At 42.6% G+C, this 68,951-nt stretch overlaps 4 protein-coding genes and 2 long non-coding RNA genes across 6 annotated transcripts; 3 read left to right on the top strand and 3 right to left on the bottom strand.

Annotated features, from left to right (window-relative positions):
• Positions 1-6,117: 6,117 nt before the first annotated feature.
• Positions 6,118-8,449, top strand: LOC135489335 (uncharacterized). The gene is made up of 4 exons (XM_064774646.1): positions 6,118-6,462; positions 6,702-6,824; positions 7,332-7,669; positions 8,002-8,449. The coding sequence occupies exons 1-4, from the start codon at positions 6,225-6,227 to the stop codon at positions 8,104-8,106; spliced, it is 804 nt and encodes a 267-aa protein (XP_064630716.1). The 5' UTR covers positions 6,118-6,224; the 3' UTR covers positions 8,107-8,449.
• Positions 8,450-9,030: 581 nt separating this feature from the next.
• Positions 9,031-9,669, bottom strand: LOC135489922 (uncharacterized). Its single transcript, XM_064775553.1, has one exon. The coding sequence runs from the start codon at positions 9,667-9,669 to the stop codon at positions 9,031-9,033; it is 639 nt and encodes a 212-aa protein (XP_064631623.1).
• A 4,357-nt stretch (positions 9,670-14,026) lies between these two features.
• LOC135489371 (uncharacterized) lies at positions 14,027-16,436 on the bottom strand. The gene is made up of 4 exons (XR_010447145.1): positions 16,156-16,436; positions 15,315-15,417; positions 14,907-15,017; positions 14,027-14,650 (listed from the first exon to the last, which is right to left on the bottom strand). It is a non-coding gene; the product is annotated as an uncharacterized LOC135489371 (long non-coding RNA).
• A 14,607-nt stretch (positions 16,437-31,043) lies between these two features.
• On the top strand, positions 31,044-34,385 carry LOC135489921 (uncharacterized). The gene has a single exon (XM_064775551.1). It carries the CDS (start codon positions 31,044-31,046, stop codon positions 34,383-34,385), a length of 3,342 nt encoding a protein of 1,113 aa, XP_064631621.1.
• A 4,121-nt stretch (positions 34,386-38,506) lies between these two features.
• On the bottom strand, positions 38,507-39,816 carry LOC135489501 (uncharacterized). Its single transcript, XR_010447169.1, has 2 exons — positions 39,334-39,816; positions 38,507-38,738 (listed from the first exon to the last, which is right to left on the bottom strand). It is a non-coding gene; the product is annotated as an uncharacterized LOC135489501 (long non-coding RNA).
• A 9,854-nt stretch (positions 39,817-49,670) lies between these two features.
• On the top strand, positions 49,671-50,998 carry LOC135489920 (putative nuclease HARBI1). Its single transcript, XM_064775550.1, has 2 exons — positions 49,671-50,460; positions 50,856-50,998. The coding sequence occupies exons 1-2, from the start codon at positions 49,671-49,673 to the stop codon at positions 50,996-50,998; spliced, it is 933 nt and encodes a 310-aa protein (XP_064631620.1).
• The last annotated feature ends 17,953 nt before the right edge of the window (positions 50,999-68,951 follow it).

Here is a 68,951-nt window from a genome sequence, read left to right as displayed (position 1 = left end):
ATTTAAGCCTGGTTTCGGAGTTGCACCACAATCGCATTATGGGAAATCAAAGATGGCTGTGAATTGGCCTAAAAAACCAGAAGCAATTCCCATGATGCAATGGTGTAACAACTCCTAAACCAAGTTTAAATGATTTCTTGGTCACGACAACGTATACTTTGACATCAAAATAATAATCATACCAGCAATATTATGGCAGTTATAGCCAGAAATTTGTTTTTGTGGTTATTGAAGGTCTGGCATTACACTTTTCTGTCCAATTTTTCAAATGCCTATTACTTCTAAAACATTTCAGATGTTTCATTGAAACTCTTATCAGAAGATGTGAAAGATGTCAAACAAAAAAATGTGCAAGAAATTGCATTACAATGCGATGGAGACTTTTTGACTGGTAACAAAATATATTGTGTACTTGTTTTTTGTGTGCCACCTGATATAGTTTTGATTCGTGTGAATCACATTTGAATTACATATAGAATTAGATATAGAATTACAGATTAAACAAAATGAAATAAAACAGAGCACAGGATACGATGGACGACGACGACGGACACAGCGCTATTGTATCGACTCCCCTACGGTGAGCCAAAAATGTGACTTTAAGATAACAATGGTATAGAGAAATCCCACTGTTATCAGAGGGTGACCTGCAAATGCATACTAGTATTCTATTATGTTGTTACGATATGGTCGTAGAGGAAATGCACTGGGAGGTGTTTGTCAAATGTCATGTGGGAAACCTCTATTACAGTTCGATATTGAAGAAATGTAACAAATTGCACAAGTCAAATCAATCACAGATCACAATGAAATGAAATAATAACATGTAACTTTAAGATAACTATGATAGGTTGATGAACTGAGCATACATGTACGTTCTTTAGCAAATGTACAGATAGGGGCATATGAAGTATGAACTCAGAACAGAACTGGACTTTTGTCTTGTTCAAGTGTTAATGAGTGGCCATGTATGTTACAGCCATGGTAGCAGAGTTGTATGATAAATGAAAAGGTGGCAACTCTAGGAAGAAAACTTCCATATCTTCTATTGAATCCAGGTTGATGAAGTTGGCTTTCAGGAAGTTAGTTAATAGATCTGAGAAGGCAGTTAAGCGATAAATGTTGCCATTGTCTTTGATGTTCATCTTGGCTTTAATATGATTTGTGACAAGTTCAGTGATTTGTCGCATGTTACAGTTGGGGCATTTGAATGTTTTAGCTTGCAGGATGTTCGGGTTTGGTAAATTCTTTTTACAACTGCTGCAGGATTTTGAACTGGAGACTTCAATTTGTTGACAAGTTGCCAGCAGGAGATGTGAAACATTTTCGCACTTTGGAAGTTTGTCACAAGCAATGATATCAGCAGCTGGCGTTACTTCAGTTGTTGGTGTTGTGGTGAGGGTCTTTGTCTCGTTGTTCTGGCGGATAGATACATTTTTGAAAGAGTACGTTTTGTCCAATTCGACTGTAGGTATCAAGGTACTATACAGAGCGATGGCGATGGTTTCTTCTTCATCGGCAAGGGCAAATACTTTCTTTGCGAGGTCCGTGCCAAACACTGACTGTATGGATTCTTCTTCCAGAACCTTTGTAATTCGGCCTGTTACATTGAGCTGAAAAAGGAAAGCACCAAGCATTAGGGATAAAACGTAAGGTGCCTGAATTAGTGTTTGATATTGTTAAGATTTTAGTGGATAACTATCTAAAGACTCAGTTGTAATAAGTTGGCCATGATTAATCATGAATCTGATTTAAGGTGCAAGTTAATTGGATTTGACGAGGTTGATGTGTACTATAGTACGTAGTTGTAAATTATAGTCTAAGTAAGCTCTAAGGTTTACTGTTGTGTTTTAGTTATATTGAGCAATATTAGAAATGTATTATTTGTCGAGAAGAACTGACCTTCTGTCGTTCAATTGCTTGATGGGTTTTGATATCTTTGATGGTTGGCATGGTGAGTGACTTTTCTTCCTGTGGTTGTTTATACTTGAATGACAGCGCCGTTGGATGAGTTGAAATCTGTGTTGGATACTGTATCTTTATATCCATTTTGTTGCTCTCTTTCAAATTAGGTACGAGTGCAGCCTTGTTTATTTTAACTGGGCTTCTGAAATAGAAGAATACATGCAAAGTTTTGTTATGTAAATAGTTGAAGATGAAGGTTTGAAATAATAAGACATGATGACAGGTAATACTGAAATTGTTGTAAAGAGGAGGGATTGTCTTTTTTTCGTGTTTCCAGGGAACAAAGTCTTCTATGGTTATTTTTAATTGAAGAGAAAATTAATAATTTACCAATAATATTGGCATCTGTGAAATTATGATTTGACATGACGATGGCGTCGTTCGCTGTTGACTGTTAGTGTTATACTTACTTGTGTTGTGCTGCTTCTTTCAGTTGGGCTAGATGTTTCTTGTTGAATCCTAAGATGTTCGTATATGCATTTGGTCCTATTTGCAACGTGGAGTTAAAGTAGTCATGATCGGTTCTGCTACGCTTCATAGGGGATACATTGTGGATATATCCGACTTTGTCGACCTCTTCTGCTTTACGTTTGTCTTGATTTGAATTTGATGTTGCGGAAGCCATGTTGAGGATGAACCTGGAATACGTATAAATGAAACGTTACTTAAGCATCAAGACGAGCAAAGAAAAGTGGTGTGTGTAGAATCATGATGAAATCTGTAGGAATAAAATAAGGAGGTTATTAAACAACAGTAAATCTGTAAAGAAAGAGCAGGGTTATGAACACCAAATAAAGAAGGCTGACATCGATGGGCGAAATAGTATTATCAAACAGACTATAGATTTTTCCCCTATTCAGGACTTAGCCAGGTACACCATCGGATACAGTGTGTGCTTGATCAGGTGATGTGCTGAACAAGGCATCTATGGAAGCAAATCCACTAAGAGATGTAACTTTCGAAGGGCACACTTAATTTCCTGAAAAGTCAGTCCTGTGGGCTGATTTTCAAAAAAATAGTGTAAATAGTCATTAAATTAGGCCATCTCACAAACTGAACCATAACACTCAACAGCCAATCCTGCCCACATGATGCGAGCCAAGAGCTGGGCTTAAAGATGAGTTAGTGGTGTAGAAGTAACCTCCTGAAAATGGACCTCTTACAAACATACCCTTGTTTACAAAGCCTTGTCTTCAGGTAGAAGTGTAACAACAACATGTACAATGCGTGGAATGGTTGAATTTCATTTCCTACCTGGACACAAGGCCTGTTTGAAATTAATAACCAGCATGTTACATGACCAGGCCTGGAATCAAGGTCATGTAGGACATTTAGTCCATGATCAATGTTTACCTGGGGACAAAGAATTTGTTTATAATCAACAAACCCGAGTGGCTGTAACTGGTCCATTATTGACAACACTGGATGTCCTAAATGTTAATGTGGACTTGATGATGAGGTACTATCAAATAGGGTGTGGGGTGTCCTTGAATCTTCCCAGCTAGTCCCAGCATTCTATTCCATTCGAAAATTTGTACTGCACAACCATAGTGAAGGTAGTGATGAAACTCCCAACCAGAGAAAGGTAAACATTGAGACCTAAATCAGTAAATGGCTTCACAAATGGAATGCCGGACAGGAATCCCTGCACTTATTCAGCATATTCCAAATTGATCGACGACACTTCAATCATTGCTTACCGTACTGTATGAGGCATGCACTTTATATCTCTAGTCCTCGATTATTACCTTGGGAGTTTCATCACTTACTTAAACATTCTAATAAATAACTACAGATTTTAATTCACTATAGCACAACGACTCCAAATGGTAACATCTACAGCTGAGCACAGCCACAGCCACTGACATGACTACGACAGCCGAAATTTTCTACACAAAATAGGCGTAAGTTGCAAGCCACTAAGATGGAGCATATTGCTGCACCTGCTGCGTAACGCAACTGTGGAATTCATACTACGATGTGACTTTTAAAATAACAGAAGTCACGGCCAATACTAACAGCTGAGCACAGCCACAGCCACTGACATGACAGCCGAAATTTTCTACACAAAATAGGCCTGAAGTTGCAAGCCACTAAGATCGAGCATATTGCCATTATTGCTGCACCTGCTGCGTAACGCAACTGTGGAATTCATACTACGATGTGACTTTTAAAATAACAGAAGTCACGGCCAATGACAGGGAGAAAATAAACGTAAAAGGCGAGATTCGTTCCAAAATTGCCAAGACGTGCAGAAAAATCGGCCACCCCATTTTATGATCGTTTCGTTGTCAACATCGTCCTCGGCGACCTAAATTTACGGGATATATTAGGCCTCAAACGGCACCACATCGCTACGTTACAATACTATGGGATTCATACTACAATCTACTTCGTCACATAAGAGTTCTTATGGCCAATGGCTGGCAGAAAATCAAAGTTACATTGAGATAAAATCTTCTAACATCATTCTTACCTGTGCAAATTCGTGAACATGCCGAACATGTGCGACAGCTGGCGTGTTGCCAAATCTGGACCTACTTTCCGTCAATGCTGAATACGTCGATGAGAGCTCTCGAACTATCATTCCATGCAAAAAATGGCAATGACAACACCACTTATAACTTTAAATTATATTCCGGTTATGATAACACAACAGGCATCTTCATGATCATGATCTTTCTCAAACTAACTGAATGACCTAATCGCATTGGACGCACAACCACATATCAATCCGCCCCGACGATCGACACATCCATTCGATTCGATAACACTCGATACAGTTTTATAAACAAACAAAGTTTTCGTGCTTTTAGCTGTCAACATCAATGGCTATAATATACTCCTGCAGAATAGTAGAACTAATAGAATTAATTTCCGAAGTTTCCAATAGTTTGAACACAAATCAGAACATCACCCATCAGCTGGACTCAGATCTGCATAAATTACGATAAATAATGAGGTCGTCGCTTCAATTTCGCAAAGAAAGTTGATTCCATTCGAAGGTTGTTTTGACAAAATTCCGTTGAACTCATCGTTATGAGGGCATTTGAACACATTCTCGTTGATCTTTTCTATAAACGTGTGAAGTTTCGTACCAAAATACATTTCCGTAAAGAAAATTTGTCACTTACAAAATCATCGCTCCGGTAGAAATAAAAAAGTCACCGCCATTTTCTTGATCGTCAATTTACCCCAGACGAGCCGTTCATACAGTGGATGCACTGGCAATACCAGCAGTCCGGTATTCCCTCAGGTTCGAGGTTTTCATGTCAGTTCGCGGCGGGAAATTTAAAGCGGGGTCATCCGGGGTCAAACAACAGTTTTGCTCACTACCGCCAACTGGTGATATAAATCCACACTAATCTATTTTATATCAAAACTTCTGTATCATGAAGACCTTTTCAACTTTATTTCGAGCTTTTATCTGCTGGAATAGAGCGTCAAAAAATTGTTTTTTCATTTACGCATTTTGCCCCCTGGGGGGCTGAATTTGAGTCGAATCGCCCAAATTTTTTTCAGAAAGCAACATTTTCTGCGGTGTTTATAAGCAAGACTAGATTTAAAGTGCTTCGGTTGTATGATTACAAAATGCCCAACTTTGCCTACAGATGGATGGATGGATGGAAGGATGGCAGGATGGGTGGAAGGACGGACACCAATCGAATATCTATTTGACTAGCTCCGCTGACTTTGTCAGCTGAGCTAAAAAAACACCGATTGAGTAGGTTTAATCCGGATGCATCGGGATGCATCCGGATCGAAAAGTGACGTCTAAACGCAACAAGTCGAAAAAGTCCCGAATCCGGATTCTTTTTGGCTCAGCGCATGCGTACTTTCATAGTTTTTGGTACTACTGTTTACGTTGCACGATTATGTCGTCTGCATTCAGCCAATCCGTCATTGACAGCTGACTGAGAAAAGAGAGGTATTTATTTCTATCACTTTTGTATCTATGTGTGCCCAAAATGAAACCGGAAAGGTTTGATGATGACGATACGAATGACCTGATTGAGGTCTGGAGTGATATCAGTGTTCAGAAAAAGCTAGATTCTAGCTATCACAAGACGAGCACATACCAAGATATTGCGACCAAACTCAACTGCTCAGCCCCACCTGGGGTTGAGAGGAATTTTGATGGCAATAGCGTAATGCAAAAGATTAAACGTCTGAAAACCAGATATCGGCAACTGAAGACCGTGTATAATACCTCTGGTCAGGCTGGGAGAAATGTCCAGTCCTGGAAACATTTCGAGGCTATGGACCAAGTGTTGGGGTGCAGGCCTGCTGACGCCCCCATACTTTTCAACACAACCACTAGGCCTACTCCTGGCAACTGCAGCTACACACCGTCACCAGAGAAGCCGACAACCTCTGGGGATGTCCCTACGACTACGTCTGGGGACGAAGATGATGATATTGATAATTTTGACTTGGAGGAGAGTTTTGCCGGAATAGTAGGAGGAGATGGTGTCGGCAGCTCTCTAAAACTGAGAGGTAGGCCTACACGTCAAGAACCTATCTAATTTAAATCTTAACCTCACCTTGTCTACCAGTAGTTACTGAGAGGTTATTTATTTCATCTGACCACATGAATCATGCATAGGCTACGGTACGTTATCTTTCTAATATACAATACAACGAGAAGAGATGCATCAATGTTGCTCCGCCTCTCACCCTGTAACATACCGGAAACTAAGTTCTAAATTAATTTCTGAATGTGCTGTCTTCTCCAGCAATTATCGAAGAAGATGCAGAGAAGTTGGCTGATGATAACAATGATGATCAGCTCGACCCATGCATTCCATGTACAAGTGTGTTCCTCTCTCTCTCCGATGATGAGGATGAGGATAATGAAGGTAACTTATCAGGTACTTAGGTATTAAATTTTAAAAAAGGTAACCAGAAAGGCTGTCAGAAAGATCGTGTAGCTTTGAGAAGAGTGCCGTTGGCTAAATATATTTGAGGGATGGAATCTGGAACCTGAGGGAAAAGATATCTAGTTCAGCTGATTTAAAACTCATTGTTGTGATATGGGTAGGCTTCACCTTTCTCTAATTTAAAATCCTATAATAGATAGATAGATAGATTGATTGAGATCCTACCAATAATAAAGATGTTCCATCTTTCAAATATTTCCAAACAAGATGATAAAATAAAACCCAAAATTATTATTCTCCACATGATGAAGGATGTTGACCTCCGAAGAAGTAGACGAGTGAGGGATTTGCCATGTTCAGTTTGTGATGTTCAGAGTATGATTCAGATTATGAGTATGATTCACTATGATTATCAAATTACAGAAACAACCACTCTATCCTGTTCAGACTTCTCTTGATAACTTCACTTTCTTTCTTTAATTGCAGCACTTTCTGCTTCACAAAAGCCCTCGGCTTCAACGAGCAAGGGAGGAAAGGGAAAAGGAAAGGGCAAGACGTCAAAGGCAAAGTCAAAGGCAACACCAAAAGCTGCTTCTGCTTCTGCTTCTTCTAGTACATGTAGTTTTACCACTACTTCTGCCACTACCCCAGCTGCTGCGCCGCCCACCACCACTAGAAGGAGAAAGCGGAGCAGAATAGAAATGGCTTGTGAAGCCACGATTACATCCTTTCAAAGGTCCCAGGAAACCGCATCCGCCGTATTCAGAGAGATGGAGAGGGCAAGGCAGGAGAGGGAGGTGGAAATGGAAAGGAAAAGACTCGAGGTATGGTGAATAAACGTGGTTACCTTTTAGTTCAGTTCAGTTGGCATGCTATAGCAGTTAATTGGTATGGAGCCAAGTTCCATAGAGCAGCAGATCGAATTGATGTTCTCTCTAGACAACAGAGGCAAATCAAACTTTGCTAACCTTGCCCAAACAACCATACAAAAACAAAGAAACATGTCCTAAGGTTGCCAAGGCTATGTAATGTACATCAAATTCCTACACATTTTATAGTCTTATCTTATTTGCAGAAACAGTGAAAAATGCTCTATTTGAAGTCATAACAATACCAATATTGAACACATTGATCAGTTCCTCCTTTTATATTGTAGGCAGAGGAAAGAATGAGGGAGCAAGACCGGGCCCATGAGGCATCATTAATAAAGATGATGATGGAAATGATGACTCGGGACAACCAATCAAGCTCCCACCCCTAGTGGTCCAGCAGCATCCATGTTTCCACCACGTATGCTGAACTTTGGACAAGCACCTGAACCTCCAATTCACCGTCAACAGCCAGACCAGTATGGACAGTTACCAACAATGCAAGCATTGTCTCAGCAACCATTATTGGCAACAGAAAATAAAGAAAACATGTTCTCCCTTTTAACTGAGTATGTTCCAGCATACCAGAACCTGTGAGTGTGGTGAAACATGTACAGTGAACCTCTTATTTAGAGCCAGTAGTTCAGTTGGAATTACTAGTACCGGTACTTGAAATAAAACCGTGTCAGCAGCCAGAGGAACCTTTAGTCTTAAAGGAAACCTATCGAGAAACGCTTATAAAAATGGGGAGTTTTGAACGGCCCGGTCAAAACCTAAGGCGGGAATAAGCTCCCTTTGTTAGATATTAGCAGTTTCAAGAACCCCAAAGTAGTTGCTGATGTGAGCTGTTCATTTGGCTAACATTGCATAACATTACTGGCTCCAGTCAACGAACTTTCCAACGGTACCTTGGTTCGGGTGATTGCCTCAAGTGGCTTTGCAGCAGATGACTTCAAAGTTTGGGTGTTTTCTGGGGCAATTGAGTTGGATGTTTATCGTTCACTATTTGTTTATGGTGATATGAATAAAGACTAGCAAATGCTTTTACTTCAATTTTGTACAGAGAAGCCAAGTGTAAATGTAAATAGAGTTTTAGATAAAAGCATTTGCTAGTCTTTATTCATATCACCACATGTTTCATCGCTCTAGCTATAACCATTACCTTCAAAATTACAAAATTTGAAAAATAGGTCCAGCGAGAGATGCACGAGTGACAGTGATTTCGGTCATGAGGGTGTCCCTGAACTTTTCGTTGCCTGCTGTACACGCCATAGTTTGTCAAAAGTTAGCAACGGACGACAATCGCAGTGAATCACTTACTCTTCGATGTAGTAGTTCTTCAAGGTGTTACGTACAGCATGGGGATCTTCATTTCGAGTGGCATGAGCCACTGCCAGAGCTCTCATCGGCACCTCCATGTCGGCAATTCTTTCCTTGACCTTGTCCAGCCATTTGGCATCGAAATCATCCCCCTCCATCTCGCACAAATTGTGGAGTGTACAGCACGCAACAAAGAGTTCAGGAACATCCTCATGATAAAAATCGATGCGCTTCAGCAGACGCCTCCAGCGACCTTTCAGGCGGCCGAAGCTGTTTTCAACGACCATCCTATTTCTGCTGAACTGGTGATTAAAGTTTTTTTCCTCCTGTGTTATTGCCGTAGTTTCTGGATACGGTTTCACTATCCAACTGAGAAGTGGGTATGCGGGATCTCCAAGGATAACTGGTGGTACTTTCGTACCATTGACTTCGACGGACACATCTGTCAAGTAATTGCGCTCCTCAAACTCTTTGAAAAGTTCGGAGTGTGCCAAAACCTTTGCATCATGAACACTTCCTGGCATTCCAACACACAGATCACGAAAGCAGTATCTGTCATCTACCATAGCCTGACAGTTGTAGCTATAGTAACATTTCCGATTGAAAAAGTCGGTGTGGTATTCATGTGGTGCCATTATGGGAATATGGGTGCCATCGATAGCGCCAATACAGTTGGGGAATCCCCACTTGTTGTTAAACCGCTCAATTATTTCGCAAGCCTCCGACGACGACGGAAGCTGTATTAATTGAGGAGTAATTCTTGTAACGATAGAAAGGCAGACTTCCTTCACAAAAATTGACAGGCTGGCCCTGGAGATTCCAAAAATATCTGCAATTACATCTATTCACCTGTTCCCGCCAGCGTCCTGAGCACAGCCGCCACTTTTTGGTCGACAGGTACACACTTGCGCATAGCTGTGTCTCTCCTCTCCAGGTCTGGCCTAAGCATTTCGCAGAGCTTATGAAAAGTTGCCCTTGACATGCAAACCAAATAAGTATGAAACTTATAGTGATATGTTATAACTCTTAGAATTTCACTGAACAATAGTTTTGTACATGTAATTAGAATATTTATACATGCATAAACAAAATGAACAAAGGACTGACAGGGCTGGCATATGAACAAAAACCAGTTATTGTTTCAATAAAGTATGCCCAGCGGTCTCGAGCGCTCGGCCCAAAGAAAATCACCTCCTGTGATCTGTATACTCGGAACAGCCACTCACGCAGTCTTCTTATTTTATCCATTGATTAAAATGGCCAAAGTGGAAATTGCATAAAACACCAGAAAAATTACTAACAAGAGGCCCAAGGGCCTGGCGCTCAGCTGAGTTGTTGCTGCGTTGTTCGTATAAATTACATTACTCGTCAAACTCTACTAAACTAAGGACTCAAAGCCTAAGGATATTAGCTTCTGGATGTGTAACAGTGAATTACGGTAGACTGGCGCAATCTACTTCGAGCAAGCTCCACCCTTGCAATGTGTGCGCAAACAGATAACCTAACCTATATTGGACCATCAATTCTACACACAGCAACATGATTCATCCTCAGCTGTTACCATGATGATGATGATGATGATCCTTTTCGCAAATTGGTCGTCTTCTGTCTTTCTTCCATACTTCAGTGCCACCGGATGTAGTCTGCCCTTGTGGAGGGATCCTTTCAGCACCGGGACACAAGAATCCATGCGAATTGAATCACATGGAGAGACTAGCCCAATCACCCGCTTTTGGCTGGGTAGAAATGGGTAAATCTCGCAGACTGGACCTTAAACTCTACTGCCGACGTGTGAGGCCGGTCTGACAGATAAGTAAGTCGGGTCCACCTAATGCAGAAGGCACCAGTTTCCCTAACTAAAAGGGTAACATTAACAAAATGCTCTACCCAACTCTATTATTGCCTAAAGGCCTGTGTACACTAGTAAAATATCAGCAACATTTTTACATTTCCAGTTGCAACAAATGTTGCAAAAATGTTGCGTAGTGTGTACAGAGCAAAACGCGTCTTACAACATGTTGTAAAATTGTTGCAAATTAAATGCAATGCAATTCTTTGTTGCATGTTGTAAAAATGTTGCAAACTCTTCAGCCAATCAGAAATAGGATTTGCGTCATGTGATCTACCGGAGTTCATGTGACTTGAACAAGAAGCAGGTATAGCAACTCTCAAGTGAGTGTCTTGCTTCGTAGGGTGATGAAACCTTTTCTAGAAGTTTTTGTGTGACGGCTTGTCAGTCAGCCGCAACTCCTTTAGGCTGCGTATCCATAGGCTGTTCCGTGCCCTGCACAACATTCCCTTTTTACCGCCTGGCGCGCCACACGGACAATGAACCTTCGTTGGTGTTATTGATCGTTCCCATAGGTTATGCCGTGTCACATTGCGGGCATATATGCACTGTGGATTGGGAATACAGGCCCATATTGGGATTGAACATGTCCATTCTTATGCGAGTGAACAACACGGAAGCAATGTCTGAGGCGAAATTAATTCAAGAGGTTCATCAACGGGAACTACTCTGGGATCCCGAAACTGATGATTATCATAACAAGCACGAACCTGTAATTTGTTGCTTAAAAGTCAGGTTTTATATACATGTACATGTCAATTTGATGTTGCAAGTGAAAATACAAGTTACTTGTATTTTCATTTTCAATATTCATAAGAAATTGTCTTCTAAAATAATGACAGCGTGCGGATAAACGCGATTGACCGCTGCGAAATGAGGACTACAAAGGCCTACATGACCAAAAAGGAATATCCAATGGAGACTCAGGGCATAGTGCCAGGTCACAAGGCTGTTACGCCATAACGCCACACTACACAAGGGCATACCCTATGGATACGCGGCCTTAACAGGCAGTGGTATGCCCCATCATCCACCCTCATTTTGATCCAGGGCCTGGTCCATATTCTCTTTGGTTATTTCGCCGCCTCTTCCGTCTCTCAACAATGACAGCTAAAATTGCTGCAGAAGCACTCAAAACACATCTTCTCTCCTTGGAATCATCCATTTTCCCTCCAAAATACCTATTTCCCTTTGTTCCCACTAAAAAGTTTGCAACAATTTACCAACATGTTGTAAAAATGTTGCTAATTTGTTGCAATTTTGTTGCTAGTGAACACAGGGCCTTGAAGGGCTTGTTGCAAAATTGTTGTAAAAATGTTGGTAAAATGTTGGTAAAATGTTGCTAATATTTTACTAGTGTACACCCTGCTTAAGTCAAGTGAAACTCTTAACAAACCTTAGCAGAATGCCACCATTGAAATGTTGATAATAATGATAGCAAGTAAAAACTTTAAACAGATAGACTTGTTTTTTTTAACCAACTGCCACATGCGGTTTTCTTTATTTAGTAAATTTTGAGGTAAGTATTACAGAATGAAATACTTGAATACTAGAATTGCCTGGCTCTTCTGATGATTGCACTGGTGAACACCGAAGTCGATGGGATGTGCAAAGTCATAGCTCGATCCTCTCTCTTGCTCATCTTTGAGATGTAGTCACCAAATATGTTCAAATGCAGCTGCAGATCATTCCTGTCCTGCAAAACATGATGAGGAGATAACATTTTAATTTTGATAGAATAGGTAAGCTAGCCAAGTTTTATATCAAATACAAGGCCAACAACAACTGATAAGGCGCTAGGGCCGAATGATCAAGGAAGTTCATTGATATGATTGGGAATACATTGTGATAAGAGTGATGAATCGGCCCCGTTTGAAGCATTGTGCTATGTACAGTGTGCAAGTGTCAGTGTGTATCATATCGCATTTACTGTTTGTTGACATTTCAAATCGCTGGCGTCGATCCTCAATTACACTGTTTATGTACATTGGCAACCTTACCCGATGATATCAGAACGATGTTTATTATTGTCTTGTTTATTCACATTAGTTCTGCTATGTGACAAGAGTTATTTGTTGAGAAATCCATGATTTAAAGCCGGACTTTGACATCGTTTCTCAGACCAACCAAGCTGCATTTCGCAGATCGTTTTTCAACGATCGTCGACGAACTATTTCAAATTAATCACATCCAATTAAACAATCCAAGCCTTCCCTAATGTCATCAACATGCAATAACACAAGCAGCCAAATATTATCGCCTATGAAATTGTGAATTTAATGAGAACTTACCTCTGAATTGACAGAACGCGATCTATTCCATAGCATGGTCTCCTTACGTCTGAACTGCGCAGACTCGAGACGTGACGTTCGCTGCATGTGTGATTGGACGTGGGATAACTCGCGCGAAATTTAAAATGCTCTTCTTGGGGGGTGCTCACTAAATTGCGCCAGTAACACCACCTGGTGAGAAATTCATGAACTACGCCTATTGATAATGAAAGAGAAAGCTTTGCTCTATAAAATTAGATTTGATTCATGATCCCCAACTGAGAAATCAGCTGCTGGAAAAGTTTTTGGAAAATTTCGCTCGGTGCCACCTAGTGGCCAAACCGCTCATCCTGCCGGACCCACATTTGGTCTATTCAGGAGTCCTGAAGGGTCTCAACGCCTCAGAGGGAAAATCTATCGCCTATCCACCATAGTTTTGAAACGTGCCTGTTTAACGGACAGACAGACAGACAGACAGACAGACAGACAGACAGACAGACGGACACTCATTCTACCATTTACTCATATGAATAGCTCAGCTTTTCAGCTGAGCTAAAAATTGAGATGAAAATGAATGAATTCAGTCAATTTTGACTGAAAAAATTCATCCTGATATCTCAACGATCAACTGAGAAAACAGAAATCAATGGGCCAAGTGCGATGTTTTCCACACAACATAGCTTTCTATAGAAAGGCCCTTTTACCTCTATCAAAATGGGCCTTGCAGAGAAGCAACACCATTTCACTGCCATACTCACCTAAATTTTCTTTTCCACTGCTTATCGTTGTAGGTTTCTTTTGCAATAAGGGTCCACCATGCAGCTGTTCGAGCTTCAGTCCAAAGTGACTTGGAATGTATTAGCAAACAATCAATTGGAAGTAGGAACACATTGTACCGTTTTTATTAATTCCCAGCCTCCAATTTCCAGAGGGGGTATCAGACCTTTCCATTGCACAGACACCTACTTTGTTTGGGCAAACCTTTTTGCTTTTCAGCCTAATATCGGTACATTTAGTTATACCGGTAAAGCAAGTTTTCAATGTTTCTTTGGATTTCTGCAAAATCGCTTCAGAGGGGTCAAATATCCCAAAGCCAATTCTTTAGGCTCTTTTTGGCCCAAAGAGCATGTTAGTGCTGAGAGACCTGGTCATCGCAAAATTATGAGTCGGCAATCTTATCTACGAGTGAAAGTCAATCGCAGTCGCTCATCTCATTCGGCTTACCTAGCTAGACAGGCCTATGAGTATGACCCTTAATACAAACCTTTCAACAGTTGCTACTGATATGCAGAGCTGCAGGTTCAGATGTCCTAAGAATGCCACTGCTGTCTGCATTTCATTTATCATGTACAATTGAGACATTCTGGAAGAGAGATGTCTTTGCTGAGTATGACGCAGGTGATTACGGCGTTTACGACGTCTCTGCATTTGCTCCAGCATGAGTCTCAGAAGAACGTATCCGTTAACCGCTGGCATGAATATGAAACATCCATCTTACTGCAATTGAAACAAGAAAATATACATTTAGTAATGCAAAAAAGTCTCTGAGTCGGCCAGTCAGAAACTAAACATAATTCATTTCAATAATCAAGAAAGTGTTAGGAGACTTTCAAAAGAATTCTATGGCCACTTTAGGGGTAAGTTTCTAAGTGGCCATTTTCCCACAACAACCTTACAAACTGAATAAACAATTTGAGTTTATTTTCTTTTTTAATTCGTGTCACCACCAATGATCCAAGCAAACAATATTTACCTGATTTAAATGGGTCCAGTTTTCTTATTCCGTATCTGACACCTCCTCAACAGATCATCAATGGCTCCCAACCACAAACAATTTACAACGATTCCACAGGAAAAAATGACCCTGAAAATATGAAGATATGTTTCCAAATGTACATGGCAGCAAGGCTGGCAATGGGTGATTTCAAAGTTGGTTGTTAAAACTAACACATGACTAGCTTTCAAATCCATTTCGTTTAGATAGGATAAACGTCAGTATCACACTTAGAAGAGATAAAACCAGATCAAGCGTAAACTAAAACAAAGTATTACTAGGTTAGAAATTGACTACTGAATTAACTGACTTAGAAATCACCTAATGTATGGTGGCCTTCCCTGGTTCTACTCTACATGTAGGCAGACTGCCGATTTTAAAATTTACCTTCAATAGATTTGTATCCGAAGCCTTGAAAGGTCTTGAGGGAATGTTTTCTTCTCTTCTTCCCTCTTTATTTCATATTCATCAAATGCATTACTTGATTTACCTGCAAAAAATGTGCATAAAAAATTGAAATATCATCATTGAAATATAATCAACATGTTTCTCACTTGGTGGGGTCTTTAACTGCCCTAGCATAGGAACCAGATACAGGGAACCTCGGTTTTAAGCCTCTTCGAAGGACTGTCATTTGGTTAACTTACAGGCATACCCTTGTTTACAAACAAACAAAGCCTGGTTTTCAGGTAGAAGTGTAACAACATGTGGTATGGTTGAATTTCATTCTTACCTGGACCATGGAGGTATGACCAGTGACCAAGGCCTAGTATCCAGGACATGTGGAACATTGAGTCAATCACAATGATCGATTGAGTCCATATCATTATCAATCAAGCATTGCATTTTAGACTGAATGTTTACCTAGAGGCAATATTTGTTTATCAACAAGGCCAGGGGCAGGGGGTGGCCGCAACAACTGGCCCATTGAGTGATGTTGATGTTTTTGTACCCCCTTTTTGTACCATGTGTACACACTATATTATATAGTGGTGTATATAATATACACCACAGTGCCAGTACCAGTGAGCGAGTGTGGACGATACATGCACGCACAGTCGACACAGTACAGTGCATGCAGTGCCAATGACCAATGTCAATGTTGAATGTATGACTGAATGAATGAGGATTTGAGTGACTGCATGGAGACCTGAGAGTAGGCTACAGTCTAACAGTCAGTGCAATCAACAGGATTGAGCAGTAAAAAACAGTAAAAAAACATGTAAACCTTTGAAAACCACGCAGACATGGTGATGGTAGGGTGGACGCAGTGTCGCCAGGATTATTGTCAAGAATTCATGGAATTTGCGCGTAGCAAGTACCAAACCGTTATTTTGATACCTCCACAAGCAATTCGGTTTGGAGAGCGAAAAGCTCGCCGATTTCGACGCAATTTCGACGGAGTGCGCTGCGTCGTCTAAACGAGCGTTTTACGAAAGACCGGAATGCGGTCTTTTTGGATCGAATCCGGATCCGATCGGAATGCGGTCTTTTTGCCTGTCGTCTAAACGGCCCTATTTTCATGAGGCCGTGACGTCGTCCACGACGTTCTCGACGTTCTCACGTCATGAGAAAATTATGGGAATTTTGGTCAAAAAAAGGAGAAAATTGCCAATTATTGTACATTTACATGTAAGAAGCACTATCAATGGAAACCCGTACCACTTTTTTCAGAAAAGAAAAGCCAGCAAGGGAAAAGCAAGCAAGGCGAAGGGTAAGAAATTTTTATTAGATTCAAGTTCCCGTGTTGGAAATAACAGTGGTCATAAGATATATAGAAAATGTAGCACTTGTCTTCATGGCATCATTGCATCACATCATCAGGAGGATAGGATTTTTGATAGAAATTTGCAACCATAAGCTGATTTAGAAATTTAATTTGCGGAATGAGGAACTGACCCCTGTATCCTCATATCCAATCGGGGGGGGGGGGGGGGGGGGACAATTTGGTCGCATGGCCATCAGAATGAAATGTAATTGACTTATTTTGCAGGAGACTATTGCGCAGCTGAGAGAATAGACAACTACGACCCCAAAAACAACACGTATTACATAAAGTGGCAAGGATATGATGCGTCCCACAACTCATGGGTGAAAGCGGAAGACGTAACTTCTCCTCTCATCTCTTCTTACAAAGAGAAATTAGGTAAATCATGATTGAAAGGATGATGGCTGTGTGCTCTATGCAGTTGATGTTGTAGTGGTTGTGAGTCAGGCTGATGCAGCAGTTTCTTAGAGGTAGTGCCCAATTCGAACAACTGTAGCTTATCACATAATCATCGTTTATCAGAATTGTGTTAAAACACAGAGTCAAAAGGAAGGATTGACAATCAATTTATTGAAATTCCTTCAGATGATACATTAAAAGATGTCATAAAACTCACCTGTCCATTCAAAAGGCTTTCGTATTGCAATTACAGAACGGTTTCTATTCAATAAAAACACTTCGCTGGTGAGAAAATTATTGGGAACACTTCTAAGCAGTGGAAGTCTTTGGTTCAAAGGCATCTCAAACCAGTATGAGGTTGCAGCATGAATGCAGTGTAATTGAGATTTGCTTGTTTTCTTCACCTAGATTCCATATATTTTGGTAGTGTACCCTTGAAGAAAATGATATGATGTCGTGTGATACTAACATCTGCATAATAGTGGTTATTTTAATTTTCTCTATTTTAGGTTCCGGAACGCACAAGAAATGATGCACCTCATGTCGATTGTTGAAAAAATTGTTGTGAATTTGTGCAAATCCTCCCGCCTGTGTTTTTTAGACAACGTCACGTCCAACAAGAATACTCCTGCCACATACGGAAATACTGCCTTTGAAGACGTCATTCAGAATGTTCGGGTTACTTAAGGATTTGTCACACCCACCCATAATATACACAAGATGTCATTGAAAATGCTTCAAAAAATGTCACATCCCACCTGAATACGCCTGATCGTATGGAAATAATGTCTCTGAAGACGTCATTCAGAATGGTTTGGTTTACTCAGGATATACTAGTAATATCCCAATCAACCTGAATACGCCTGATTAAATGGAAATAATGTTTCTGAAGACGTCATTCAGAATGTTTTGGTTTACTTACGACACAATGTCTCATCCAACCTGAATACGCCTGATCGTATGGAAATACCGTCTCTGAAGACGTCAGTCAAAATGGTCGGTTTACTTTCTAAACAATGTCACATCCAACCTAAATACGCCTGATCGTATGGAAATACCGCATCTGAAGACGTCAGTCAGAATGGTCGGTTTACTTTCGACACCATGTCACATCCAACCTGAATACGCCTGATCGTATGGAAATACCGTCTCTGAAGACGTCAGTCAGAATGGTCAGTTTACTTTCGACACAATGTCACATCCAACCTGAATACGCCTGATCGTATGGAAATACCGTCTCTAAAGACGTCAGTCAGAATGGTCGGTTTACTTTCGACACAAAGTCACATCCAACCTGAATACGCCTGATCGTATGGAAATACCGTCTCTGAAGACGTCAGTCAGAATGGTCGGTTTACTTTTGACACAATGTCACATCCAACCTGAATACGCCTGATCGTATATGGAAATAATGTCTCTGAAGACGTCATTCAGAATGGTTTGGTTTACTTACGATATAAGGTCGCATTCAACCTGAATGCACCAGATCGTATGGAAATAATGACTCTGATGATGTCATTCAGAAGACTTGGGTTCACTTACATGTACGACACAATGTCACTTCTAACCAAAATACTGTAGCTGCATCGTATGTAATTCAGAATGATGGTTTACTTGAGACAATGTCACATCCAACCAGAATACACCTACCACATACTGAAGTACGGTCTTTGAAGATATCATTCAGAGTAGTTTGATTTTTCTCAGTAATCCAACAGCCCGCTACATGTATACATGTACATGCAGGACAATACAATTGTCAGCCACCTCAAAGGGTGGCCTTCAGGGGATGGCACAAGGACAAGGGCAACTTGAATACACAACCTTTCTCAGTCAAGATGAGGCAGATGCTACTTGACCATACCACAGGAAGTTGTACCTAGGGGGGCCGGAGGCCCCCTGGGCTTGGGGGGGGGGGGGGGAAGGCCCCCTTAAGGGCTGAAGGCCTGAAGAATGGAAACACTTTTTATGTCATGTTGAAAATGCACTACCGTATACGAAGCAGATTTTCGCAAAACACGACCTCACAAAAACACCCCATTTCGGACACAAGATCAAACTTTCTCGCACATAAATCATACTCTACACGATCTATGAACACAGAGCATTAGTATGCCACACTGATTTTGTAAAAAATCTTTCCTCTTCGCTCCGAAAATTGGAGCATTTATCAGATAATCGAGGCGCGACCTGCAGCTTTCAAAAAGTCAAGTTGTAATCGTGGGGAAGACCTTATTCGTCTATAAATAAAATGAATGTGATTGGCTGTTGCTTGAAAGACGTAATCCCCGTGTGATTCCCTCGACACGTGATCGGCACGTGTGGATAAAAACGCGCCAACATTTTAAATCGAAGTAAGTGCTGTAAAAATGTCCGAATTGAATGCAGAACAGCTCCATGCCATGGAAATAGCAAGAACTGGTCACAGTCTGTTGCTTACAGGTCAATGTGGAACCGGCAAGACATTTTTAATGCGGTAAATATCAATGAACAATGACATGGTACTTACATGACTTAGGGAAATGTGATTCCAGGCATGTTGATCACCAGCTCAGCACTATAATTCCTCTACCTTCACTTCCATCAATGCATAATACTAGTATACGTTCCTGGGGTAATATAATGTACATTTACTTGAAAGAGGCTTTAATTATATCAATTTATCAACTCCAGAATATACAAATGAGTCACTATGACCATGGAGGTATTATAAAGACTCATTCTCCTGTCTGGAAGGGTTTGTGGACCTACACCACAGCAAGCAACAACCTATCCACCAAAGTTTCCGGCTATGTTTAAGATATATAGTACATATAGACACACCATTAGTTTCATGATGCACAGCAGGTCACATTAGAGGAACACAATTTAGACCCGAATGTTCTTTGCCAGCCTCTTGCTTTTCAGGGTTTGGTTGAGAGGACAGGGTGTTGTGGCGTTAAACGGAAGAGCTCGTGCTCCGCCAGCATTTGACTTTCTCGATACAGTGACGTGGCCCAGGACGATGGTATTGATACCCGGCCATACTGTCTAATCGTGGGGTTTGTGTTTAATCCGTTGAGAATGCCCCTTTGCTGGCAAAAGATATTCTCGACCACATCAGAATTGAAGTAACCGGGGACGATTGACACTCCCAAGCGTGGTATGACTCTGCGACACAGTCCTGTGAATCCTGTGATGGCTGAAATAACATCCTCTCTCGTCTGGACAGTCATGGCATTCTTTTTACAGCAGAGAAGTTTGGTTGATGCTATATCCGCCTCCCACGTTTTGAAGAAGGTCGCCACATCATCTAGGATATTAAGTCTTGGGTCAGTCACATCCCTGATTGGCCGATTGACGTCCGTAAATATTTCTACCACTTTAGACGTCTGTTTCAGTAGGTTGATGGTTCCACTGACATCAATTTCATTTTCCCCTTTTAACTGTGCTTTAGCCATCTGATAACGCTCCATCAGATGGAGCATATTCTTATCTAGTACGTCACATGCTAGTTTATTGCGCATCTTTGAAGCTGGTGTTATTTCCACGTGTTCCTTAGTGAGAGCCTTGTGATATTTAAGCCCACTGTGAACATTGAACTTAAATGCCGCTTCAAAATGTTCCCAGACGGTTTCCTTTCCTCCGAGAACCAAGTAACGTCCAGGTGATCCCCTGTGTTTTGCCTTCGATGACTCAATGTTGTTGCGACATTTCTTGATGACATGTTTGATATCCTGCATGATGCTGATGTATCCTTCAGACTTAAAAATATTCCGTATGGTAAATTCAGCGGCTATCCGGTCAACACCACCAAATAAGATGTTAGCGAAAGACCTGTTAGTTGAAGCTCCATCCATGAGAGTGTACTTGACTGAAAACCCATACTCGTCTTATATATCCACTGCCTCCAAGAATATTTCCGCTAATTCGTATGCTTTTGCCGTATCTGTTGCAAAGTATGCGATTGGCCAACGGAAGCCATGAAATCCTTGAAACACTAACTGCAGGGCGTGTGTTGCCATTTTTATCTCCATTTTGCCATTGGCGATCGTCCTTATATCATCATTAACTTCTCCCACGTTGATGGCACCGACGAGCTGAAGTTGCGAACCTCTTCTAACAAACTGAAATAAAAATGTACCATGTATATAACGAGGCAAATAAAAGTTCGGTGGAATGTAACTTTTAGGACGAAATGGACATCATTTCCAATACTCAGGCTCTAGTATTTTAGAGAAGACCATGGCTCCAGGATTTTGGCTAGAATTGGGAATCCTAAAGCAAGCTCAAAAACCTTTATTTCTAAGAGTACAAGCATGTTCCAATTATGGAAAAATTACAACCATTCATGATGTCGTCTTCATATTGCTGTCTTAGGTTGATTGTTTTATTTACCTGTAAGTCATCTTGAATCTGCATCTCATCGAGAATGAGACCCCCATGGCAAGCAATTCCGGATGCACCTGGAAAGGAAAGAAATGGGTGTATCATCTGAAGCAAGTTACTAGAAGGCCTATATTGATTTGGATTTGTATCTTAACATTTTTCAGAGAGCACAGTAACTGTACTTAAGTTAATTTCATCTCATTCAAACTAAGTAGCCTTAGACATAATGCTGAAGACAACTCCTGTATTTGGGGAACTTCACAATGTACATCTCTTCTTGATGAAGACCTCCAGTTGGACCACAGTGCGAGTTGGACCCACGAACATTCATCAAAAATTAATTCAGTATTTACCCTGTCTTTTGGCTTCTTTTTGCATCCATTGTAAGTGTTGTTTGTTGAAGCCAGCTTTCTGTGTGATGATATTTTTGTAATAACGGAGAAGACGCTGTGAGGGAAGGACCAACATCTCACTCCCCTTCAACTGGGAATATCCACGATTCGACGAGCAATATAAACCGAGCATGACACTTATCAGGTTTGGGTCCCATCGTCTTGTTCTCGGGTCTTTATTGTTACAGTTATTTGCCTGGGTTTGAAGTAGAACATTTAGTTTTGAGGGAGCGTGGGGCATTACAGTTTCGAGGATGGCCTTCATGTCCATGCTGTCCTCTTCTGTTAGTTCAATAGTTGGATTGAACACATAATCCTGCTCACGCGGCTCCGGGACTGCAAAGGCTTCAGTCTCTATTGCGTTGATGTTTCGAAAAACTTCCTCTAGACCTGGTGCTGGTGGTAAGTTTTCTTTGCCGCTTTCGAGCATCTTTTCCCGCCAGACCCTTGAACTCTTCAACTTTCGGCAAGAAGGGCACACATCCGATGTTGATAAAACAGAAAGAATCTCCTTACAATTGACCGAGCTTCTTGATGTGCACAAACGTTGCGTCGACAATAAATAGCCTAAGCACAGTAAATTTGCATCGGAATAGGGAAGTAAACAATCAATCTCTAAATCGGCCGCCTGTAACTGTTTGCCCCTACAAAAAAAGTTCCAGCCGGTTTCTCCATAGGAGATGTCGCAGTTGTCGCGACCCACTTGACATCTCAAGCTCCTCTTTTCCACCACGACACAATCCTTTTCTTTGACACGTTTTTCAATTCCGTAATAAATGCACACACTCCCTTGCGACTTTCTTTTAACCTTCATCTTTGGAAAGATTCGAGACACCATCTTCGCGAAGACAAGCTTGCTGTGCCGAAACGAGGACGTTTGAGAATGGTGCTGCAATCGTAATAATAATAATAATATCAATAATAATAATAATTGGAGTAGTTGACAATATCAAATATGTGTACAAATACTAGTATGTAAAACAAGGTAGTCTCTTTAAGGTAATCGATAGGGACTGCCTTGTGGGTTCTCAAGAGTACATTCAGATTACGTTACGATGAGCACCACCTCATACTGGTGATCTTACTTCCTTCACAAGAGCAGTGAGGTGCTTTTTGTGTTTTTGCCTTAAGCAAAAGCTCATTGAGTTTTTGCCTTAAGTCAAGTTTACACCTTTCTTATAGTCAGGAAATATCGGAATCATGTTAACTATATCGTAGGCAGTTTTTAAAAGCTAACCTGTTCGTAATCCGTGTACATGTCCGAAAAGTATATGTGACTGTCGTCAGTTTCTTCGCAAGCCTTGTAGTTGACCACAATCCTGAAAAATAATAACAATAAATCATACGTTTACAACGTGATGGCATGAGTTACAGAAAATCGAACGTATGGAACGACGCCAGCAAATTTGTGGTTGTGACATTGTCCTAAGAAGACATATATGTGACCAAGGATATCCTTGATGTGACCTGTTTGATTGATGAAATTAGCTAATCCACTTATTCACTTGCTGAAACGCAAATATTTGAGGCGTCGGCTACTTATATTTGTACCAATATTTAATCTTTCCAGGAAGATTGCTGAGGTGTTGCGTGATAGCGGAAAAAGGGTTGCCATTACAACGTCGAGTGGTATGGCGGCATCTAATTTTCGGGATGCAATGACGATTCATAGGTGGACAGTCATCAATGACGGACGATTCACAAAGCCCGAGATCGTCCAGAATATGGCAACTAAAGATGGGTTTCTGGATGCCAGGAACAGAATTAAAGAAACTGATGTGTTACTGATCGACGAGGTTGGCATGCTGTCAAGAAATATCCTGGAGACAGTCGAGTTTCTATGCCGAAAGGTAATTAGTGCTATCATCGTCACCATTCGAGAAACCATTGAACATTGATTCATTAACTTGGCGTTAATTCTAAGGGCTTTACTGAAGGTAGATAACGCCAAGTTAAGAGTACACCCAGTGTTAGCGACCAAATTTGTTTTGAACAACCAGGCCCTGTTTATAATTCAATTGAAATTATCTTCCAGGTTAGAGGAACTGACGTGGTCTTCGGTGGGATGCAAATCATAGCCAGTGGTGACTTCAAGCAGCTTGCTCCTGTCCCCAATATGCTTGTTGACGACGATGGCAGTTATTGTTTGTCTTCTTCTATATTCGAACAAATGTTCCCCCACAAGATTAATCTTAACCAGGTAAGGATTTTTCTCATAATGTGTGATGGTTCAAAGAGTGTTCTTCATGTGAAGTAAATTTCAGGATGTGCAAGTTACCATACTATAACATTGTTGGCGAACATTGTTTTCTGTCCTGCCGTAACATACTAGTATTACTCTATGGATTAAGGAATTGAACCCGAGGCGGAGGACCTTGGTTGAGTTACCAAGACACTCGAGGGTGGAGCTAAAATACAGTCCAAACCCGAGCCGACAGGCGAGGGTTTGGACGAAATTTTAGCTCCACCCGAGAGTGTCTTGGTAACTCAACCAAGGTCCGAAGCCGAGGGTTCAATTTCTATTCTAAAATACCTCAAACTTAAAAAGATAGGCCACGAAATAACTTGAATATGTGCGAATTTGGCAAATTCCATCCATCGCCTGCCCGGAGCACCGGTAGCGCCGTTGTTTACATTATGTTACGGCAGCGCGTATAGGAAGTCCGGATCGGCTCGCTCAAGTGACGCTAAAATCCGCGCAAATGGGCTATTTGGAGCGTTTTTCTCAGCAAATATGTGTAGTGCTCATTAAAAAACTTAGGGTGGTTGATGCTTCCTTGGCTGATTTGTGTTTGAAGCAGTGTTTTGAGAGCCTCAAACTTCTGAAGTGAGCTGTGTGCATGGTTCCACATTTTAGTGCAACCCGAGGGAACTTTGGTAGAGCATCTTGGTTGCGTGTCCAAAACACTCCACTCTCAGAACGAGGCTTATGCATTTTCCATTTAAAAGTTGACTTTACGGTACCAAGGTATTTTAGAATGGGCTATATAAGAAGTCACAACACACCCACCAGCAGAACTTTTATAGTTGTCCATTGTCGCTTTTACAATGCTCAAGAGCTAATTTGCTTCGTATTTTCTTCAATAAAGGTGGTGCGACAAAACGAGCCCGATCTGATCAAGGCTGTAAACGAACTTTGTGACGGCCAGCCATCAGCTGAGACTGAGGAGCTTCTGAAGGAGCTTGGGAGACCGCTCTCAAAAGAGCCTGTTAAACTATTCGGCACAAGGAGTGAGGTGGAATTTAACAACATGCGTGGTTTAGAAAAGATGAGAGGAGAAATGAAGTTATATCGAGCGAGGGACTGTGGTGAGTATATTATCATTTAGAACTAATATATGGCCCATGATATGGCCAAGTTATCACTTCAAGTGTCTCACATTGATTGTAATAATCTTGAGTCTTGCCCGAAGACCGCTAATAACGGAAGGTATTTGATATTCAAAAGCATTATAATGTAGTAATCCGGTTGTGACTATGTTCTCGAATCGGACGAGCAATAAGCCAAGTCAATCGGAACATACATCCTGCATGCTGGATACCACTATTGATATTGAATTCTGTCAGTGTCAGATCTTACCCGTTGATTAAAAGCATCTTACCCACATTCCCAAAAAATGCTAATTTAAATTAATCATACAATAATGATTATGATAATTTTCTTTAACAGGAGAAACACGTCTTCTGAAAAAATCACGAGCGGCAAAATTGCTGTATCTCAAGGTTGGAGCCCCTGTCATCATCATTCGGAATATCAAAGGTGAGCGGAATCACATGAAAATATAACTTAGCTTGCGTTGTAAAGGCCGACACGAAATGACGACTGTGAGTTTTGCGAGATCAACGTTTACTGAAGGTGTTCACACATTGACGATTTGGAAAGCTCACCGCAATCCCCAACGCAGGTTTATTTGTAGTACCGTACACCCAACACTGTCATTTATTTAATTCCTTACTGTCATGTATTTAATTCCTTACAGGTGGTATAACCAATGGAACAAGAGGCATCATCAAGAGATTAGATGAAGATGGACCCATCGTAGACATTCAAGGCAGGCTTATTCATTTGGAGCAGGAGATGTTTGACTTCTACGACAGAAGAGAGGGAAAGTCACGGGCTGTACGGTGGCAGTATCCGTTGCTTTTGGCCTTTGCGGTCACTGTACACCGGGCACAAGGCTTGACTCTTCCTGTCGTGGAAGTCGACTGCTCTGGGTTTTTTACGGCCGGACAGTTAGGGGTTGCCATCGGACGTTCCGTCACAAAGACTGGTTTGAGAATAATAAATTACAATAGCAGGTACGGGACCCTTCGTCATAAACCAGAAGTATATGAATACTACGCCGAAATCAAAAACATGCAACTAAGACAAGACCTGGAATGCTGTAGGCAGACAATCGAAGACGCCCCCCTTGATAACGACACAGTTCGCCGTGGAAGGTGAGATTGAATTATCATTATCAATCACATTAACTAATCACAAAACTGAAATCACTAATTTTGATGAACATAAAGACACTAAAAAAACACGATTATAGATTGATTTCCTTTCCTATGGTGAAATTGCATGCTCTTTTGATTATACCAAGCACACTAAGTAACCCATTATCTTATTATATTTCTATATGAATTCCGCCCATCTAAAACATTGTATTATGATAATTCATATATCTTATGCTCATTTGCAGCTACGAATGGACGCCTCCGGAGAGACCAACGGGGCACGTTGCTGCCGAGACAATCGAGTCTCCCTACAATCTAGATGAATTCGTAGCTACTTTGGATCGGCCAGCACCATCGGAAACGGCTGCTATCATCATGGAAGCTAACAGTGAGGCCCTGCATGGTTTTACCGCTACATGCTACTCTAAATGTGCCGAAATCATCAGAGGATCGATGCGACGACCAGGCGAGTGGATGAAAGCGTGGACAGACACATTGGCTTTTTGTTCATCGTCTGAGTTTGTTGAACTCGTTGAGACTTTATTCTCATCGGGTGAAGAGGAGTCGCGAAAGGATGCGATAATGAAGTTTTCAAGTAAACTTTTACTGTGGTTGTTCAAACAAAGCATCAAGTCAAAAGCAGAAAGAGTTGTAGCTGGAGGTGCAGCACCGTCTGTGGAGAACATTACCATTTTGAGCAAAGAAGCAAAAAGTAAAATCCGATATATTGGAGGCGCAACACTCTGGCGAACAACACAGTGCGCACGAAGATTATCAGCGACGGGTGATAAGATTTCGGAGTTAAAGAACTTTAACTACCTGAAGGGCAAGACTTTAGACGCGCTGAGAGTGACTGAGGAGGACGTGCACAATGATACAATGGACGATGACACTCTAGAATTCGTAGATTTTAAGCAACAGGCCAGCCATGGGCTATTCCACATGGGAGACAAACTTTTCGCCTTTTTCTGTGACTTACACCTTCGACTCCTGCCCTTCCTAAACAAAGCAGCGCTTGATAAACACAGTAAGAACCTTCACCAGGTAATAGACAATACTATAGCTGCAGACGACAATCTTTTGGTGGCCTGGTTTGATGTATTTTCTGGTGTGGACCTACCCCTTCAGGTGACGGAACTTGAAGACGACATTGTAACCACTATTCAGCTGGACATCTTCAATGCGGTTGTGAGCCATTACACGAAAGTTTGCCTACATGATGCCGCCCAGATCATTAAAGAGGCTATTCCCAGAACAAAGAAGTTAGCCCTTAGGAACAAAGTTGCGGCCCTAACGGAGGGTAAGACGTGTAAAAGGAAAGGAGACCAGGAAGAGGAGGATGTGCAACCATCTACGTCTTCAAAACCTAAGAAGCCACTAATGGATGACAGCTCATTCAAATGCCCAATCTGCCACAAGGCATGTTTGGATGAATCTGACGTTTTGAAGGACTCGAATAACAGCATCGGCTGTGATATGTGTAACAGATGGTTTCACTGGGGTTGTGAATCTATATGCGGACAAGAACCTTTCCTCAAGTCACAGAACACGTTTTGGTCATGCTCGATCTGTAAAACAAGCAAAGGGAAGGGAAAGGGGAAGGGGAAGGGGAAGGGGAAAGGGAAGAAATCAAGGTAGAGTGTGTGTGCGTGCGTGCGGGTGTGTGTGTGTGTGGGGGGGGGGGGGGGGGTGCAGCATCGAATAGAATCGGAGGAACATATTATGTGCTTTGAATATCTGAGTTATTTGTGGACGTGGCTTCTCTAGGACGTTTTTATCTTTATGCACTATTACCGGACACTTTTTTCCTGTTTCACAACCGACTGGGATACAGATCTGAAACACAGTGTTAGAACTAACGTTACATGTACTACGTAACTTCTTCTTACTGACGAGTCAAAGGAGAGGATCGTTCTGCCGCATATCTGACGTCAAATATCACCCGTGCAACGTAAGTGCATTACATAAAAAAACATTTTATGCAGATCGCACCAAACTTCGGTACCTGAGATCACCTGACCAAGGGGTACATGTGTCCTTAATTTGTGATCAATAGTCATTGCAGTTAAGAAACGTGCCATAGTTACGGCCTGACGGCGAATTTACGCCATTTGACCTCTGTGACCTTGACAAGAAGGTCAAATTAAAAACCTGTGTGACATATACTGTATGGTGGTTAGATGTACCCATGATATCGAATTGGTGGCAATCGGGCAAGAAGTTAAGGAATAATCACATTTTTAAGGTTTTTGGATTTTGCCCCGTGGTGGTCAAGTGGTGAATCATATTGGACCAAACTTCGGTCCCTGAGATCACCTGACTAAGGGGTAAATGTGTACCAAATTTGGTATCAATAGTCATTGCAGTTTAGAAACGTGCCATCGTTACATCCTAACGGCCAATTTACACCATTTGACCTCTGTGACCTTGAAAAGGAGGTCAAATCAAAAACCCGGAGGATATATGATGCACCTTTGCTAGAAGTACCTACCATATTTTTTTCAAAATTTCCCGACTACTATTAAGGGAGATATTGCATTTTTTTTAACTTTAACGTTTGGCCCCCTGGTGGCCAAACCATGAAACGAATCGGACCGAAACTTGGTCTCCAATGTTTCATTACATAAGGGTACATGTGTACCAAGTTTCAACTCAATAGCTCTAACAGTTACGAAACGTGCCCTGCTAACGGACGACGGACGAAGACGACGACGACGACGACGACGACGACGGACGACGGACGCCACGGTATGGGATAAGCTCACCTCTGCTAAGAGGTGAGCTAAAAAGGCTGACGTTGAAATGAACAACCATCTCAAGAGCAACATGCTATGACGAGTTACAATTCTTAAACCTGACAAGTTCTACAACGACATGTACAATGCATGAATCGGGCGTTTCCAGTGATATACGACTCAAATGGGTTGTCCTCATGCATTCACTTTGGAAACGCATTTTAAAATAGATGTTACGTCCTGTTAATGGGGCACGTCATCATCGCGTACATTTGGGAAAAACTCCCTAACGAGACCTAAGTGGTCGATTTTTGTCGCAACCATTTGGGCCTAGGGCCCCGCACTCACTTCAGAGTGCATTATTAATGGGCTTCAGCTCCATGAAGCTTTCATCAGTGCACCCAGCCCCTGTGGATTTCATGTTCCCAAGGTAAGTATACGTACACTGCCACGTACGTCATTCAAATACTCTTTCCCTCCGTATACTTTGTAGTATATTTCAATATTATTGTCTTTGGTTAATTTGGCTAAATTGGCCACTCAGGTTAAGGTTTGTTGTTGCTGCACTGCAACAGGGTTGCGTTGGTAACCGTATCCAGGCTGCTGTGAGGCTGCATTGTTGCCTGTTGTAGAGATTTTGACCCTTTTTTCGCCTTTGGCATCATTGTAAAATATTTCCTTTAAAGGTTTCTTTAATTTAACAAAGTGTTTTGACTTGGATGTAAATTTTAGGAGTTAACCATACATATTTAAAATAATGTCATTTGGGTCCCTTTTCTGCATCTTTTCCCTTTTAACCCTGTCCATCCTCACTTTCATCCCTTGGAATATAATTGTTCAAGTCAGTCCTACGATTTTTCATCAAGATTTAAGAATTCTACTATTTGGATTATCAAAGTGTGAATATGGATTCTAACCAGTCAAAATACCAGGTAATTATCTGGTCCCTTTTTCTAAGTCATCTTTTTAAATCTATCTGTGTCTATACCAATTTTATTCGAGCTATTTTAAAATTCTTTGACGTCTGGTAAAATTTAAGTGCATTATGGAAGCTGTACAAATCTTTGTTTACTGTGTATTTTACACTACGGGTCAATGACCTGGGACCTGAGTCAAGTTGACGGTCCCTTTTCAAAAGTTCGTCATTCCAAAACTGCGCATTTAAAATACGTGCGGTTTTCGACTTTAGGTCAATATATGTGACGGCCGCCAAGTGCGTCCTGAAGAAATTTGAATTTGGCGCCTTAGTTTTCGCGCGCTTGGGTGGCGGCGCTGCTGTCTCAGCTTCCGCCCAACTCCATTGAATTTTAATTGTCAAAGTTTAGGACGCAGTTGTCCTCTTTTGTCCGCCTTTGCGGTGAAAGTTTCGAGGCCTTGTCAGACGGGATAAAGGTAACTATAAAGATAAAGATGTATAGAACCCCTGGAAACTATGTTAGGACCCTGTTATCCCCAAGTTATGTAACTTAGGTCACTTTTATGTGGCGGTGTCCCACTACTTTTGCTCACCCATGTGTTTGTGGTTGTCTTTAGACGCCTCTAGGTGGCGACACTGTACGGATGCCCGTGTATTTTTGTGCTAAGACAAATCTGTCCGGCCAACAGATATTGTTCGTGAAGTTGAGTCTGGGTGCCTCAGGTCCCATGGCGACCCTTTTGTAAAAGATGACTCCGGGATCTTGATATGCACGGTGTTTTGAGTATGATGTTTTGACAACACTAACAGCCACATCCACTATTTAGGGACAAACTGTTAACTGGTAGTAGATTGTACGAATCTGTGCATACATTTGTATTTTATTTTTTATGTTCTGATCCTGGAACATTACAGAGTTTTGTAAGGTTTTGATTGTTGATTATTCGTGTCTTTCAGTCTTTTATGTCAGCCTCATCGATGTGTACTATACTCCTCACGATACGAGGTCCTTATCCAGAATAAAGACGCCTCTATTCTCAATGAAAGTTTGAGTACATTTTTAAAGCCGCAACAGTAAAAGACTTTCCCGACGTAATGCACCGAAGAGGACTCGATCTTTTGGCGGATGCTGCTGACAGGCAGACTACGATGTTTCTCCAACAGGAGAGTAGGAGATTGGCTGATGAACTGCAGCATATGCAGACGCAGTTGCAAGCACTGTCAGATAGTCGGCAGAGAGCATCGAGGGACTGGATTTCCTCTCGTTGGGCGTCGACGCCCATTCCGCCACAGCCAAATTTCTCCTCCGTTGAAGCCACATGTAGCAAGGCGAGATGCACTATGCCCACTGCAGAGGCTACAGCTCATGCCGTGGATATAAATACTGGCATTGATCCTCCGCAATGCAGGACGCCTCCTGTTTTGCCTGCTAGGGACCCCAGTCCAACTAATCATGAGAAGTCCGCTGACAGTGGCTTTGATCTTTCGAAGGCAATATCGACTCTCGCCGATGTGTTGGTGCGGCGGGGGGAAGGACTTCCTAAAAAGGAACCGGAAGTTTTCAAAGGCGACATCTTTTCGTATCCATCCTGGAAAAATTCATTTAATGTGTTGGTTGAGGGCAGATACCCATCAGCTATGGACAGATTGTACTATCTCGGTCGTTACACTGCAGGAGATGCAAAGCGTTGCATTAAAGGCCTGCTTGATTTGAACACCTGTGAAGCATATGCTAAGGCAAAGCAGATTCTCGAAGAGCGTTTCGGAGATCGGTTGAAGTTGTCTGAGAACTTTCGTAATCGCTTAGACAAGTGGCCGTCAGTCAAGCCTGGTGACGGTAAAGGCATGCAGGAGCTATCGGATTTCTTGTGCGAGTGTGAGACGGCTATGACCAGTTTGTCAAATCTGAGTATTTTGAATGACGCGATTGAGCAACGCCGTGTGATAGACAAGTTACCTCGTTTTATGCAAGAGAGGTGGCTCACAGTTGTGGATAAATGGAGATTTGGAGCGGATAGTGACGGGTCCGGCCAGGTTGTGAACGACTCATATCCACCATTTTCCAGACTTGTACAGTTTGTAAAGAAACACGCGCGAATCATGTCAAATCCAATCCTGGATAGGTCGTCCAGCGCACCTACCAAATCCGTTGTTAGTGTGAAACCTGCGCAGAGATCCAGCTTCGCTACCGGAACAGAAACTATAACTGAAAAGGCCACAGGGCCAACAAAGTGTGTGCTCTGTCCAAAGGACAACACTCATGCAATTGACTCATGTGTGAAATTCAAGAATATGTCTCTTAGTGATAGAAAGGAAGCCGTAAAGAAGCATGGGTTGTGCCTGGGGTGCCTTAAATGGGGTCATCGGGTTAGGGACTGCAAAAGCAAGCATAAATGCAAAACCTGCTCTCGTGCCCACCCCACGCTTCTTCACGACGACTCTTTCAAACCTGTTGAATCTACTGTGCATTGTACAGAGTCAAGTGATGTGGGCTCAGAATGTCTGCACACTATGATTGTGCCAGTGTATGTGTATCATGTAGACGACCCCTCGCGGGAGGTGTTGGTTTACACATTGTTGGATGATCAATCTGACACTTGTTTCGTATCTGAGTCAGTGCTGGAGGGCATTGATAAGAGAGGTGATAGCACCTATCTCAAAATCAACACAGTGTTGGCAGAAGGTGTTGTGCCAGCTGAGCGGGTGACAGGCCTCATGGTCCGGGGTTTTGGTGAATCTGCAAAAATAAGCCTCCCTGTAGTCTTTTCGCGTAAAGGCATCGGTGCCTGCCGCTCACAGATACCGCGTCAAACCAGCGCGAAACAGTGGCGCCACCTCAAAGGGGTGGCACCTAAGATTATGCCATACCGTGAGGATATCGAGATTGGCATGTTGATCGGTCAAAATTGCGCGCGCGCCATCAGGCCAAGGCAGATTGTCGCTGGGGGAGAAGATGATCCGTATGGTGTTAAAACGGCGCTAGGTTGGGGCGTGGTTGGCAGGATGGATAAATTAGGGTCAAGGCTTGCTAATTCACAAGATCGTTTCGTGTACAGAACTCGTACAAAAGAAATTAACCCCTCTGATATTTTGCAGGTACTCGGCCAAGACTTTGCCGATACTAATGATGTTGATTCTCATTCTCTATCTGTTGAAGACAGGTTGTTCATTGAAAAGGTTTCCAGTGGCATCAAACTCCGTGATGATGGACACTTTGAAATTCCCCTCCCGTTTCGTGAGGATCAGGTGAGACTTCCCAACAACCGAGTGATGGCTATGAAGCGTACGCAGAGTCTCAAGGCGAGGATTAGAAAGGATGCTAAGTATGGTGAAGAATATGTGAAATTCATGAGTAAGCTCATAGATGCCGGCCAGGCTGAGAGAGTGCCAGAAAACGAATTAGATCTGGACAATGGTTCTGTATGGTACATTCCCCATCACATGGTCTCACATCCTCACAAGGAGGGTAAGTATAGGGTCGTGTTTGATTGCGCCGCGTCCTATCAAGGAGAGGCATTAAATGGCCATTTGCTCCGGGGACCGGATTTAATAAACAATCTTGTCGGTGTCCTGGCCCGCTTCAGGAAGGAAGAAGTGGCATTCACGTGTGATGTCCAGGGTATGTTTCTACAGGTGGTCGTGCCCCCCCGCCACAGAAATTATTTGCGATTTCTGTGGTGGGAGGACGGCGATGTCAGCAAGGAGCCAGTTGATTACAGGTGTACTGTGCATCTATTTGGCGCGACCTCGTCTGCAAATTGCGCAAACTATGCCCTAAAGGCAACAGCTGAGAGATTCAAGGACGACTACGAGCCCCAGGTGGCGACTTTCTTTAACAGGAATTTCTATGTAGATGATGGGGCCACCTCCGTTTTGACAACAAGTCAGGCTATTAGCCTAGCTTTGGGCTCTGTGAGTATGGCTGGGAAGGGAGGGTTCACCCTTCACAAGATACTTTGCAACAATAAAGAGGTGTTGAAACATATTCCCAATCAATACTTGTCAGAGAACCTCCAATGTCTTGAGCTTGGTAATACTCAACTACCTGTTGAAAAGACTCTAGGAGTTGTGTGGTGTGTTGAATCTGACATGCTACGATTTAGGGTGGAGATCAAAGACAAGCCATTGACCAGACGTGGCTTGTTATCCACCGTCAGTTCCATCTATGATCCCCTTGGTCTAATATCGCCTTTCATACTTACAGGAAAACGAATTCTGAAGGAGTTGTGTTTGAGTGGTTCTTCCTGGGACGACCCTCTTCCTGACAATGTAAGGAACGAGTGGGAAAGATGGAAGAACGAGCTGCTAGAATTGCCCAAGGTTTCCATTCCTAGGTGTTATCGGGCTGGCACGCTTGAAGGGCCGGTGACTAATGTCGAGCTACATCATTTCAGTGATGCTTGCTTCTCTGGGTCATGGATTGTGCTCCATGTATGAGTTAGTCTTGACTGGGATGAGAGAAATCTGACAGTTATTTTGTTTCCTATGACTGTGTGATTTCTCTTTCCCCTTGGTACAGGTTGCTAATTTGAAGCAACTGGTGCTTATATGTAAAGATTGCTCGTGGGAGCAAATAGACATTTTTCTAAAAAACATGATGTTTGCACTTCTCTGTATTTTGAATTTTTACCTGCGTGTAGTTAAGATAGTGTATTTGTGTACTGTACATGTTTGTGATGCTTAAGAGGGGTTTTGGAAGCATTATGAGCAAGAAAGTTGGAAAAGTTTCGGTTTCATAGTGGAAATTTGAATTTCCTAGTTGCTTAGATGGCAGAGTGAAAAGTTGAATGTGTCTGTAAGTTTAGTTTGACTGACTTTCTGTTTTAAGGTCATTTCAGCAAAGTTTAAAGCTGAACCGTGGAATTTGAGGTTCACTTGATATGTTTAAAGCTGACCTGTGTTTTTAATGGTCACTGTTTTGGTTCTGATTTCAAAAGTTTTTTGGTTTTTTTTGTTTGTTTGTTTTTTTTGTTTTTGTTTTTTTTGACTTTGTGAGGTGAATTGTATAGTGTTTGTAAACTGTTTTGGGCAACAGTTTAGGAGAGGCATGTGACGGCCGCCAAGTGCGTCCTGAAGAAATTTGAATTTGGCGCCTTAGTTTTCGCGCGCTTGGGTGGCGGCGCTGCTGTCTCAGCTTCCGCCCAACTCCATTGAATTTTAATTGTCAAAGTTTAGGACGCAGTTGTCCTCTTTTGTCCGCCTTTGCGGTGAAAGTTTCGAGGCCTTGTCAGACGGGATAAAGGTAACTATAAAGATAAAGATGTATAGAACCCCTGGAAACTATGTTAGGACCCTGTTATCCCCAAGTTATGTAACTTAGGTCACTTTTATGTGGCGGTGTCCCACTACTTTTGCTCACCCATGTGTTTGTGGTTGTCTTTAGACGCCTCTAGGTGGCGACACTGTACGGATGCCCGTGTATTTTTGTGCTAAGACAAATCTGTCCGGCCAACAGATATTGTTCGTGAAGTTGAGTCTGGGTGCCTCAGGTCCCATGGCGACCCTTTTGTAAAAGATGACTCCGGGATCTTGATATGCACGGTGTTTTGAGTATGATGTTTTGACAACACTAACAGCCACATCCACTATTTAGGGACAAACTGTTAACTGGTAGTAGATTGTACGAATCTGTGCATACATTTGTATTTTATTTTTTATGTTCTGATCCTGGAACATTACAGAGTTTTGTAAGGTTTTGATTGTTGATTATTCGTGTCTTTCAGTCTTTTATGTCAGCCTCATCGATGTGTACTATACTCCTCACGATACGAGGTCCTTATCCAGAATAAAGACGCCTCTATTCTCAATGAAAGTTTGAGTACATTTTTAAAGCCGCAACAATATATCTTTACACTCGGCTTTTGGCACAATAATTACTTTTAATTAGCTTCCATGATGTTTATTTTAAAGAAGTTAAGGCGAATCCGTTACTTGTCGTTTGGTGATGACGTCATACCGTCTCACTTTCTTCAAGTTGTCGACGATGTCTCGTCAACTTCTAAATGTCAAAATTATACACATCGTATGTGACTTTTAGTCTCGTGAACAGACGTCAGGGTATTTTTCATGTGATCTTATGAGGTTTTGTGTATCTATGGACTTGCGAAATATATTTACCTCTTTAGGCAGCTCGATTGGTTTATCGTCAAAAGGCGTAACTTTTACCGGGAAAATATTGCACGAGGTTTTGGGCAACGTTTTACGATCGGTTATATCGTGCATAAAGTTTAATAACATCGATCAAAACCTGTATGAGGTGATAAAGTACTACCTTAATGTTGATATCCTTATGATATTTGGAACTGTTATCAGTCAGTGGTGCGGTATTTCGTCAGTTTATCCATTGTTTACGGTTTCCTTCTTGGTAAAAATTAACTGTTATTGACGCGATGTATCTCGACCAATCCAAATGCGCATGGGATGTGACGTCACCTGATTAACACGGGGAGTTGATTGAAAACCATTGTTGCGTTGGCGCGAGAAAAATAAGTAACGTCGTTTGGCTTTCTTCAACAAGAGGCCCAAGGGCCTGGCGCTCAGCTGAGTTGTTGCTGCGTTGTTCGTATATATTACATTACTCGTCAAACTCTACTAAACTAAGGACTCAAAGCCTAAGGATATTAGCTTCTGGATGTGCAACAGTGAATTACGGTAGACTGGCGCAATCTACTTCAAGCAAGCTCCACCCTTGCAATGTGTGCGCAAACAGATAACCTAACCTATATTGGACCATCAATTCTACACACAGCAACATGATTTATCCTCAGCTGTTACCATGATGATGATGATGATGATCCTTTTCGCAAATTGGTCGTCTTCTGTCTTTCTTCCATACTTCAGTGCCACCGGATGTAGTCTGCCCTTGTGGAGGGATCCTTTCAGCACCGGGACACAAGAATCCATGCGAATTGAATCACATGGAGAGACTAGCCCAATCACCCGCTTTTGGCTGGGTAGAAATGGGTAAATCTCGCAGACTGGACCTTAAACTCTACTGCCGACGTGTGAGGCCGGTCTGACAGATGAGTAAGTGGGGTCCACCTAATGCAGAAGGCACCAGTTTCCCTAACTAAAAGGGTAACATTAACAAAATGCTCTACCCAACTCTATTATTGCCTAAAGGCCTGTGTACACTAGTAAAATATTAGCAACATTTTTACATTTCCAGTTGCAACAAATGTTGCAAAAATGTTGCGTAGTGTGTACAGAGCAAAACGCGTCTTACAACATGTTGTAAAATTGTTGCAAATTAAATGCAATGCAATTCTTTGTTGCATGTTGTAAAAATGTTGCAAACTCTTCAGCCAATCAGAAATAGGATTTGCGTCATGTGATCTACCGGAGTTCATGTGACTTGAACAAGAAGCAGGTATAGCAACTCTCAAGTGAGTGTCTTGCTTCGTAGGGTGATGAAACCTTTTCTAGAAGTTTTTGTGTGACGGCTTGTCAGTCAGCCGCAACTCCTTTAGGCTGCGTATCCATAGGCTGTTCCGTGCCCTGCACAACATTCCCTTTTTACCGCCTGGCGCGCCACACGGACAATGAACCTTCGTTGGTGTTATTGATCGTTCCCATAGGTTATGCCGTGTCACATTGCGGGCATATATGCACTGTGGATTGGGAATATAGGCCCATATTGGGATTGAACATGTCCATTCTTTTGCGAGTGAACAACACGGAAGCAATGTCTGAGGCGAAATTAATTCAAGAGGTTCATCAACGGGAACTACTCTGGGATCCCGAAACTGATGATTATCATAACAAGCACGAACCTGTAATTTGTTGCTTAAAAGTCAGGTTTTATATACATGTACATGTCAATTTGATGTTGCAAGTGAAAATACAAGTTACTTGTATTTTCATTTTCAATACTCATAAGAAATTGTCTTCTGAAATAATGACAGCGTGCGGATAAACGCGATTGACCGCTGCGAAATGAGGACTACAAAGGCCTACATGACCAAAAAGGAATATCCAATGGAGACTCGGGCATAGTGCCAGGTCACAAGGCTGTTACGCCATAACGCCACACTACACAAGGGCATACCCTATGGATACGCGGCCTTAACAGGCAGTGGTATGCCCCATCATCCACCCTCATTTTGATCCAGGGCCTGGTCCATATTCTCTTTGGTTATTTCGCCGCCTCTTCCGTCTCTCAACAATGACAGCTAAAATTGCTGCAGAAGCACTCAAAACACATCTTCTCTCCTTGGAATCATCCATTTTCCCTCCAAAATACCTATTTCCCTTTGTTCCCACTAAAAAGTTTGCAACAATTTACCAACATGTTGTAAAAATGTTGCTAATTTGTTGCAATTTTGTTGCTAGTGAACACAGGGCCTTGAAGGGCTTGTTGCAAAATTGTTGTAAAAATGTTGTAAAAATGTTGGTAAAATGTTGGTAAAATGTTGGTAAAATGTTGGTAAAATGTTGCTAATATTTTACTAGTGTACACCCTGCTTAAGTCAAGTGAAACTCTTAACAAACCTTAGCAGAATGCCACCATTGAAATGTTGATAATAATGATAGCAAGTAAAAACTTTAAACAGATAGACTTGATTTTTTTAACCAACTGCCACATGCGGTTTTCTTTATTTAGTAAATTTTGAGGTAAGTATTACAGAATGAAATACTTGAATACTAGAATTGCCTGGCTCTTCTGATGATTGCACTGGTGAACACCGAAGTCGATGGGATGTGCAAAGTCATAGCTCGATCCTCTCTCTTGGTCATCTTTGAGATGTAGTCACCAAATATGTTCAAATGCAGCTGCAGATCATTCCTGTCCTGCAAAACATGATGAGGAGATAACATTTTAATTTTGATAGAATAGGTAAGCTAGCCAAGTTTTATATCAAATACAAGGCCAACAACAACTGATAAGGCGCTAGGGCCGAATGATCAAGGAAGTTCATTGATATGATTGGGAATACATTGTGATAAGAGTGATGAATCGGCCCCGTTTGAAGCATTGTGCTATGTACAGTGTGCAAGTGTCAGTGTGTATCATATCGCATTTACTGTTTGTTGACATTTCAAATCGCTGGCGTCGATCCTCAATTACACTGTTTATGTACATTGGCAACCTTACCCGATGATATCAGAACGATGTTTATTATTGTCTTGTTTATTCACATTAGTTCTGCTATGTGACAAGAGTTATTTGTTGAGAAATCCATGATTTAAAGCCGGACTTTGACATCGTTTCTCAGACCAACCAAGCTGCATTTCGCAGATCGTTTTTCAACGATCGTCGACGAACTATTTCAAATTAATCACATCCAATTAAACAATCCAAGCCTTCCCTAATGTCATCAACATGCAATAACACAAGCAGCCAAATATTGTCGCCTATGAAATTGTGAATTTAATGAGAACTTACCTCTGAATTGACAGAACGCGATCTATTCCATAGCATGGTCTCCTTACGTCTGAACTGCGCAGACTCGAGACGTGACGTTCGCTGCATGTGTGATTGGACGTGGGATAACTCGCGCGAAATTTAAAATGCTCTTCTTGGGGGGTGCTCACTAAATTGCGCCAGTAACACCACCTGGTGAGAAATTCATGAACTACGCCTATTGATAATGAAAGAGAAAGCTTTGCTCTATAAAATTAGATTTGATTCATGATCCCCAACTGAGAAATCAGCTGCTGGAAAAGTTTTTGGAAAATTTCGCTTGGTGCCACCTAGTGGCCAAACCGCTCATCCTGCCGGACCCACATTTGGTCTATTCAGGAGTCCTGAAGGGTCTCAACGCCTCAGAGGGAAAATCTATCGCCTATCCGCCATAGTTTTGAAACGTGCCTGTTTAACGGACAGACAGACAGACAGACAGACAGACAGACAGACAGACAGACAGACAGACAGACAGACAGACAGACGGACACTCATTCTACCATTTACTCATATGAATAGCTCAGCTTTTCAGCTGAGCTAAAAAGAGAGGGGTTTCGCTCGTGGTAGCGTCGTGACGTTGTTAACGTACAATTTTACGTAAAAGGCACGCTGGGTGCGATACGTCGTCTGTATAGATTGTTTTTTTTACGATACAGCGTCTAGATAGATTGTTGTCTTCACAATACGTCGTTTGTCTCAATTGTCAAACTGGGTTGCTCCCTTGCGATATAAAAGCTGGGATTCACATTGGGCGAAAGAGATTTAGAAAACCAGTGTTGGTGGGAACTCTCGTCAAACGAAACCAAATCCGTGGTCCCAGTCTCTGTACTGAATCTATCGTACGTCGTAACGTTGAATGGTATCTGTATTCGTCGCTCATATAAGAAATACGTGTAACCATCGTCTATATATACATCTGGAATATTCCGTTATCAAATAAACCCTATTATACGTTATATCATTTCATTTTCTTGTGTTCGAACCCAAAACATTTTTGTAGTCGGCCCTAATGCTGAAAGTGCAACGTTAAAAACGCTACACTGTATATAAAGGGCAGCTCTCACAACAGTCGAGGACAGTTTCCAAGCCAGCCATTCAGTCCCAGTGTACATTGAGTCAGTTGAGATTTAGAAGTGAATATTTGAAGAATTAGAGAACGTGTAGTAAGGTAAATACAGTTATACCCTTATATAATTAGGTGTTCGTGTGAATTGTTTACCTTCGTTGCACAATCAGCTGACCGTAGAACGAGACGAAGGTCAAGGACGAAAGACACAACGGACAGCGAAGTCGGAAAACTACATTGGTGATGGGAGGTGGTGACGTAGTGTTGGGGGGGACAAATTTTATGTTAATGTCGGATAGCATGGAGCGGTGACGTCATGGTTTGCTCTGTTGCTTGCGCATGCGCGGTAGGCTGTCCGCAAGTTTCTAATAAATTAAGATTTAGCACCCAATTTACGTCCAAGCAAATACGTTTTTCTCTTCGTTTCATTACAGGTGAGTTACCTAAAATTATCATTTTCGTATGTCGCAGCACTTGTAGATCATGCATGTTTGTACTTTTTATAAGTTTGATGTATTTGCACAGAGTTATAGTCGAGTTTGTTGAGCGTCAGGTCTCGGTCCGCTTGAAAGTGTCAGGATGCGGCCGAGCGCAGTTTCGTCAACTCCGGGTATTTGATCATAGCTATCGGTTATCATCTTCAAATGTTAATATTTAGTGCTCCTGTGAGTCGCACTATTATGTACCGTCCATTAGGAATAGTTTTGAATACATTTGATGCTTGTTTTATTTCGTAATTTGACATTTTGAGTGCGCCGGAATGTCAACGGTGCAATGTGCGTCCGTTCTATTTTGGTTGGGCGACGCTCTGATTGGTCGCGGTCGGGGTCACGGGGTTGTCAAAAGGTCATGTTGCCATATTTGGAAATCGGTCGCACCATATTTGTAAAAGCGTACATTTATTATTTTATGTTAAACAGGAGAATTCCCATCATTCTGATGATGCTTGTAGCGGGTTGTTTGAATATTATATAGATATCTGAAGCTTTTATGGTTTGGCGGGAATTATATAACGTTGTTTTAGGTCATGGTGTTGTACTTATATTGTAGATTTGGATAAAATCCATGGGCCGAATTTACGAAGGGTGTTTTACATGTGTTTTACTTGTCGCCGATTAAGTCTTAAACACTGACTGAACATGGTTTGTACGCGGACAGCTAACCGCATGTGTTTATCCGAATTTACGAAACGCGATCATCGCGCGATTTGCTAGACGCGTGTAAGTTGGTGTTCATCGCCTGTTCAAATACCCGCACTGAGTGGTTATGCAAAGAATGAAGGTCGTTGCGTAATATTCTATTGTTGGTCAAGTCACGTTTTACCTAACCACGTCGCCAGTTCACGGTAGTCCTGCACAGTACGAAAATGTCGAAGCAAAAACGGAGTGTGAATTTTACATCTGATGAACGGATGGGTCTAATTGAATTAATAGATGAACACAAAAAAGACATTGAGGACAAAAAGAGCGATGCATATGCAAACAAGCGCAAACAGGTGGCATGGAATGATGTTACAACTAAAATGAAGGCATTATTCCCTGAACGGCCGATGACTTCAACTAAGGAATTGAAGGAACTATGGAGAAGACTTAAAAACAAAGCTAAAGCAGCCCACCGGAAAAAGAAGTTCGATATTCAGAAGACCAGTGGTGGAGTAGCAGAAGGTGGAGATCTAGGCGAGGAGATTCTTGCTGTCCTAAATATCATTGCAGGGGAATTGGAGCAACTCCGTAACACTGTAGATGACGATGCTGATGATTCCCAGGGTGCTGCTGCTCGTGATCATGGAGAAGAAATCATGGCACAGGTTGCTTCAATTTCGGCGCTGATTTGGATTTGGGGTAATTATTCATTATAATAATAATTAATTATAATTACCATTATATATAATTATTTTAATGTGTCTTAATAGCAAGATGGCCATTCTCCTCTCCGGTACACATCAAATCGATGATTGCCATTTATTGTCATTTATACTCGTTTCAATTTCAGTTCAATTGACGATGACATTGACTTTGAATCTGTTAGCGAAGACATGAGACAACAAGGAGATGAATTGATGGTGCATCCACCCAAGGGTAAAGCCAAGAGTAAAGGGCAAGTAACTTTATTGTTGCAAAAACATTGGCATTGGCATTATACCCGTAATTTGAAACAGAATGGAAATATGCCCTCTGGTAATCTCAGTTACAGTATAGTGTCCGTGTTCTTCGTTTCGTTTCAGGAAAGGCAAGAGTTCGGTTAAGACCGCTGCAGCACCACAGAATTCCGTAATGCAGAAAACAGACGAAGCTTTGAGCTACCTGAAAGTAGAACATGAAGCAAAGATTAAACTCATCACTCTCCAACAGGAAGCTGCTGTGTGGAAACGCAAAGCATACGAGTGTAAAACGGAATATTACAGAGAGAAACGCAGGAAGCTTACTTTGGACTTGTAATTATAGAGCCCCCCCCCCCCCCCACAAATATTATTTGATGAGGATGAACATTTGAAAACCTACTGAATATTGAAATGTTGCTGAATGAACCTTTGTCGGAAGATGTTTCCACGGATGTCTGCTTCTACTTGGTTAATTGGCCTAGGCGGTTGTTCATGGTTTTCATGTTGGCGTGCTTCACCTTCAGGTTCAGGGAGTGGATCATTCCTTCGTCTTGCCAAATTGTGAAGGCAGGCTGTTGCGACAATTACAGTCATGTTGTGCTGCAACTGAAAGATATATTAAGCAAACAAATTCATATGTATATTCATTATTCATTTAACTGTACAGTTTTCCGAAATTCGTTAGCATTGAATTAAATGAGATGATAATAAATAAACAGTATCTGCATACGCTATTTATTACTTAGTTCACTTACCGAACACCTGAGATGTGTTCCCTTTGCTACACATGGAAATCTTTTTTTCCATATCCCAAATGCTCGTTCAATGACACCCCTCGTCGTCCTCTGTGCCCTGTTGTAGTTCCTCTCTGCCGCAGTCCTAGGATTGCGCACTGGGGTTAGCATGAAGGTACGACATGTATATGCTGGATCTCCAAGCAGTATACCCTGATATTCCCTATTCTGAAACTTTGCAAATAGTTGCGACTCTTGGAAGATCCTTGCGTCATGGGCTGATCCATACCATCTTGCTACTACATTTGTAAACAGAAGTTGGTGGTCGCACACAAATTGACAGTTGAGACTATAGTATCCCTTCCTGCATATAAATCGCTCAACATTTATTCCACCAGGACTTGCAAATAGTTGCGACTCTTGGAAGATCCTTGCGTCATGGGCTGATCCATACCATCTTGCTACTACATTTGTAAACAGAAGTTGGTGGTCGCACACAAATTGACAGTTGAGACTATAGCATCCCTTTCTGCATATAAATCGCTCAACATTTATTCCACCAGGACTTGCAATTGCCACGTGGGTACCGTCAATTGAACCTATTACTCCTGGAAATTCAGCCATCTCGTGAAATCCTTCAATCACCGCCCGTCTCTCTGCATGTGTGTTAGGAAAGCGAATGAAAATATTTTTTCTTTCACATATTGCTGCAGCTACCCGATGAATAACCGGACAGCAGGCAGCCTGTAACGCGCCACACATATCACCAACATCCAGTTTGAATGCAGCCCGAGCAAAGAACCGAAGGGTGATAGATAGCTGATCTATAGGCAGCAATGCGTGACTCCAGTTCGTAGGATGTTGCAAGTCATTAGAGATCAGCTCGAGCTCGATTATCTGTATCGCTTCACAAACTTTGTATCAGTGAACATTTCAAGCGGATTTGTTCGATCGGAAAACACTCTCATCGCTCTAGCATTCCGATTTTCATGTCTATCCCTCTCTTCCTGCGCCAGTTCCATTGATTCCGATAGCGTCCATGGTGAAGTGTAGAATGAGAGCTGTGGTAAAACATCTCTTAAACAACCCCCAACGTGCGTCTAACATTCTCTTTTGTTCGATAGTCACAGGTGACTAAAGGTTAGACACTGGTTAGAACAAGAGGCCCAAGGGCCTGGCGCTCAGCTGGATGACCTAATAACATAGGACTGAGGGTGTAAAGTAGTAAATATCGGCTTTATACTACTGTTTGAAGGTCAAGAGAACACGTTATACCACTAACATTTCCAATGCAGAGCTGCCAGCTGGATGAAATATGATTGAACTAATCAGCCATGATATGTAAATATTACAGGAGGCAACGGAAGATATCCCTAGTTCAGTATGTTGTATCGGTAGCTTTACAGAAAAGAAGTGTCAGAGAGGATGAGACTTCTCCATGGACAACTGTGGTATGTCCAGGCTGGGTTGTACAGCACAAGGATACAAAATGCTGTCTGTAATTGAGAGTTATCCTGATTTAACAGAGGTCAAAATAAATAGAAATTACCAGTTTGGGACTAACACCACTGTCTTTTTTTTAATAAGGTAGGGATTACAGGAGTCAACAAAATTAATTTTATTGAGAGAAATTGACCTGTCCTGCAGGTGATTGGAATTTACAATACAAAGGGTCGTTTTTCATGACATTGTGCTCTACTGCGTATCCCTAGTAAGTCGATCTGGAACCAATCTATCCTTGGCCCAGACAGGTTCAAATTGGCTATATCTTGAATAGATTGAATTGCGATGAAAATCTAATGCAATAAAGGAGCATTATCGAAGAGACAAATTAATCAAACCAATTGTCCACAGACTCGGACCCTGAAATGGCATGATGTATGCGTGCATATAAAAGTATATCAATTGGTCCCATAGAGATGATGAGGCAATGTCAATATGCCTTGTTCCTTAGTCAGCAATATGCCCCTTTTTATACGGAGAAGAAGGAGAACCCAGATAGGCCACATGTCGGCCTTCACATGTCGGCTTCCAAATGGCTCGAACCAACTGTACTATCACTACCATTAATTTAAAATGTGTGCTCCTCCTACATGTAGCAATGTCTCGGCCAAAAAGGCACTTAGTCGACAGGCAAGCTAGAAGTTCAGCACCGTGAGCAGCTCCTTGGTAAGGCCATGTCGGGTTCCGCTCGCCTCTTTAAATACATCAAGTATTGAAAGCTGTGGTGAGCTGAGCACATAAAAAGACCATGGTCACCTTAATTTGAAAATCCCTTCATAATCAAGGGCTACTTCTGACTAAAACAGCACAATAGACCACCAATTTGACCCCAGCTCCTAACTGCGGGAAAACCCAAGTCCAGCCACCAAAAGTACCAAAAATACATTTTTGTTTACATTTGAACTGCAAACATGCGTTTGTTTACAATTTCATTTCCCGCGAAATCTCGAAAATCAGGTGACCTGCAATCGTGGATTGAAAATAACATTACTGCCTGGGTTCAGCAGGTCAGCAGGTATACCGGCTGTTCCAATCATCCCCCTACAGCCAGCTGTTCAAAAGGTAATGTTATTCACCCCACAGGGAGTGCAGGTAATTGATTGTGCCCTTCTTCCACCAATATTAGACGATTTGTCTATAGAGTTTCAAGTAGAAAAACGATTTGTGAAATATTTTGTTAGCATCTTTAAATCTAAGAACATTTATGTTAAGTTGTGCAAGACATTATTATAAACGGTAGTCGTTCAGCAATTGGGAAAAGCTTCAATTTTACTGTGAACAAGTATAGGTGGGACCGATTTGAGCTCCCAAGTTTAACCCAAATGACTAAGGATATTGTACAAAGAAGTACTCGGAATTGTAGTATGGACTTGAGACTGGTGGCAGCCCAAATTAAGGAGTTGCTAGGTATTAGAGAGAATGGGTTAGGTAATTTGACGATGAATGAGATTGGCGACATCATTTTTCATGTGTGTGTTAATTAATTTCCACTTGTCATTATTGTAATACGTCTAATTAATGCACGCACTATACATGTAAATGCACTGCACCATTATGCACTAGGTTAAGAAGTGTACTCTTTTGATGTACGAATAAACATACGCATACATATATATATATATATAACGTCTTAACAGCAATGGCTTGGCTTCTGTGAGTGGTAAGGAGAATTGACAGTTTTTTTATGGTAGTGTGGTGAGCGCACGCCGCAGGATTCTGTATAGTGGCCCTTTAAGGGTGGTACTTGGGCGTAGTAGCGGTCGCGAGTTGGGTGTGTGATATTGTTTTTGTGACCCGTGTCAAGACCGGCGGTCTAATTGCAATTGTCAGAGATAATAGTTACATTAAAAGCGTATAAGTCGCATACAAGTGTTGGTAAGTTTTGTGTTCAACCCCGTGTGTGTTCCAGGAGTAACATTATTGTGTTGCTTAAAACGTCTACTTTTTACTCATGTAAGAATCACTAATAATAACTTCAACTTATTTTCTGGTTATGATAACACAACACGCATCTTCATGATCATGATCGCCTTGGACGCACAACCTAACCACATATCAATCCGCCCCGCCGATCGACACATCAATTCGATTCGATAACACTCGATAAAGTTTGATAACTAGAACTGAGATTTCACAGGAGCACTTGTGAATTCATGACTCCAGGGTTGTTTTGAGGGCGATATCATAAGAGTTGGTCTTGAGTATGGGAACCTGAAGGTCCGTGTGAGGCACCTGGGCCAGGGAGATAAGACTAATTGAACGGTCGATGGGATCTGACACGGACACTACTATTGATCTCATTATATGAATACCATTTAATTACAAAGAAGTGAAAACAGATCATATCATATTCCTTGGCATAAATTAAAATAGGAGTGTGGGAACAAGGTTTTTTTAGCAGGAGGAAAGCGAGAACATTTTGCGCCGTCGTATTCCGATTTGACTGGTTAGTGGTGAAATCTGCTTTTAATTTTGCAAATTAACATATTCGTTTTTATAGTTCTAACGTGTTGTCTGAATTAAAGCTTGAGGCATTGCCAGGAAAACGTGACGTCATTTTAGCCATTCTTCTTACCGCACGCCCTCCCTCTCCGTAAAACTTCCTGACATGGTGTGAAGTGGGAGGGCGCACAATGGGAACCACACTGCCGCGATGTTAATAGTTTCTATTTATAGAATTCAGCGGAAGAGATTTAAGGCACGGAAAAAGTAGATTAACTCGGCTAATCTCAATGGATTTTACCCAGGAATGTTTTCAAGGCGAGAGAAACATCTGATTTAAGTACTGCGCTTATTAGATTTCATGTTCATGCCGAAGATTGGCCTAAAACGTGGACGAAAAGAGTGCATTATCGAGTGTTGGAGAGGTCACGTGATTGGACGAGAAACCTGAGCGAAAACAATACTGACTCCAGCTCCCAGAGGGAGGAGCGCGGCTGGAGTTATAACAAAGTTTTCGTGCTTTTAGCTGTCAACATCAATGGCTATAATATACTCCTGCAGAATAGCAGAACTAATAGAACTAATTTCCGAAGTTTCCAATAGTTTGAACACAAATCAGAACATCACCCATCAGCTGGACTCGGATCTGCATAAATTACGATAAATAATGAGGTCGTCGCTTCAATTTCGCAAAGAAAGTTGACTCCATTCGAAGGTTGTTTTGACCAAATTCCGTTGAACTCATCGTTATGAGGGCATTTGAACACATTCTCGTTGATCTTTTCTATAAACGTGTGAAGTTTCGTACCAAAATACATTTCCGTAAAGGCTTAAAAAAGAAAATTTGTCACTTACAAAATCATCGCCCCGGTAGAAATAAAAAGGTCACCGCCATTTTCTTGATGTATTGACTTCATAAAGATCTTCACAAAAATCGTATCAAAGTCCCGAAAATCGATGGAATTTTGTCCCGACTTCTCTTATATACATAGATACCACCATTATACATCGTTTTGTCAAAAATGAGATATGTGCATGCTGCGTTGGAAAAACGACGCACAATTGTTTACAGATGGACTGACTGACTGACTGACTGCCTGACTCGCTGACATCGAACCATTTTACAAGCTCTGCTGACTACGTCAGCTGAGCTAAAAACACCCTTCGAAAATCGATGACTAACTTTGAACGCGCGATGATCACCTGATTAGGCAAGTTACACGCGTCTAAGGCCGACTTCGATTGCTTACTCTAGGGTAGAGTGCGAGTGCCCGAGCGTGACGTCACCGATGAGGTAATGCGTGCTCTGCGCATGTCGAGTGAGGGGAACAATCGAACGGCCCGCGAGAATGGAGTAGCGAATAATCATGGCGGCGCCGAACTTAAATCGTGAGTTTGTGATAAGTTTTTTCCAATTTGACGAGTTACTCCAGCCCTCAGACGGTCAATTCCTTGGCAAAACATCGTTCATGATCGCTGCTGCTCTGACATTATGCATGCGTTGTTTAGGCCCTTTCAGTGTCTGAGAACGCATTACAACCGATGTCAGCTAGCAATCCGATAACTATTGTTCTAGTTCTACTTCATTTAGGGATATTTGGTAACGAACAGAAGAAATACGGCCAAAAACAGGGTTTTTTTTCATCAGAAAACGTGCTTACAAGTTGCTGGCAGCCATGATTAATCACGTGTTCTGCGGGTAATTCAAAACCCACTCCTGTGCGGTCCAGGGTAGTCCTCGAGGAACTAAGTGACGTCACTCGGGTAGTCACCCGAGCAAAATTCTATGTTCGATTCTCCCCGAGTCACTCGGGGAGAACTCGAGTAAGCAATCGAAGTCGGCCTAAGAGATAAACACCTTTCGTAATTTCGGCCCCATGTGTTTGTAAACTTTATATCAGGCTTTAGGCCTACCAGTTCTGCTGGTTTATTCTGAGTTCCATTATATATGTATAGACATATATAATCTTGATTTACTGTAACTCATAGATTCATAGACGGCATTTCCAGAGGTTAAAGCCCTGTCATGTTGCTAGATATTTATGCTAAAGCATATCTATGTTTGTATTTGTTGTATATATGTAAATATCAATGGTCCGCAAGTTTCTAATAAATTAAGATTTAGCACCCAATTTACGTCCAAGCAAATACGTTTTTCTCTTCGTTTCATTACAGAACCTCGGTAACAATTTTGGGGGCTCAGCCGGGAATATATAATTGAAAGTCAATCGAAGAAAGAACCATGTCGGAAAGAGAAAGGACGAAGGTGATGTTGGCCTTGAGGAGGGCTGGGTCCGTATTTACAAAGCTTCCGTAAGCACTAAGGGTACCGTAAGGTATCCGTAACGATTTATGTGGTATTCACGAAGCTTCCGTAAATTTACGCATCCGCAAATCACGACCGTAAACCAGCCAATATTTGCGGGAGCGACAGAGTACCCGTAAATGCTACGGAAGCTCCGTAACAGCTTAAATGGCGGCCTTGTCTGTACTCTTTGCCGAAGAAAATCGGCGAGCATTGAGGCGGCAACGCATTTTTCGCGATCGGACTCAACCCCTGGACATCTACGACGATGTAGATTTGATCGACAGGTACAGAATGCCGAGGCACGTCCTGGTTGAAGTCATTGACTTGATCCGAGACCAAGTTGAGCACCCAACACGGCGGTCACATGCAATCCCTGCAACTCAACAGATCCTCGAAGCCCTGCGATTCTTTGCAACTGGTCAATTCCAGTTGGCAACTGGCGATGTGAGTGGGATCAGCCAACCTTCTGTTTCCCGGATTGTTACTCGAGTTGCCACGGCACTTCAAAGGATATCTCACCGAGTCATTGCGTTTCCTCGGGACCGTGTGGCACAGAATCGTATCAAGGAAGGCTTCTATGATGAACGACACAGAATCCCGAACGTTTTAGGATGTCTTGATGGATCACTCGTCGAAATAAAATGCCCCTCCGAAGAAGAAGCTGCCTACATATGCAGACATCACTATCACGCCATCAACGTACAGGGGTTCTGCTCACATGACAAAAGATTCACTAACATTGTAGTACAGTGGCCAGGCTCCACCCATGATGCATTCATTTGGAGCCACTCCAATCTCAACCGACAAATGGCCAATGGTCTCGGAGATGGTTATCTTCTTGCGGACTCCGCATACCCACTTCGACCCTGGGTTTTAACACCCGTGCGGAACCCTGAGGATGAAGCTGAGCGCAGGTACAACGTCCATCACCGAAGGATGCGTCAAAGGATAGAGGGTACATTTAGCAGATGGAAAATGAGATGGCAATGCTTACACAAGGACGGTAAGGTTACATTGAATTATCAAAATGCCCTTTATTACCGTTGAATCGTCCCATGAAATAGTAATTATCACGAAGTACGCATGTAATAAACAACATATCAAAATAAGTGATAGGGCACCCAATATTTATTGAAATATTGAGGTGAATGAAAAGGGAAAGAATTTCTGAACAACATGAGCTCATTCAAAATCAAAAGACTCAACTGCACACATAACGGCAAGCGACATTGTGTCAGTATTTCGATTTCTTTATTTTGATAAATCAGCTCTAGTTCTTAAAATGTTTTGCTGCTCCCCCCCCCTTAATCTCAAACAAACAAATATTTTTGAAACCCTTTCTATTTGCAGGTGGTGTCCTCAAACTCCGCCCAGAGCGTTGTTGCAGAATCATTGTTGCCACTGCAGTGCTGCACAATATTTGTGAGGAACGTGGTGTGCCAGTTCCCCCGGCGCAGGCCCCGTCAGTGGTGACAACCCTGACCTTGATGTGAACAACCCAGTCATAGACGATGATGCTGATGGCGCAGCTACAAGAGCAAGAGTGATTAGGGAGAACTTTTGGAACTGAAACAATGGTGTTTGACTGGACATCACCAAAAGCGTTCCCTATAGTAACATTGAACAACAATTTATTGTGTACATACCGCAGATTCACTTTTCTAATACCACTGCCAAATATGCAACAACTGACCACTATTTATTATTCATTTGGCCACTCCAACCAGTCGTCATGACGGCTAGAAGGCCTGTGTGACACGCCTACCACCTATTTCCCTGGTGATGAGTGTGGCTATTTTTCCAAAATGTTAATTTATGAAGGTAATGAACTGGTCTTAGAAAAGTGAATCTACGGTATTGTGCTCCCTTTCCTAGGATATCCACTTGTGCTGACTGGTTTAACTGTGAGGCGAGCATTCATCGGGGATTTAAATTCGCCCACTTGAAGACGTACCCTGATTAATATTCATGCAGAGTGATCGAATTTGGTTTTTAAACAACGAGAGTATAACCTCGCTATTAACCTGGCTAATGTCCGCCTCTTAGTTAAACTAGCCAGCTCAGGTGGATGTCTTAGGAAAGGGAACACGATATACACCGTACATCGCCTCTTTTTCGGCCACCACATGAATCATTGAATACTACTTTACCCTGGGAGCTCAACCTCTTCATGTATGTAACAATGGGAAAGCTTACACTGGCAGTGGATTGGTCGGCCAGTACACAACAAATGACCTCCATCCATCTTTGTCGTCAGGATTTCTTAGGCCTGATCCAGCAAAAACAGTCACGTCAAGGAAATGTACCACTTTGCACCGGGACTTTGCACTAGGCCCTAGGCCCTATAGCGATTAATTGATCTGCCTAATGTGATTCACAGAAAAACTTTGGTTAGGCAAAAGCCACACAATTTCGGCAAATATTCCCTTGGCAAATATTGGCTTTGGGCTGTTGCATAATCAAAGTCTTTCTGTGTTTTTTTATTTAGAAAGAGAGGCCTACCGCCGGTAATTAGGGTAATTACGAGTAATTACTTGTGTGAGTGCGACTGCTTTTCCTGAAGCGGGTGCAGACATTGATAAAAAGTCCAGTGATCTGAAAGTGGCTAATATATGCCAAAAATGATTTCGAACAGTTGAAACAAACAATCTATATAGCCTATATAGGGCTAGTCTAGTGTACCAATATTGTTCGACACTTCTCTGTATAGTGCGTGATGGATTCGACTCCCTGACAAACAAAACAATATAGAAATAAACAAAAACAGATAATCATGTGCTGTTCAGGAGATATTGTTGTCTTTGGCCCCGTTACGGCCCTTGTGGAATTGTTCGAAAAGTGTAGAATTAGAAACAACATCATATTTGAAACCACGTTTTGCCTTGCCCATTTTTCCATCAAAATACCCATCTTTAACGACAACGAACCACAAATAATAGAGATCCTCAAGAACATATTGGTATACAGAGCGTAGTTAAGTAGAGTACATTTAGAAGGATGGCCGAAAATAGCGTAGAAACTGTGAACAGTGTTGAAGAAACTCCCGATGAAAACCAGACCGCGATGACCCAGATAAAAAGCCCAATCGATTCGAACCTTTTTCCCCCTGCTAGTAGTAGTATGTGTGCTGGTAGTGGTACTGAGGATGATGCAGCTCGGAGCCACGCTCAGCCTGCTGAGAGCTCCCAACAGAGGTTACGTCCCTCCGGATGGTACGAAAAGAACTTGAGAAAAGAGAAGGCAGGGTTGAAGTCTGCTAATACCAGGGCCAGGCGGCAGTTGACAGAGTTGATTTCAGATAGTGACACATTGTTTGCAGATAGTCAGTTTATACAGGCAGCAACTAGAAAAGTTGATGAAGCACAGGAAAGAGCTATGGGCAATATGAGTTCACTGGCTGATTTGTATGCGTCTCAAAATAGATTCGAAGACTTTGATAAAGTCACAGCTGAAATGGAGAAGATAGAAGAAGAATTTGCTGCTTCTCAGAATGCAGCTGAACAGTTTTTCGCAGAAAGAAGAGAAAAGTCGTCAAGCAGTAGATCGACACCTAGCATAATAAGGAATTGGGATTCACTTGCGAATGTTCACCGATCCCAACAATTTGGATCGGCCATAGAAATGATAGAGGAACATGAAGAATCGAGCAGAGGCCTACCTGAACCCGAAGATAGGTCAAAAGACGTCACGACAACAGAAGCTGATCGCACACCTGACAAGCCTGATGGTCGCACACTAGATGATGTTGGGGTACAACAACCCGCAGTTGTCATAGACCATGGTGAGATAGCCATGGGTGAGATTACCATTGGTGATAAAGGCCCTGGCGAGATTGCCATGGGTGAAAACAACCCTCGCGGCGGAAATGGTGCAGCTTCAGTTGAAGATAAAGGCCCTGGTGAGATTGCCATGGGTGAAAACAAGCCTCGCGGCGGAAATGCTGCAGCTCAAGTGGAAGACAAAGGCCCTGGTGAGATTGCCATGGGTGTGCCTGCCATGGATGACAGCAAGCCTAGGGGCGGTAATGGTTCAACTTTAATTGGTGATCAAGGGAGAAGTGATGTCGCTACTGGTACTACAGCCCCTCCACAGCAGAAGAAAGTCGGTCCAGCAGTAACAGTCGTTAAGCAGAAACAGACAACAGATGAAGAAGCAAGACACAGAAACAGACAAGTGGAGGGTCCTAAGAAGGTCCAGTTTTATAGTCCAGCCGCGCCTATTGATAATCGTCAGGTTAAGCCTACCTGTCCACCGGAGCCAATCCAAAATCATCCTGTTGCGCAAAATCGTTTGGTTGCGCCTACTGGAAATGCTAACGTTGAGCTTTCCCACAGCACTCAAGGTGCAGTGCCTGCAGTTAATTGCAGTCAGCCGAGTAAGGACAAGAGCCCACTCCGATTCCAAGGAAAACAGATTGATAGCATTCCAGCATATTCGCCCAACAGTTATGGAGCAAATAGTCAGCCTTCCCGTATGCCTAACACGATTAAAGCTGACTGGTCACAACCATACAACACTATACAACATTATGGCACAGGGGGCCAAGAACCAAGATACCAGCAGTTCACACAGGACAACAACATTGGTCAGCCTTCAATGCTTGAGAAGGACATGTGGCGACAGCTGAAGAGAGTTTCCATACCGGTGTTTTCCGGAGACCTGAAGTCTTATGAAAGTTGGAAAGCAGCCTTTGTAGCATGCATCGACATGGCACCAGCCACTGCAGAATTCAAGCTTTTGCATTTGAGGGAGCATCTGAGAGGTGAAGCGTTGAAAGTGATTGAAAATCTTGGGCATACAGCAACAGCATATCAAGCGGCAAAGGATAGATTGGATCGGAAATATGGTGGATATAGGAGACAGGTGGCGCTTCACTTCGAAGAAATCCACAACTTTCGTCCAATACGACCTGGAAAGCTGAAAGAAGATGTAGAAAAGTTCGCTGATTTGTTGGACCTTACAGTCATAAACCTAAAAGAGTCCGGCCTTTACAGTGACCTCGACAGTCGTCTGTTGTACTCTGTTCTGATGAAGAAAATGACTGAAAAGATGGTTGCCGAGTATCATCGTTGGCTAGATGACTACCAGTATAAGGAATCGATTGAAGTTCTTCATGCCTGGATCATAAAGGAAGCACAAGTCCGAATTGTAGCTCATGAAGCTGATCGTGGGTTTGCCGATGGTACAGGAGATGATAGAAAGAATGGACAAAGCACAGATGACGACAGGAGGCACCGATCAGATGATAACTACAAGAAGAAAAAGAGCTTTTTCACATCCGGGTCAGCAGGAGCAGCAAAACCAGAATTTAAAAGGGACTGTCCTCTTTCATCATGCCAAGAGCAACATGGCATATGGAGTTGCGACAAGTTTAAAGGACTTGAGATTGACAAGAGATGGGATATGGCGAAGGAGCTAAAACTTTGCTATAGATGTCTGGCTAACAGTAATCACCGTGGTGTTGACTGCAAACGTAGTCGTGTGTGCGGAATCGAAGGATGTAAAGAAACACACAATCGCTTACTGCATCGATCCCCATTGCCAAAAGAAAGTCTTTCAGCCACGAAAGGGGAGAATAAGAAAGAGAAAAGGCCTGCAGCAAGTGGTGAGAAACCTAGAAGCCAAAACTATGGAAATCTTACAACCACATCTGATGACAAAGAAGAGTCTGAATACATCGCTCTCCGCACTGTTCCAGTAATTGTGAAGAACGGGAGGAAACGTTTGAAAATCAACGTACTGTTAGATGATGGAAGTACGACAACCTATATCAACACAGAAGTGGCTGAAGAGTTGGGACTTAAAGGAGAAGTAATGAAGACCACAGTCAGCGTGCTCAATGGAATGGTAGAATCTTTCGAGACCACACCTGTTGAGGTTGGATTAGAGAGTTTGGACAAGCGAATCGATATGATGATCACTGCTAGAACTACCGATAATGTCACCGGAGATATGAAAGCCATCGACTGGAGAGATTATGCGGATAAGTTTGAACATCTGAAAGACATTGCATTCCCGAAACACGGAAAGAGAGAAACCATAGATATGTTGATCGGCGTTGACTACCCGGAGTTACACTTCTCACTAAAAGAGGTTGCAGGAAAGGATGGCGGGCCAATTGCCAGAAAGACTAGACTTGGATGGACATGTGTAGGGTGTCCACAAAAAGAGATGAAGAAAGAGAGGAATTTCTTTGTTAATCGGAAGAATACTGTCTTAGAGGAGATTAATGCTACCATGAAGCAGTTTTGGGAGATAGACAGCTCAGGAGCCAAAACCGAGAACCATGGAAGTAGTCACATGTCACTGGAGGACAAAGCAGTTTGCACAGTGATACAGAAGGAGATGGTGTATAAGGACAACCGTTATGAAGTTCCATTGCCATGGAGAGAAGGCAGACCTGAACTGCCCGATAATAGTCAGATGGCGGTGCAGAGACTTGCAAGCACGGAACGAAGATTGCTACGTGAGCCAGAAGTTGCGAAGGCTTACACCGCTACCATCAAGCAGTATCTTGAGAAGAACTACGTACGCAAGGTTCCACCAGCTGAAGAGCAGCCACCGTCAAAGTGGTACTTACCGCATTTCCCAGTTGTCAGGCCTGACAAGTCTACAACGAAAACCCGCATCGTATTTGACGCTTCTGCCAAGTTTGAAGGAGTATCCTTAAATGACACACTTCATGAGGGTCCTAAGTTGCAGAAAGACCTAGTCGATGTCTTACTACGATTTAGAAAAGAGCCAGTTGCTCTCGTCGGAGATATTCAACAGATGTACTTGCAACAAGAAGTTGAAGCCAAGGATAGACCTTTCCAGCGGTTCCTATGGAGAGATCTAGACACAACCAGAGCCCCAGAAGAATATGAGTTCAACAGAGTGGTGTTTGGAATCAATTCGTCGCCGTTCCTCGCACAGTTCGTCGCCCAAGAGCATGCCAAACGCCATAGATCAATCTTCCCTTTAGCCTCGGACACCATACTCAAGTCGACTTTCATGGATGACTCGATGGATTCTGTACTGAACGATACAGAGGGTGTGAAGCTGTATCATGAGTTGGATGAACTCTGGCATAAGGCTGGGATGTACTGCAGAAAATGGCTGTCGAACTCCTTAACCGTGTTAGCTGAGATTCCAGAAGAAGACAGGGCAGCTGAAATAAGTTTAGACGAAGGGGAGCTTCCTTCCACGAAGACTCTTGGTGTTCTCTGGCAGGCGAAAGAAGATCAGTTCAGCTTCACTGCCACACCAGTCGAAGACAACTTCACCTTAACTAAGAGAACATTCCTGCAAAAGTTGGCCAAAGTCTTTGATCCAATGGGTTTCATATCGCCCTACATCATACGCGGAAAGATACTTATGCAAGAGATTTGGACGACTGGAGTTGGATGGGACGATAGGAATCTTGGATGCCTTGAGCAGAAGGCACAGTGCTGGTTTGATGATCTTCGAGATTTAGGACTCATAAAGATCCCGAGATGCCTCAGACTGGATTCAACTGAGAAGCTGTTGAGCATCGAAGTCCATGCATTCTCTGATGCGTCGCAGGATGCTTATGGTGCTGTACTTTATGAGAGAACAACCTACGAGGGAGGACTAATCATATCACATTTTATAGTTTCGAAGACTAGAGTTGCCCCGTTGGCTGAAACCAGCATTCCGAGACTTGAGCTGATGGGAGCGACACGCGCCTTGCATTTGACTATGTCCGTAATCGCAGCCTTGCTGCTACCAATGCAGGACGTAACCTTTTGGAGCGATAGTGCTAATGTTCTGTGGTGGATTAGGGGTAGGAGCAGACAGTTTAAACCGTTTGTCGCACACCGTATCGGAGAGATACAGACTCAGACCTACCCAGATCAGTGGAAGCACGTGCCAACAAAGATGAATCCTGCTGACATCTTAACAAGAGGAGCAAAAGTCAAGGAGTTATCAGACAACACTCTTTGGTGGAACGGGCCGGAATTCCTGCTGAAAGATCATTCTAAATGGCCAGAACAGAACTTCGGAGAAGACAAGTCCCCATCAAGTGAGCGGAAGAAAAGCTCAAATGGAGTTTTTGTTACATTGCAGAAGGAACCACAACCGCAAGATAAGGAGAAAAACAAGCAAGATGTTGATGAAGGAGTTGCTCAAGACTGGCGTTTAAACCCAGAGCGCTACTCTAGCTGGGTCAGATTAACCAGAGTTTCTGCTTGGGTCCACCGTTTTGTAGAAAACTGCCAGCAGCCAGTAGGGCAAAGGAGACATGGCGAACTCGATGCAGAGGAGATCCACGACGCCGAACATCAGTTCATAAGACCAGCCCAGCTGGAGACCTTTCCGGCCGAGTACAAGGCCCTACAGAAGAATAAAGCTTTACCAGTTGCCAGTAGGATTCAGGGACTACGGCCGATGATCGATCAAGATGGTATCCTCAGGAGCAACGGCAGACTTGAGAAGGCTGAATTCCTTGCCTATGATGTGCGTTACCCTGTGATACTGCCACGAAAGAGTTGGGTGACAACGCTGATCATAAGGTTTCATCATGAACAAGCTAACCATGCAGCCGGAGTCAATCACATATTAGCGTCATTGTCTGCAAAGTATTGGATACCAGCAGGAAGAGAAGCTATCCGAGAGTTCGAGAAGTCATGCTACGAATGCAGAAGAAGAAAAGCTAAAGCAGCAACACAACTGATGGCGCCACTCCCAAGAGTTAGACTAAGGCTACCACTCCGAGCCTTTGCTCGAACATCCGTGGATTTCGGTGGCCCTTACTTGACGAAGCAGGGCCGTGGCAGGATCCGAACCAAGCGCTACTTATGCTTGTTTACTTGCTTGCTGTCCAGAGCCGTACACCTCGAAATGGCGTTTAGCCTTGACACGTACTCGTTCCTGCATTGTTTCAACCGGATGATGAACCGAAGAGGAGTGCCGTTGGAGATGTACTCGGATAATGGTACAAATTTCGTCAGTGGAGAAAGGGAGCTGCGGGAATTGGTCGAGCAGTTTGACGAAGACATGATTGAGAGACACGGAGCAGTCAGAGGGATCAAGTGGACGTTCAACCCTCCCCTCGGGCCACATTTTGGAGGAGTCCACGAGATCATGATTAAAGCCGCTAAGAAAGCCACTGCAGCAATCCTGGGGAACGCCGACATAAACGATGAAGAGTTGATGACTGCCTTTAGTGGTGCAGAAGCCCTCTTAAACTCCAGGCCCCTAACTTACCAGTCCGCAGACGTTAATGACGACACACCATTAACCCCGAACCACCTGTTACATGGTCAAATTGTTGGTGAGTTCGCACCTGCAGCTGCTGATAACGTCGCCTACAACCCAAGGAAGAGATGGCGAAATGTTCAACGATTGCTGAAGCACTTTTGGGGGCGCTGGATGAAAGAGTGGCTTCCAATGCTACATCCAAGAAGCAAATGGGCCCAGGAGCGAAAGGACATTGAAGTTGGCGATATCGTTCTTGTCGTCAATCCAGATACGAACAGAGGAAAGTGGCCGCTTGGACGTGTGGTCGAAGTATGTCTTGGCGGAGATGGCCATGTCAGGGTGGCCAAGGTGCAGATCAGGAAACACGTGATGACACGTCCTATCACCAGACTCTGTCCGCTAGAATGTGCATAAACGAGTCTCGTCGATGTTCAAGTCTCTAAGGATACGATACGAATCGTTACGTGTATGTGTAATATGGACTATATTAGCTATTAGTATTAGCTAATTGCGCGAAATATATGGACATTCTTAGCTATTAACATTAGCTAATCATGTGGAGTTTATGGACAATTTCGTTATGAAGCGCGTTGACTTTGGACAGTTTTATTAAAAGTTAAAATCGTTTTAGATAGTTCTGGATAATATTAGTGTTGCGAATCGCGCATTAGGACAATTACAGGATAAGCTTTAAATCGCGTTAAGTGCAGTCTTGTGAAAAGTTGGACAATCGTAAATTTGTGTTTTGGACTGTCGATATGACGTTGCACATCGAGAAAGGGGAGGATGTTCAGGAGATATTGTTGTCTTTGGCCCCGTTACGGCCCTTGTGGAATTGTTCGAAAAGTGTAGAATTAGAAACAACATCATATTTGAAACCACGTTTTGCCTTGCCCATTTTTCCATCAAAATACCCATCTTTAACGACAACGAACCACAAATAATAGAGATCCTCAAGAACATGTGCTATTAGCCTAGCATACACGTGGTCATGGCAAACAATTACAATTCTCAACAGGCGTTATCATCTTTAAAAGTCATAGGCCTGTCTCCTACGCTTTTGAGAAGGCCTCTAAAACGATATAAGCAAGATAAGCTGGGTGTGTGTTCATCAATTCAAATTTGCTAATTTCAAGAGGGCCTCTCAAAAGCGTTGGACCCTCCTTGTTATAAATTACTGTGTTCACTGGACCACACGCAGAAAAAAGCGATGAGCCAACGTCAGTCACATGAAGATATCAGAAAGCAAATGGGTAATTTTAATTTCTCATAATTTGTTCGAAAATGTTCTTGGCACTCTGCGGCCTCTCATCATCAGAAGACTCAAATGCACCCGTTGAACGTTGCTTCTGCTGATTTACCTCTTCACGTTTAATCTCAAGCAACTGCTCAAGCACCGACAGAGTTTTCTGTTCTACTTCAAGTCGACGCTTGTCGACTTCCAGCTTCTCCTTTTCCACTGCCAGGAGCTCAATGCTGACCGATGAAGGTGCTGGGCTTGACGGTCGGGTGGTTGCTGCGCTAGACGTTCGGGTGGTTACCGGGCTGCGCGTTCGGCTGGTAGCTGGTTGGCTGGGCGGCCGTGTATTGGTTGCTGTGCTCGGTGGACGGCTGGCTTTACTTGGTAGTACAGATGCAACGGGAAGGATCTCGTCATCTGGGTTTGTCGAGAAAAGGTCACCAGACCACAAAGACAGTTCATCCTGGTCATCTGCGTCGGATTCCAGTACAGGCACAGACAGTGTGGTTGTCTCGGGTTCCACTACAGGAATGGACAACGTGGCTACCTCACATGAATTCTGAAAAGGACATTACATTTTATTTAAAGACTATATGGCCCAAGATTTTAGGAGGGACGTGCGCATCGCAGAGCTTTGAAAGTCCCCGTTATATGGAAAATTAATAGAGCAGTTAGTGCCTGCATACGCACCCAATGCCGTCTTTGAAGCAAGTGTATCTGATATCACCGTATTCCTGGCAAAAATCTAGGCCAGTGACCGCAGTTTCATTGATCTCTGTGCTGTTGGCTCACAGCGAGTCTGGAAAGGTTTGAAGCGAGGGCGCCATTGTCAATGCGTTGCGTCAGACTGGCAAAATTCTCCAAACCGGCTTCTCGGGCCATATAGTCTTTAAGTGAAATAAATGTGCCACTAATAGAACTCTTTAAGAAGATCCACAGCAAACAGATTTTCGTTTAAAAATGTCAACCACACATCTGCTCACAAAAGACCACACTGCAATTTTGAACACTTCTGCCTACTTTTGCTGTGATGGGTCACGTTTTTATATAATATCGATCCACAGAGGTAAGAGAATAAAATCTATGCCCACCTTTTGTCGTTTCGCCTTGGGCATGGGGACAGCCAGGCCGGGGTCAGCAGTGTCGAACCCTCCCACTATGCCATAGGTTCTAGTTGCTCCAATAAGACCAATCACCCTTCTGTCTATATCCGTCACCTGGCTATTATCCTCTGCTCTCACATTGCCCGTTATTCCATCTTCAGCCCTTTCTTTATTCGCATTCTTCTTCGCCCGTGTTTTCATGTCATCCCACTTTTTTTCAGCTGATCCACAGTGCGAGTTACGTCAGCGGGAGAAATCGGCTTCACTTTCTTTGCTATTGCTTTCCAGCATTCCCCCTTCCTTACGTTTGTCACTTGATCCGTGAATTTCGGATCTATCGTTCTGAAGTCCTTTTCCACCAGCTCGAGCAGTCGTAATATTTCATTCTGGGTAAAGTTGGCCTTTCGCTCCTTCTTCTTTCTCTGCCATTTTCACTATGTTCCCACACAAAACAACAACAATACGAAAGAAAACTGGGAAAACCCTCAATATACACTGCCAAGTACAGCGAGTCAACCCTCACCAGTGGTGGCTGGACATACTACACACTAGTGTACCGTGAAGCCCTTAAAAGGTAGGCTTCACGGTGTTCATAGGGTTAACTCAACTCGTTTGAAGTATACCGAACGTGCCTTATCAAGCTGTTCGCCATTGTTCTTAGCCTTGATTAATAGTATTACACATTATAAGCAGTGAGTCCAGGGCCCGGTTGTTCAAAGCCAGGTTAGTTTAGCGGCCGCTAAGTCTTAGCGACCGCTAAGAATCTCTTAGCGGCCGCTTCTTAGCGTACCGCTAAACTACCGCTAAGTTAGGTTGTTCAAAGCTGATTTTGAGTGCTGCTAGCTGGCAGTGCATTTGGCGGTACAGTTCCCCACAATGCACCCTAATCACCATTTCCTGTAGTAGTAAAGATGGCCGACAGTGACAGTTCTTCAGGTGGTCGAAGCCAGGAAATTTCAAGTAAAAAGCCCAGAAACTCTAATTTCACACCAAATGAAGTGGCTCTGTTGACACAACTGTGTGAGCCACACGTTCAGATGCTGTCCGGAAAGCATTCGAATACAGTGACACAACAGAAGAAGGATGAGATGTGGGCCAGGATCGCCAAAACAATAAATGCCCAGGGGTTTGCTAAGAAAATCCGTACTGTCAAGGCCTGTAAGAATAAGTGGCAGAAGATGACATCAAACGCAAAGAGTGTGGTGTCACTGCACAAAAGAGAGTGCAGGAAAACAGGTGGAGGACCAGCCCCCAAACCACTCGATGCGGTGACAGAGAGAATTGCGAACATCTATGGTGCCTGCCCAACCTGGACGGGCATCCATGGGGGCATGGAAACAGCAGCAGCTGGACCATCCACCACAACCACAACAGCCATGAATTCGTCAAGTTCTCCTCCAACAGCCAGTGCCACAGAGCTCTTGGCTTCTTTAGCCAGAGGCGGTGATCCCCCCGAACCAGCAGTCATGATCAAAACCCAGTTTGAAGGTAGGTGAGCCAAGGTGTTGCTGCTGTATTTTTCCATTTATCCATTGAGTTCACTTCACTTCAAAAGTATAGGATAATGAAAGATTTTCAATATTAATACCCAATGTTATGATTGAATAGTCTAACTATAAAGTGTGCTTTTCAATTGGCCCCGACCCGAAAAGAATTGGTGATAAAAATCACTCATTCAATTGCTTTTGTTATTGGTTGCTCACTTTTTGGGGCGTCTGCTAAAACTTTCCAACTTTCGGCCATTGTTGGCACAGTGCCAGCAGATCCCAGAAAGAAAATGGCAACTTGCAGTGCTGCGCCATGTGTCCATGTAAATCGAAATTGAATCACCTACGGTTCATTTACTGTGCAAAATAACACAACAAAACCTCATCCAACCTGCACTATGCACAGTTATAAACAAATTAAACAACCTCTTACCAGTTGTGAACCATGGACTCCGTCAATATCAGCATTTGTTTGTCCAAAACATTGCATTCACATGCAAAACTTTCAAGTCTGAAGTAATATGACCTTGGCCTTGACAATGTTGACATGACACTAAAATAGCTTGTCCGTAAGGTGCTGCCATCTAGTCATTGGCACAGTCAATTATGGGATGCCTATTGTAAAATAATTCACATTTAGTGCATATTGAATCAAAGCATTTTATAACCAGTATTTTCTTCTAATTACCAGTACTTGTGGATTTTTAAAAAAATTTCTTAGTCCATTTCTTATCTGTATTTGTTAATTTCAGATGAATACGAAGACGATGAACTGCAGCAGATCATTGCAGAGGCATGTGGGACGACATTTTCGGACAACTCGGACGAAGAACAAGAAGCTCTTGCATAAAGACGCAATATGGCCATTGCCATTGAGAGCCGCCATTCAAGTGGAAAGGGCAAATCTAAAGGCCGAGGAAAAGACAAGGGAAAGGGGAAGGCAACCAAGGCAGTCACCACCGATCGTGTCCCAGAACTGGAGTTTGATGTAGTGAAGACCTGCCGCTGCATCTGCCCTTTGCAGCATGCCCTGCTAAAACAGGAACTTGCATGTGCTGCATTGAATGAAAAGAAGATGAAATTGGAAATTTTGAAGTTGGAAAAGGACTTAAACCAATGAATCATTTGACAGCTTCAAAGGACCCAGTCTCATGCTCTTATCATTCAATGTCAGACATTGTGAATACAAGTACAAATTAGTCAAATATTTATTCAGCCTTTGGAATACTGTAATTCCTTATTTTCAATGTATTTTCAATTCATATTTACAAACATTTAAATGTTGCTTTATAACAAAGCATAAGTGGCCAGTTTAAGTTGTACATAAATAATTATTACAAGTACATTTCACCGTCTCTCGTTATTCTGTTGCAGGTTTCATTTCCAAAATGGTGATCAGTGCCATCGAATTGAGTGATAAGTTTGCCTATACATACACAAGTACCTAGTTACCGGTATGATTGTGAGAGAATTCCACTGCTAGAATAAGTTTCAATATCAGTCAATAGTCAGGGATCTGTCCTTAGCTAGTGGAGGCCTCAGTGTGCTGTCAAGTAGCTCCTGACTGATTTTACAGTATCTAAAGAATATACAAGTTGCTCCTCCTCCTCAACAGTTTATATAATGAATTCAAGTGGCTCCCCCTGATTTTGTTATTTTAATATCCAGTGTACTTTAAAGGCTGTTTACCGACTGGCAAAATGTTGCAAAATAAATGCAGGGGTCATTGCTGAGGTTGTGCCTACTGTTGAAAGAATCGTTCTGTCACAAATCTGCGCACAGCAAGTCCATCATGGGGGCCCTGGTAGACATGTCTTTCGTGTGGTTCCCGCCGTGGACGCCCTAGCAGGGGCTCTCTCCTGTCTATTGCAATGTTGTGTAATACACAGCAATCAATGATAATCTTGTAAGTGCGTTCAGGGCGCATGCGGATTTCACCATGAAGACAGTGGAACCTTCGCTTCAATGTCCCAAAACAACGTTCTATGGAGTTTCGCGTCTTCTTCTGAGCTGTGTTGTATCGCTTTTCCGCCTGTGTCGTCGGTCTGAGGTATGGTGTGAGCAGAAATGGCTTACACGGGTAGCCGGAGTCGCCTAACAAATATCCTTCTCTCATGCCTTGGTTGTTTTCTGACAGGTGCTGCCCAATTTGGCTTTCTTTAAATATGTGGGAATCATGAGTTGCTCCTGGCCATCTTGCTACAACGTTAATTAGTTTCCCTGAAAAAAAGACCAGATTTTAGTCCTCCTATAGGGGGATGATCATGGTCAGTCAGCTGTTTACAAAACCTTGTTTCAGCCCAAGTGAATGCAGGCTTGGATGTTTTATTTCAAACTACATAAAATCATAAATCATGATTTTTTATGAAGCACACTGTAACCCCAAATGTTTGGAGGAAATAGCTCCCCATAGAACTTGTGTTCAGTGTGCATCACTGTGAATTAACACTTGAGGATGTTGTTTTGCACTCTAAAAACATTTTATGATGCTGAAAAGAGGGACATGTTTCATGTATGGAGAGAATTGGTTGATTTATTTCACAAGTGGTACCTAATGTAAGCTGATATTTGGTCCTCGATCTTATGCGAGATGTTTTGCTGCTGAATAGCCATACATGCTAGGGCCAGTACATTATGTACATGATCATGATGTAGGGCAGATGGCATGCATGGTGTGGATGATAAATTGTATTTGTAGCCTACCTTTGTGGTCACAAATGCCTTGAGTGTTTATGCTGTGATATTGCTTTCTGCAGACAAAGGTTGATTCATAGGTAGGCCTTGGACCAGCATTCTCCAGTTCACGGTACCATTGGGGTGTAGATGGACCTTGTATCTTGACGTGCGTGCCATCCAAACATCCAAGCACATTAGGGAATTGGCACATTTCATAGAACCCAGCGTGTATTACTTCCCTCTCCTCGTCATTAGGCCATTTAATGAACCGATCCTTCAGTCCAGCAAGAGCATTGGTTACTTTGACAATAACTCTGCTGCCTGTTCCTTTGTCAAAACCTTGCAGGTCGGAAATCACCTGCACGAAGGATCCTGTGGCATAGAACCTCAGGGCCAACATCACCTGCTGCTCTGGGGACAAGCTGTGACTTCTTTTAGTTGGTCTCTCCAATTGGTCTCTAATTAGGTCAGAAATGTACTCAATGCTTGCCCTACTGAATCTATACCTTTGTCTGAGGTTGTTATCATCAAATATATCAAGATCACTGTCTTTATGCCTGAATGTTCTGGCTTTTCTTGCAAGATTTGGGTACAACAACATTCGATATGCGGCCATCTTGTTGAATCTGCTGCTTAGCGGAACCCTAGGGGTTCCGCTAAGCTGCCGCCAACTTTAGCGGTGAGATAGCGGCAGCTTAACCTAACGGTGCTTCCAACAACCCAAACTTAGCGGCTTCTAAGATAGCGGTGAGATAGCGGCCGCTAAAGCACCGCTAAGACTTAGCGGTGCTTTGAACAACCGGGCCCAGGTGTCCAAGTCACGCGGTTCCAAGTCGGGGGATTGCGGCGACAGCAGTATTCGTCTCCCGTAATCCTGGACTCTGAGCTCGTGACTTGGCGTCTGGGTATTTAAGTACTGGGCACGTCAGATCTCTCTCTCCTCTCTTGGGCGGCCCAGCTTGCATCCAATAGTGTCTAGCTAAATCAGAAACTCCTAAATCAAGTAAGTGCGAATAAACTACATGTATTCTAATTAATACTCTTGTCTTCCGGCTTTCTCTTCTACCAGTAGTTAGTCTCTTTGCAAGTTCAGCCGGTCTACGGCAGCAGGGTTTCTGGATACCCCGTATCCAGGGACTTTGTGTACATGGTAGCAGACGGTTTTTCGCTGCAACTTGCGGAGGGATTAATCATCGGGTAGCGCATGAAGTCGGCATAGGCCTATTTTTCTATGTTTGCGCAACAGGGCCTGGAATTTTAATTCCAGTAAAATCGGGTTGATCGTTTTATTAATGTTTTATATTTAACATCCCCCCTAAAGTTAATTGTGGTGCCGACAACATGGCTTATACTCCGTTTTCCAAGGGCAGTTCTCAGGACAAGGCGAGTGGGATGGTCCCCAGCTCACAGTCTACGTGGGCCGACATCAAGGACTTGTTCAGCGAATTTACTAGCAGTAGTGTCAAACTTTCAGAAATCAAGATCGAACCGTGGTTCGGAATGAAAGATAGGGTAGGGGCGAGAGATTGGCTAACACGTTTTTCCCTATATGCACAGACGAAGGGCCTTAGGCCGGATCAGCGAATAGCCGTATTTGGCTTGATTATGAAGGAAGGCGCATGGCTATGGTTTCTTAATTTGAGACCAGTCATACGGAGTGATTGGGATTCATTAGCAGAGGCTTTCCTAAGTCACTTCGAAAATGAGAAATTCAGATTTGTCAAATTAAATACCCTTATGTCTAAGCAAATGGGACCCAGTGAAAACGTATCGCAGTTTTCTCAAGACATTCTTGAGAGCGGTATGGCGCTTAACCTCTCTTCTTCTGAAATTCTCAGCTATTTTATACGAGGTTTGCGACCTCATATTAAAGCTCATGTACTTCGGTTCGCCCCTTCGGACCTGGATGAAGCGGTGGTGGCAGCCCGTCTGTTTGAAGAGACGGAATGCCTTGATGAAGACGTTTTGGCCACTCCGGCTATTTTTGCTTTACAAGACTCGCCAAACCTCGACTTGTTGGAGGAAATTCATGACTTACGTGAGGAGGTTGAAAGTCTCAGCAGGCAGGTGCACCAGACACAACCCTGGACACAGTATCAGGTTGGAGATTGTGAGTATAGGGAGTGTGATAACAGCCAGTCTAAGTATCATAGTGTCAGGTTTGATAAAAATTGCAAATATGAGTGTAGAGTGGGCAGGCGTTTTGAGGAAGAGAGGGATGAAACGCAGGAGGGAAAGGTTGGTTCACCACCACGGTTGATTAAAAGAATGGCAAGGGAATTCACACTTCCTGCCGAAGTTGCAAATAAAGGTATAGAGGTAGAAAGAAACGGTGCATCTCAAGTTCTACTTCCTAATTTAAATCCTAGGGAAAACTGTAGCTCTATGTTATATTTGAAAAATTATCTAAACCTAATTGTAAGAAGACAAGAGGAAATGTATTGTAGTAAGGGGGTACTACACTCCCCGAATAAGTTAGGGTCTAGCTGTAGATCTATGTTATATTTGGAAGATTATCTAAACTTAGTTGTTCAAAAACAAGATGAAATGTATTTCAGCAAGGGAGTACTACTCTCCCCGAATAAGTTAGGGACTATACATAGCTGTAGGTCTAGTTTACATTTGGAGAATTATCTCAACTTGGTTATGAGAAAACAAAATGTAATGTATTGTAGTAAGGGGGTACTACTATCCCCAAATAAGTTAGATATTAGCAATATCGACTCTGGATGTAGTGATAGTTCAACTGTAAGTGGATTTGAAGGTAGTGCAGAGCAAGCCGACGCGTTTGCTAATAATGACGAATCAGAAAGCGGTTTCTCTGGTACGCTTACATATAATTTGCGGGCGAATGACATTCGGTCAGGAGCACATAGGCCCGAGTCATTTTCTGTGCAAGGTACTGTTGTGCAAAAGCCCCAGTTATTAAACTCGGAAAAGCGGGTTATCACAGATGTTAATAGAATTTCGTCCCGAATAGATATGTTGTCGGAGGGAAGTCCCGCGTTAAATGCGTATTATGCAAAGGATTTGTCCTTTGGTCAGACGACAAAGGCAGTAGAGCTATATCAAGGTTTTGATAACAATGAATTACGTGACACTTGTAAAAAAGTGGCCACCCAATTTGGTGATGATTTACAGTTACATGTAGATACGGCTAAGGAATTAGGACTTGGAAGCAGAAAACAGAATTCGCGTCCGACGGTGCCTTTTCATTGGACTTCCTGTTGGCATCGGCTTATGATAGTCATCTGTTTAATGGTGACGATAGAGAATTGGTTTAGGGTCATATTAGTGTTATTTGAGTATTTGTCACCGGAACTGTTGACAATCTTGTCGTTGATATACAACGGTTTGGATTTGCTTTTGGTTCTCAGAAGTTTGGCGAGTAGTTTCGCCGAGTTTATAAGAGTGAAACTGAAGGACTATCAAAGCAAGCGCGCAGGAAAATGTCAAATGACCGATAAGGTAGGTGGAGGTAGGTCTATATTTAGATGCAGAGCCGTGAAATATGGGTATGATGATAACAGTACAGTTGAGCTCGAGTGCTTTTTTGTAATAAATTACGTGTCTGTAGAAGTACCGGATAAGTTGACATCAGCTACCAAAAGTTGCGGTAGAGACGGAAGTCTCATTGAGATCGACTCCAGCTTCAATAAAAGGCTGTTAAGATTTTTTCACCAGGTAGCATCAAATGCTCAGTTGAAACGTGCATACATGAATGTATCAGAAGTTT

This window comes from Lineus longissimus, chromosome 6, assembly GCF_910592395.1.
Source record: "Lineus longissimus chromosome 6, tnLinLong1.2, whole genome shotgun sequence".
Classification (NCBI taxonomy): domain Eukaryota; kingdom Metazoa; phylum Nemertea; class Pilidiophora; order Heteronemertea; family Lineidae; genus Lineus; species Lineus longissimus.
This window is presented reverse-complemented; position numbering and strand designations above follow the sequence as displayed.

Excerpts from the sequence above, each read along its gene's own strand:
- LOC135489922 (XM_064775553.1), bottom strand. The coding sequence starts at position 9,669 with ATGGCACCACATGAATACCACACCGACTTTTTCAATCGGAAATGTTAC.
- LOC135489335 (XM_064774646.1), top strand. The coding sequence starts at position 6,225 with ATGGACCAAGTGTTGGGGTGCAGGCCTGCTGACGCCCCCATACTTTTC. Across the intron at positions 6,825-7,331 it reads TGAGGATGAGGATAATGAAG|CACTTTCTGCTTCACAAAAG; the intron begins GTAACTTATCAG and ends CTTTAATTGCAG. Across the intron at positions 7,670-8,001 it reads TGGAAAGGAAAAGACTCGAG|GCAGAGGAAAGAATGAGGGA; the intron begins GTATGGTGAATA and ends TTTATATTGTAG.
- LOC135489920 (XM_064775550.1), top strand. The coding sequence starts at position 49,671 with ATGGCGGCCTTGTCTGTACTCTTTGCCGAAGAAAATCGGCGAGCATTG. Across the intron at positions 50,461-50,855 it reads GATGCGTCAAAGGATAGAGG|GTGGTGTCCTCAAACTCCGC; the intron begins GTACATTTAGCA and ends TTCTATTTGCAG.
- LOC135489921 (XM_064775551.1), top strand. The coding sequence starts at position 31,044 with ATGCACCGAAGAGGACTCGATCTTTTGGCGGATGCTGCTGACAGGCAG.